The sequence below is a fragment of the Gossypium arboreum genome, chromosome 1, assembly GCF_025698485.1.
Source record: "Gossypium arboreum isolate Shixiya-1 chromosome 1, ASM2569848v2, whole genome shotgun sequence".
Classification (NCBI taxonomy): domain Eukaryota; kingdom Viridiplantae; phylum Streptophyta; class Magnoliopsida; order Malvales; family Malvaceae; genus Gossypium; species Gossypium arboreum.
This window is the reverse complement of record NC_069070.1, coordinates 75890624-75962712: the sequence shown is the minus strand read 5'-3', so window position 1 is coordinate 75962712 and position 72089 is coordinate 75890624. Positions and strand designations below refer to the sequence as shown.

The 72089-nt window shown below is 35.9% G+C and overlaps 3 protein-coding genes and 1 long non-coding RNA gene across 10 annotated transcripts in view; 1 reads left to right on the top strand and 3 right to left on the bottom strand.

The window, feature by feature from the left end:
- The window catches only part of LOC108482145 (uncharacterized), a 2188-nt gene extending 356 nt beyond the window's left edge, over positions 1 to 1832 (bottom strand). For both annotated transcript variants that reach the window (XR_001870835.2, XM_017785257.2), the window contains exons 1-6: positions 1518 to 1832; positions 1319 to 1426; positions 1078 to 1208; positions 768 to 868; positions 337 to 396; positions 1 to 53 (exon numbers count right to left, since the gene is read on the bottom strand). The exon at positions 1 to 53 is cut by the window's left edge. Coding sequence is in view for 1 of the 2 variants with exons in the window: in XM_017785257.2 (XP_017640746.2) it covers positions 1 to 53; positions 337 to 396; positions 768 to 868; positions 1078 to 1208; positions 1319 to 1426; positions 1518 to 1827 (763 nt within the window). In the remaining variant the exon portion in view is untranslated. The remainder of the gene's footprint in view (positions 54 to 336; positions 397 to 767; positions 869 to 1077; positions 1209 to 1318; positions 1427 to 1517) is intronic.
- A 6590-nt stretch (positions 1833 to 8422) lies between these two features.
- On the bottom strand, positions 8423 to 11014 carry LOC128280880 (uncharacterized). Its single transcript, XR_008271077.1, has 3 exons — positions 10890 to 11014; positions 10335 to 10417; positions 8423 to 8828 (listed from the first exon to the last, which is right to left on the bottom strand). It is a non-coding gene; the product is annotated as an uncharacterized LOC128280880 (long non-coding RNA).
- Positions 11015 to 52289: 41275 nt separating this feature from the next.
- Positions 52290 to 53918, top strand: LOC108483446 (uncharacterized). The gene is made up of 4 exons (XM_017786849.2): positions 52290 to 52481; positions 53103 to 53212; positions 53312 to 53436; positions 53516 to 53918. Exons 2-4 carry the CDS (start codon positions 53128 to 53130, stop codon positions 53747 to 53749), a joined length of 444 nt encoding a protein of 147 aa, XP_017642338.1. The 5' UTR covers positions 52290 to 52481; positions 53103 to 53127; the 3' UTR covers positions 53750 to 53918.
- Positions 53919 to 54292: 374 nt separating this feature from the next.
- LOC108483445 (probable LRR receptor-like serine/threonine-protein kinase At2g16250) lies at positions 54293 to 59575 on the bottom strand. 6 transcript variants are annotated; one of them, XM_053029055.1, is made up of 6 exons: positions 59466 to 59575; positions 59281 to 59327; positions 56609 to 58613; positions 56272 to 56400; positions 55787 to 55815; positions 54293 to 55366 (listed from the first exon to the last, which is right to left on the bottom strand). In XM_053029055.1, exons 3-6 carry the CDS (start codon positions 58549 to 58551, stop codon positions 54765 to 54767), a joined length of 2703 nt encoding a protein of 900 aa, XP_052885015.1. In that variant the 5' UTR covers positions 58552 to 58613; positions 59281 to 59327; positions 59466 to 59575; the 3' UTR covers positions 54293 to 54764. The 6 variants fall into 6 exon arrangements, with proteins under 6 accessions (XP_052885015.1, XP_052885011.1, XP_052885005.1 ...); XM_053029051.1 differs by having other exon boundaries at positions 56609 to 58610; XM_053029045.1 differs by having other exon boundaries at positions 56609 to 59327; positions 59466 to 59570.
- Positions 59576 to 72089: the final 12514 nt, after the last annotated feature.

Genomic DNA, 72089 nt, shown 5'->3' with positions numbered 1-72089 from the left:
CAAATTTGTCAAGCGAAGTTATGGTATCCTTCAGTGCATCTGCAACCCTGTGTCTGTGCAAAACAAGAATTAAATAACTTATTGCTTTGCAAATGCAAAAACTCAACAACTGTTATTTGGTACGGTAAAATAAATACAACATGACATAAAACACAACTCTACATGAAAATAGTAATATGAATGGTACATGAAATACATGGTAATTTATCAATATATGATTACAATACGAATCCATGAATTGTTAGGTTCATTTAAAAGTTGCCAATATTGCTGCATATTACTAGAAATGAACTCCATCTGCATTGGGTACATTGAGTTGAAACTGAAAAACCATACCTACTGGAAGCAACTTGGATATCACTTTCATTTGCCAAAGTATTAAGCGAGGTAAATGAGCTGCCAAGAAAGAAAAATAACACTAAACATTATTAACAAACTAAGCTGTTAAACAAGTTATGATGGCAATAAAACGAATTAGCACTCAACAGAAAACGAATGAAGGATTATTCCGAATCCGACAGGCATTGGATCTTAGGGAGACTAAAGGAAAATAACCCAAAATGCTTTAAAATGATCTGGATATCGAGTTCTACCTACAAACACCTCAGGAACAAAACATGCTTGATTAAGAACAAAACTTCATTGCCATTTCCTTATACATTATAACAAAACAACACCCAGAATTTAAAATGTTTAGGTCTCAAGCAATGAAGATAAGTATAACACGATCACAAAAAAGGGATTAATAGCAACTATAACACGGATACCTTATAAGATCATCTAGCATAGCTTCAGCTTCCAGCTTAACAGGATTCTTATTCTCAAGCAAAGAAGAAGCATTTTTCACAATCAAACGAAATGTGCAAACCTGTGAATTAAAGAAAATCAAACTACAAAATTATAACCCAAAATTAGGAATTCCTCTCAGATTTTGTTTTGAGTTTAAATTTAGTGAATATAACAACGGCAGTATCTATATATTAACTTTGAAGGAATCAAAAGCCTAAACAGTTTTCACTTAGAATTAAAGAAACCATGCGCAACAAATTTCGATTTCATTCAAGGACAAGAACAAACCTCGACTCCGGTGTTGGCTTGAAATGCAACAAAGGAATTCCTCTCCAGTACAACACAATCCCTAGCGGCAGATTTCAAGAGCTTTTGCACTTCCTCTAAATCATTATTCGAAATAGTTGATTCCTTGTCCACTATTCCAAAAAGAAAAGTATCAAATAACCAAATTTAAGCAAAGAAACACAACAAACAGATCAGCGTAATTACAGAAGAAAAAGGGAAGAGAAATAAAAATGTAATTTACTGAGCAAAAGATAAACAGAGCGAAGGCTTTGTCGAGAAGCATCGATTGGTGCCAATAGGAATTTCGAAGACTTCCTCTTTTGCTCTTTAAGCCAATCCTTTGGTCCTGCTGCGAACAGCAACAGACACTCAAACAGAAGTCAATAAAAGAAAAAGGAAATCAATAAAAAGAAAAATGATAGACAGCGAGAATTGCGCACAAATTCCAATGGAGAAGGCAGAAGCATGAGGGGTATGGAGTAGGGAAGGAAAGAGGGAGATTAAGGAGAGAAAAGCAGCGTCTCTGCGAGAGATAAGGCGGAGCACTTTCTGTCGATTCTCTTCACTGGGGGTGATGGAAAGGTTTTGATTTGAAATGGGAGGTTTCGTAAGGATTGGCGGGAGGCCAGCTACGGTGGACACGGAGGTGCTAGAGATAAGGCGGAGCATTGGTGGCGGCATGGCTGATAAACTTGCAAGTAAACGAACCGTTTTAACGGCCGTGCTGTAGAGTATAAAATAATAAACCATTTTTTAATTATTCACAAATATTTTTAAAATTAAAAGCCTATTATATTATTTTTTCTTTGTACTTATTTTTTAATCATTTTTCGTATCAACTTTTTAAATTTAATCAAATTATTTACTTTTAATGAAAAGATTTTGCCCATCAGTTTTTCAAATTTATTTAAATTATAATTCATAAAATTTTAAAAAATAAAATATATTTTAAAATCAACAAATTTTAAAGAGCTTCATAAAACTTTTAGAAAAATTTATCTATATTAATAGTGAAGTTTAGTAAAATGCACATGAGCTGCCACGTCAATGCCATCAAAATTTTAACAATTAAGTCAATTTTCTTGTCTAAAAATAAATAATTTGATTAAAATTTAAAGGTTGAGACTTGAAAGCCAAAATGACCCTCGGAAAAAAGATGAAAAATGACAAAATGAATAAACATTAAAACCTAAATTTATCATTATCCGAAGAGGTATCCATACCTAGGAATCGCGAACATCCCCAGCATCATTGTTCTACCGAGGTGGTTTATCCTCGCAACTGCCGACTCAAACAATGGGGATGTACGATGGGCGACTAGGACACGATCGCAATCGACGACGGAGGAATGAGATGATTGTAGCAATCAACCCTAACATGCACGTGAAGATGAAGACGAAGTCAAAGTCGATGAGGAGCCACCAACCCAACTAGTGCGACAGAACCTTAGGCGTGCCTGACGCCTACCCAACTATGGCATATATTCGGGACGTCGATAATTATGTTATTTGTAATTTTCCGCAATTGTATACTTTGTTTTACATCCCAAATGTACACTTATTTGCAATATACGAAACAAATTTATTAAATTGGTTTGCTTTGTACAATATCATATTGTGAGTTTAACATTTACAATTATTTATGTTAGTTTTCATTTAAGTTTCTTTCCGTTAATTTGTTAAGCATAATATTTTGAAAAAGTAAAAAATTGCTTAAAAGGTTCAGAAGAAGATTAAATCTTTGGCTTGCGTATTGTAATATATCTTACTTCAATAATTAATATTAACTTACACTTTACAGAAAAAAATTAATGAATAAATAAATAAGTTAGTGTTTTCACTGCATGAGTTAGTGCTTTAATTAGCTATTCTTCTCCTTGAAGCGTCTAGGTTGTGTAGACACACTGAAGTCATTGAGTTCGCGATTTCTACATTTTCCCCAATCAAGTTTATCCTAGGAATCCAGGGTTGTAGAGGCTCAAAAGGAATCAAGTTTGGTGGTTGAAACGCCTCGAGAAAAAACATCCTCTGCAGGGAGTATTTTCTTTCTGGCCATTTCTGTAACACCCCGTACTCGAGACCGTTGCCGGAGTCGGACACGAGGGGTTAACAGACTTAATTCCCTTATTTTATTTTTTTTGCAGTCGACTGACAGATAAGCCGACGTTAATAGCAGGTCTAATTCCTCGATAAAAGAGCTCTGTTTCCGAACAGATTTGTCCATCAGTAATGGGGATCACATTGACTAGCTGGCTAACTGCGTCACTGTCACCTTAAAAATCATATCTTGAGTTCCAAACCTTGAAAATCAGTTTTGTAAATTTTCCCTGAAACTAGACTCATATATCCATCTACAATTTTTTTTCTAGAATTTTTGGTCAGGCCAATTAGTACAGTTTATTAGTTAAAGTCTCCCCTGTTTCAGGGTTCGACTGCTCTGACCTTCATGCATTACGACTTATATATCCCCCTGTACAGGGCTTCAATACTTATGCCGTTTGTTTCTAAAGAAACTAGACTCGAAAAGGAATCTATACATGTATGGAATGACTTCTAATTATCTCTGGTTAATTTATAATGAATTTCCAAAGTCAGATCAGGGGATCCAGAAATCGCTCTGGCCCTGTTCCACGAAAACTTAAATATCTCTTAAAATCCGACTCATATGACCGTTTCGTTTCTTCCATATGAAAGTAGATTCATCAAAGTTAGATTAAATAATTAATTCACTATTTAACTCCATTCCTACTATTTTTAGTGATGTTTCAAATCCACACCACTGCTACTGTCAGCATCTGTTTTTAAGGTAGACTTTACCTATTTCATAGTTTCCATGATTCGACTAGCCCTTTAGCATATATAGCACAAAATATGATCATGATTAACCATTCCAATGGCTAATCGTTTCCAAACATTTCCATACCTCTTAATGAACAACATACAAAATGATTATAATACTATGCTCAAAGTGTATATAAGCCATTTTCGCATGGCTATCCAAATTTATACAAAACCGAGGGGTACATGACCAACAACAAAAAGGGTAGTCCTATACATGCCATTTCAAAGTTCAACCAAAAGTGTACCAAAAGGGGCTTTGATAGTGTGGACGACTTCAACTTCGACAATCCCGAGTCCGATAGCTGACGAACCAAAATCTATAAAACAGAGATTCAAAGAAACGGAGTAAGCATTTAATGCTTAGTAAGTTTTGAGCAGTGAAATTAGGCATAACTAAAGTATAGCATTCATACGACGAAACGAATAATTTCATATGCACATATTCTCACAATCATACCTACTTCACATTTCCAACCCTTATATTCATACATAAGAAATCAACTTGACTAAAAGCCGGAAGCTTGTTAATCGATTGAGCAAATACTATTTAGAAGGAATCAATTATCTCAATGCACATACGAAACATACCTCATCGTTGGGATTTTACGAGCGTATTAATTGAAATTATTACAGCAAGATCGCTCATTCCCAAACCCAATTATCTTCGGGATTTAGCCGGATATAACCACTCGCAAAGCCATCGGGCCTTAGCCCGGATATGGTCACTAGCACAAATGCCTTCGGGAGTTAGCCCGGATATAGTAACTCGCACAAATGCCTTCGGGACTTAACCCGAAATTAGTAACTCACACAAATGCCTTCGAGACTTAACCCGGAATTAATCACTAGCACAAATGTCTTCGGGACTTAACCCCGTTATCAATCCGAATATTCATGCATATATTAGTAAATCATGACACATCTTCATTTCATTTTCATAACTAGAATTCAAACACAATCAATTATTAAGCATTCCCATTTTCGGCTCAATAGCCACATACGAACAGCATGATTCAGCTTGCTTCATGACATGATTTCTATGCACATACGGCTACCCATCATACGTATAGACTAATTAACTCAACATATAATTCAAGTAGAATCATTATATCACCGTATATTTGTTATGCTTACACGTCATGACTTAATCAAATCGTAAACTAAGTTTCATTACTCGAAAACTTACCTCGGATGTTGTCGAACGATTTCGATGGCTATTCGATCACTTTTTCCTTCCCTTTATCGGATTTAGTTCCCCTTTGCTCTTGAGCTTAATATTAACAAATAAATTGATTTAATCATTTTGAACATCAAAGAGGAATTTAAGGTACTTAGCCCTTATATATTAGGCATTAGAGTTATATATGTATGAAATCACGAATCAAATTCAACATATTAGCCAATATTATCCTTAGCCGAATTTTCTAAGTCAAGATAAAGCCATCAATATGCTTACCTATGGCCGAACATACACAACAACCTATGTACTCATTCATGTGGCCGAATATGCATGTCTATGTTGAGGCCGATTGTATACTTAATACATTCTACAAATATGGTCACTTGTATTGACTAAATACCATTTTGTTTCAAGTTCAAAACTCGGCTAATACACATATATACACTAGAAATCAAATACTAACATTTGCACTTCACCTTAATAGCTAGCTTAGCAAACCTTGATTTAACATATAATTGTTCATAACACAATTTAAGCATACTCTCCATTCCATCAATTTCAAAACACATACATTACTCAATAATGTTCAAAATTATATTCGGCCTTAGCACACAACTTGCTAGCCGATTCTTCTCCATCTAGCAACTAATGCACATGTGTGCTCATTTGTTAGACTCTACTTCATCTAACAACAACCATATTTTTCTTCTACTTCCTACCATGGCCGAATGCTCAAGATACCTCAATACCGAAACTTTTAACTTGGGCTGCTTAAAGAACTTGGTGATGAGTTCAAATTTATCTAACACCTCAAGCATCATAACACATCCATATAGCTAACATGCTAATAGTATCAAGGCTTCAACCGAAACTTTTGAAGCCTCTTAGTCGAATACTAACTCTCTAATAACCCCAAATCCATCCATGAGGTAGTTAGAATTTAGACTAATCATCCAAGGGATGTATGAACTTTCAAGCAACATTAAACATACCTTAATCTAGTGAACCACCATAGCCGATTTTTCTCCAAGCTCTTTCCCTTCCTTTCTTTCCTCTATTCGGCCAAAGATGTTCAAGAATGAACACTTTTTTTTTCTTTATTTTCTTTCTTCAATTCACGGCAATGGGGGAAACATGGATGAGACAATTTTTTTTTTCATCACTCCTCCCTTTGCATTACTTTAATACTAACCCCTTTTTTTTATTCTTTCTAACATAACACACTAACACAACATGTTTACAACATGTTTCCACCCATAGCATGGCCGGCCACTAGCTCAATTTTGGGCAATTTGACATGCAAACCCCTCATTTTCATAACATGCATTAATAGGCCACTTTGCATTTGCCTGACACATTTCTAAATTTTCTCACATAAGTCCTATTTAATAAAATTCACTTACAATCAACAAAATTCAAACATGAAATTTTTACACATACATATATACATATAATAAGCATCAACTATGACGGTTAATTATTTTTATGACTCGGTTTAGTGGTCCCGAAACCACTTTCCGACTAGGGTCAATTTAGGGCTGTCACACAAGATCATTTCAATACACAAATTTCTCCAAAATAGACACTAATTCATCCATAGAAAGAACATTATATGCATTTATCAAAATGAAAAATAACCATTATTCTAGGCTTGATACAAAATGAAGGGCTTTGAATTAAGCCAAAATACATAACCAATTTCTCATTTAAATTAACATCCTAGTCTAGCCCTATACATGCTATACTCAAAAGAAGATTTGTACTATACCAAGTGCTTCGATTGATAGTGTGATCGATATCTCCGACTTCAAAGAATCCTTGAGCTAATTAAGCGGCACTAAAAGAAAAGGGGAAAGAAAAGAGAGTAAGCATAAAGCTTAGTAAGTTGCATATAAATAAATATACAACAACAATTTTACCATTACTCATCATACTCATAGCTCAAAGGTAAGCATAAACTTGACTTACTCATTTCCGTCTACTTAAATCACATTTTCTAATTTGAACTCATTACTCATGCATACTAAATAGGTACCTGTATCACTCTAAACATTATTATACTTTCCTTATTAAGTTATTTTCATAACCTTTAAAGTTGAACCTTTTAGAAAACTACTGGATATTTTATAAGCCTCAAACATGGGATAAGTAACCGATGCCATGTCCCAGACACGGTCTTACACTGGCTATCATCACCGAGGTCGATACCATGTCCCAGACATGGTATTATTCTAGCTCTCGTATATACGTGCTGATGCATGTCCCAGACATGTCTTACACTAGCACAACTCTTAGCCGATGCGTGTCCCAGACACGTCTTACACTGGCTATCATCGTCGAGGCCGATGTATGTCCCAGACATGTCTTACACTGGCACTCGTCTTTGTACCGATGCCATGTCCCAGACATGGTCTTACACTGGCACACAAGAAGTCTGAACGTTATGGCATGAATATCTGGTTTGTTTCCTAAGGTCTCAACTAGACCATTCCACTATCTCAATCATTAATATACAATCTCAGTTCACAATCTAGCCATTCATACTATATCAATTCAATGAAAATTCAAATACATACATTAACAATGTAGTCGTATTATTTACATACAACTTACCTCGATTTACAAAATATACTTGACTAGTCTGTTTAGTCGGATTGCTTGGCTTTGCCCCGGTCTAGGTTCTGTTTTGGCAAATCTTGATCTATAATAACAAAATGCACTCATTTAGTCACTAATTACAATTAGGCAATGTAACACCCCTCGTCCGCATCCGACGTCGGGACGCGGTTCGAGGTGCTACCTGACTTTTACTAACACTTTCATACTAAACAAGGCCATGAAATCTCAAATAATTAAAAACTTTTGTTTTCACATGTAATCTGTCCCTTATGCAAGCTTACGAGGCCCAATACATGCATTCGGGGTGGTTCGGGACTCAACCGAGAACTCATGAAAAACTTAGGAAATCTCTTGCATCAAGGCTCCACACGCCCGTGTAGGTATAGAGCACACGCCTGGGTGCTAAGGACACGCCCGTGTCCCGAACCCATGTCCAAAAACCTGGACAAATACAAGGCTATTTTCCAAGCCATTTTGTCACACTCACAACACATGCACGCATACTTATACAATAGCATACAACATAACAAAATTAGGCACTTAAGCCTTCCTAACATGACATGACCATGGTAATTTCACATGCAACCATTACAATAAGTTTTTCTTTCATCTTTACCATATTAATGCTATATCTATCAACATGTCATCAAACCTCATGTCCATCACAAAGCATGCATAATCATATCCACAAACCATTCATGAAGCATTATTAACTATTTACCAATCACTTAATCCTGCATTAGTTATTAGCTCATCAATGAATCTCAATTCAATCTCTAGGCATACATGTTGTAAGCCACATCACAAGAGATAATAACATACATGCATAAGAATAATCATATGGGCCCATAACGATATTAGCCGACATAGGCCAATTTACATGACTAATACTACCTTAATAATAAGCCAATGCCTTTGGCTAAATCATAATATTACAATACTACCTTAATAATAAGCCAATTCCTTTGGCTAAATCATAATATTACATACTCACATTAAAACCCTATACATGCCATAGACTAGAATCACTTGAGTTTACTTACGCCGATAGCGTTAACTCGACAGTGTGATAATATCTCTGACGGCCTCCAACCCGAGCTAACCTGAAAACTCTAGAAAACATGGGAAAGAAGGGGGTAAGCTTTCACTTAGTAAGTTCATATGAAAACAATAAGCAACTCATTAACTTGTTTTATCAATGTTTACAACATATTCTCAAGTTCACTACAAGCTGTCTTCCTGAGCAGCAGTCACTAAATTATTTATATCTGGAGCTACGAAACTCCAAATTAAGTTCCGTTAATTTTCCCTGAAACTAGACTCATTTATCTTTCTTCCATAAAATTTCTAGAATTTTTTACTTAGCCAATTAGTACAGTTTATTCCTCAAGTTTGCTCCTGATTCACTATCTGACAGTTTCAACCCTTCTGCATTAAAGTTAAAAATTATCTCATAGTACAGGACTCGAATAATGTTCTCGTCTATTTATCTTGAAACTAGACTCATATTTATACTTACTAATTTTTTTCTAGAATTTTTGGTTAAGCCATTTAGTACAGTTTATTAGTTAAAGTTTCCCCTGTTTCAGGGTATGACTACTCTGACCCCTATGCACTACGAACCGATGTTCTCCCTGTACATAATTCCAATGATCATGCTGTTTATTTCCTTTAAAGATAGACTCAATAAGGAATCCATTCATGTAAGGTATGACTCTTAATAATTTTTGTACAATTTACGGTGAATTTATAAATTCAGAATAGGGGATCTCGAATTCATTCAGACCCTGTTTCATGAGAATTTAAATATCACACAATATAGAATTCTTTTTCTTCCTCTATTTCTTTCATGTGAAAATAGACTCATTAAGCTTTAATCCCATATTTTATTCTGCCTCTAACTCATTTTCCACTATTTTTAGTGTATTTTCAAAGTTACACTACTGCAGTAACTCAAATCTGTCAAGGCTAAGTTACTCATTAAGCTTTAATCCCATATTTTATTCTGCCTCTAACTCATTTTCCACTATTTTTAGTGTATTTTCAAAGTTACACTACTGCAGTAACTCAAATCTGTCAAGGCTAAGTTACTCATTCATGGTCATTGTTCATAATATTAATACAACACCATTTTATCCATCATGGTAAGAACACATATTATGCATCATAGATCATCACATATCAAGGCATTCTCATAGGCTTAGTATACATACTTGCACAACTCGTAACATAACTCGAGTGCATACTCACCAATGACTTACCTCATTGGGACCATCATCAACTCTTTCCTTGGATTGCCCGTTGAACACTTGGAATACTAATTGGATACTCGGAAAAGCCTTTGCACATAAGTGCCTCAATTGTAGCTAAAGCTATCTCATATCTCATGACATTTCAATGCTCACTATCGAGCTAGTCATCTAGACTCATAATTTCTAGTGACATGTCACTCGTATCCTAATTTATACCTAAGGTTCAAACCGGATTTTTCCTTGCCTATTAAGGCTTTTGTCTTATCATATTTCTATTAATCACATACACATTAATATCTATACAATTCATGTAATGATAACATTTAAATACATGAATAGTATGGTATTGTTTACATACGAACTTACCTCGATACCACAAAGGTGAAAAGACATACTCGTTCATAAATCGATTTCTTTCCGTTCTAGGTCCAAATCTCAATTTTCATCATCTATAACATCAATTTAGCCTAACAATCAGTCACAATATTCATATGGGTCTAAAAATCATATTTTTACAAATTTTCATTTTGACCCCTAAACTTTTGCATATTTGCACTTTTGCCCCAATGCTCGTAAATTAATTTTTATCACATTTCTTTACTCCTTGAGTCTAGATGAACCATTTTCATAACTATAGCAACTCATAATTTCAACTATTTTACACATTTACAACTCATTTTACAACTTAGCAATTTAGCCCTTTTTAAGGTATTTTCATGCAATTTCTTTCACAAAAGTTGTTTATTAGACAACTAGGACTCATAATCTTCCATAAAAACACAAAAAAACAACACATTTACTCTCATGGTAAAACCCTAGACTCTTCATCATTTTGCAAAATAATCCCCTCTTATGAAAGCTCATGCTTTAGGGGTTCCAAAAATGTAAAAATCATCAAGCAAAGACATTAAAATCACTTACTATAAAGGGAGTTTCTTTGCTGAAATTTTCCAGCTTCTAAACCCTTTCTTTGCTGCCATTTTTCGGTGGAGAGAAGATGAAGAAAAGATGATATTTTCTTTTCTTTATTTTATTACTAATTAGTCAATTAAAACACATAAAAGCCACAAATTTTGGCCTTTTGACCAATTGGTCTCCCCTTGGCCGGCCACACACTTAAAAAGGGTCTAATTGCCCTTTAAATGCCTCCAATTTTAGTTCTCTAGTCTAGTAACACATTTAGGCATTAACACACAACTTTTACCTTTTACACGATTTAGTCCTTTTTCGAAATTGGACTAGAAATCGCTAAAATTAACTTACCAAAATTTACATGCACTTATAAAATTATATTATAACACAAAATAATACTAAAATAATTTTATCTGGCCTCGAAATAGTGGTCCCGAAACTACTGTTCTGACTAGGCCCAAAATCGGGCTGTTACATTTACGAAATTGGACTAGAAATCGCTAAAATTAACTTACCAAAATTTACATACACTTATAAAATTATATTATAACACAAAATAATACTAAAATAATTTTATCTGGCCTCGAAATAGTGGTCCCGAAACTACTTTTCTGACTAGGCCCAAAATCGGGCTGTTACAGGCAATCATAAATTCACATCTTTGGAAAAATGACCATTTTGCGCCTAAACTTTAGCAAAATGACCATTTTAACCCTATGTTCGAAAGTCAATTTTTACTGAATTTCTTCGTATTTCAAGCCTAGTTAAACTCTTTTTACTGCTATAGCAATCCCAAAATCTCACTATTTCACACTCATATCACCTATTTTGCAACTTACACAAAATAGTCCCTTTAGTTGTTTTCATGCTAATACCTTTCACAAAAGTTGTTTATGTCACAACTAGGACTCATATTCTTCCATAAAAAAATTAGAAAACATCACAAATCCTTTCATGGAAAAACCCTAAACTCTCAATCATTTTGCAAAATAGACCTCTCATTTGAAAGCTCATGCTTCAAGGGTCTCAAAAGTGCAAAAATTATTAACTAGGGACATGAGAATCACTTACTTGTTGAGGTAATAAGTTGCTGAAATTTCAAAGCTTCAAAAACCCCTATTTTGCTGATATTTTCGGTGGGGAGAAGACATGGAGAAGAAGAAAATAATAGCTAGGCTTTTTAGGCATTATTTTATCACCAACTCATGACATCATTCACCTAAACTTTGACTATTTGACCAATTTTGCTTCTTATGGCCGGCCACCTTGCTTCTAGGGGTCAAATTACTCTTTAAAATCCCCTAATTTTATTTCTCTAGCTATTTAACATATTTTGGTACTAAAAAGCAACTTTTACCTTTTATGCGATTTAGTCCTTTTTCGAATCGGGCTCACAAACGTTAAAATTGACTCACCAAAATTTTCATGCACTATTATAATCATGTTACAACCTCATAATTGTAATAAAATAAATTTTCTAACTTTGGATTTGTGGTCCCCGAGACCACTGTTTCGACTAGGCCCTAAATCGAGCTGTTACAATTCAAGTCCAAATTATAAACATGCCAAATTCAATCTATTTTGCCTATTTCATGTTCATTTAAATATTAACTTAAACATGCCATAATATAGCCTCAAACATAAACACATATTTATATGTATATAACCAACCAATTTTAGTTTATAATCATATTTACAATCAATCCAAAAAAATGATTAATATTTAGACACCCTAGGTACATGCCGACACAAAAGGATAAAACATCACCACGTTTGAGTTCGGGACCGTTGTTGGATGGTGAATCAACAATCAAATTAAGTACCTAACCTACGCATGGAAAACAAAATCGTACGCTAAGTATAAACTCAATGGAATTTCTATAATCTGAATATAAAAAAAAATGAAATCACAGATATACAATCTAAATATTTCAATAAACATATCACATTTCATTTGTTTCAAAATATCTCAATTCTCATATTTGCTATATAAATATTTTTTCACAATATAATACACATATCATTTAAACAATAATTTTTGTTCATTCCATATCCTATTCATGAATACACAATTCATGTGTGTCAATCCATATTTCAATTCACTGTCCCATTTTCATTTCACATGCAATATTGTCTAACATCAATCATAACGCAATTTCAATTAATTACCCCTATTAACACGACTCTGACTCGGATGGATACTCGGATCCAACCAAACACACCAGTTTGGCATCCAGTGCCTTATTGGATAATTCGAAGTAATAAATTGACACCCAGTGTCTCATCGGCTAAATCGAAGTAAATTGGCACCCAGTGCCTCATCGAATATATCCGAAGCAATAAATTGACACCCAGTGTCTCATCGACTCGAAGTCGAAGAAATCCCTAAACTCTTCCAATCCTATGGCATGCCATCTATATCCAACTCAGCTTGATACTAGTTAATAGGGTTTAATTTCACGTTTCTGATATAATCAATATCCAATACTGATTTTTCATATAATCACATAATTACACATATATTCATTTCAATTCAAAAATCAATCTATTCAATATATATCTACTAATTCAATTCATTCAATCAATTATCAAACTATCAACTATTCACCTCAACACTTACCATATACATTAAATAAAAATTTTAACAATTAATAACTAGATTCGGATTATAGAAATAGAAATCAGAAATTCCAAGCTATTCCTCGTCGACTTTATCTTTTCCCTTTTAGTCGAGGGTTCCAGTACGATGTTAACTACAGAATTAAAACAATTAAAATTCATCAATACAACACAATTCAATCTCATATTTAATATTTTAAATTTTTACTCAATATATTTTCATACAATTTCCCCTTTAAACTAAATTTAACTCCCTAATTTCACTTAAATCCCTAAATTTCAAAATTTCACAATTTAATCCCTATTACTCAAAATTTACTATTTATTCTACAATTCAATGCTTTTTCATTTCTAACTTAAAAATCTATCAATTTAATCCCTAATACTTAAATTTTTCAACATAGGCAACACTTAAAAACTCAATAATTTCTAAAATTTTGACATGGGTCGGGTAGTATTTAATACAGATTAAATTGACTAACCAATTGAGTTTTGAATAATTGAAAACCCTAGCTTATCTTTCTCCTTCTTTCTTTTTCCCCTCTGTTTCGTTTTCTTTCTTTCTTTTCTATTCTATTTCTATTTCTTTTATTTCTTTGTTTTATATTACAATATAATACATAATATATATGCTTAAACATTAAGTTTTAATATTATATAATATTATAATTGATAAACCATAAAAGTAACACATTTTAATCCCATACTTACCATATTTTTGGATGATTTGTTACTTAATTTAGTAAATTAGATGCTCCGAATCCTTTAATTTCATGTTTTATACTTAGGAGATCATAAACAAAAGATCCACACGACCAAGACTAATTCCACACGGGCTGATCACACGCCCGTGTGAGCTACACGAGCTGGCCACAAATCCATGTGGTAGCCCGTGTCGATATCGCTCCCTATTTCCCAAATATGCAGAAAAAGCCAAATTTTAGGGTTTCTGAGCATTCTAAAATCTATATAAACACACTAGAAGTAGACCTAAAGGGGCACGCAAAGCAGAAAACAGATATTACTCAAAGGAAGCCGTTGGAATCATCTCAAAAGTAGATCCACGTCAAGATTGAAGATCTCCATTCAAATTTCTCTCGAAGTTTATTTGGGTTTTTCATGTCTTGTTGTTTTTCTAAATTTGAGATGTCTTCCTTTTATATTGTGAACTAAATTTCCTAGATACCTAGGGAAGATGAAACCTAAGACGGATCTTATTATTTAATGTTCTGAATTTAATGATAAATACTTGTTCTTATTCTTAATACTTGTTTTAATATTTTCAGGATATTAATTCAAGTTGATGTGCTTATTCAGTGGAGCAAAAGTCCTTGTTTAAGAGTAGATATACCATAATTAAGCGGAGTTGCATGCAATCCTAGAGATAGGACGACATAAATCTACCGGATTAGAGTCAAATCTAATAAGGAAATCGATAAATCGAGTTAATGCGACAATAAGGGTTTTAATTAGAAAGAGATTTCAATTAATCAACCTAGAGTCAGTTGTTCTTAGTCTCGAAAGAGATATTAATATAATTTAGGGATTTCTAAGGATCAAGATAAGTAAATAAATCATTTGATTCAGAGTCAGAATAATAAGTGAAGACTAGTGGATTCTTTCCTGGGTATTATCTTCTTTATAAGTTTTCTTCAAGTATTTTTCCCAATTTGTTCTCTATCACGTTCAGTAGTTAATTCGTTAAGTTAATTTTAGATTAAAACAAATCCCTTATATTTTAGGCTAAATAATAAAAAGATAGTTAATACTAGTACTTTTAGTCCTTCTGGATACGATATTCTAGACTCAACATAACTATACTACCATTCGATAGGTGCGGTTACCTACGTCGTGATTGTAGTCTAGTTTAGTCTTTCATAAAACGATCATTAATAATATATATATATATATATATTTACTTTAAATTTTATAATAATATACTTATGCAGCCTCATTTATGAGTAATGGCATAATTACTTCTTTAGTCCCTTTAATTTTTCTTTGATCTATAATTCAACTTTCACCATTTATGCAATTTAGTCATTTTACCTAATTATTTTTAATTCATGCAAATTCACCTAACCAAGACCTAATTAACCACACAACTAACTTTGTAAATATTTTTAATAAATATTTATGAGTCTAATTTATGAAAACGGAACCTCGAAAATGTATTTTCCAACACCTATGACTATCGGGTTGTTACATGACTAACATGCTTGATGAGGATATGTGTTTAGGAAAATGGCCAAATTGGCTTGAACATGTTTATTTGCTTACTTTAAATGTAAAAGAATGGTAAGTTAATTTCCCGATATACGAATTTACTAAGCATTAAATGTCTGTTTTATTTCTTCTGTTTTATAGTAACCCAGAAGCTCGTTAAGGTTGGAAGCTGGTCGGAGCCACATCACACTATCAATCACCTTTTTTCGGTATATTTATTAAATCAACTTTGGTATAATAGCATGTATAGGTTAATTTAGGCCATTAATGACATTTATGTGATTTTGGTTGTAACTAGCCATTGGAATGGCTTGTGATAGATATGATTTGAAGAGTATTGAAGAGCCTACACATGGTTGATATGTGTTTGGAATGGATGAGTGATGGATATCATATGGATAAATTGATGAATGGTTGAAATGACATATTTAGTACAAAGATGTTCTTCTATGTATTAGATTAACTTGATAAAAATGGAGACTTGGTTATATGAATTAATATGTCATATATGATACTTGGTATTGGCTTGATTTGGATGTATTATATTGGCTTGAGAATATGTTTAAGTGTTTATGTAGGTGGAAGGCAAAATTTGGGTTAGAAAAATGGCTTGGAAATAGCCCTATTTCGTCCACACGGGCAGGGACACGGGCGTGTGTCTCAGCCATGTGTGACACACGACCTAGCACATGGGCGTGTTACTTGGCCGTGTGTCCCCTGCATGTTAAAAATTTCAAAACAGAATGCTCAAAATTGATCACACGGCCTGGAACACGAGTGTGTGAATTGGCCGTGTGACCCCTGCACCTATTTAATGTAAATTTTTATGTTCACACGGCCTAGCATACTGGCGTGTGACTTGGCCGTGTGACCTAAGTCAGAGAGACACACGGGCATAGACACGAGCTAGGACATGGCCATGTGCCCTATTTCGAATGCCCACACGGCCTGACCATACGGGCGTGTGTCCCCTGCACCTAGAAAAATTTTTGAAGTTTCACGAAAAATTCTCTGAGTTTTCGGTTTAGTCCCGACTTGTTTATAATGTATGTTTTGGGTCTCGAGAGCTCATTTAAGGGACATTATGATTGATTTCTGATATGAATACCAAATGATATGAAATACATGTTACATGTTTTGTAAATTTTGGTAATGCTCTGTAACCCTGTTTCGACGACAGATACGGGTTAGGGGTGTTACAGTTTTCTTCTGGTTTCATTCTGTAATCTTGCAATTCTCTCATCATCTTATCAACTTTCTCCCTTTGTGCTAAAGTTATTATTTCATCAGGCAATATCAGATTTGTTGCCATTTCTACCAATATCTATGACAAAAAATATTTTTATTTTGATTTTCAATATCTATCTATTTTTTCCATTGTTATCACTAATTAATAATTACTTTATAATAGTTACTAACAAAATAACTTTCAAATATATTAAAAATATTAAAAAAACATTCATTACCTAATAAATCACAATAAACTTTAAACAAATTATTAACCTAAACACAAAACTTATTAACAAAATAACTTAAAATTAATATAAATTTACATTTATAATCTAACAAATCACAATAAACAAAATAACTTTAAAACAAAACATAAAAATAACACTAGACAAACTATATAATACTAACAAAATAATTTATTCTCATAATAATATATTCTATTTAAAAGTAAAAATAAAAATACCTTTCCTTTATTTCTTTCTTCTCCCTCTCTTCTTCCTTATGTTCTGCTATTTTTTTTAAACTGAGCTTTATTATTGAGCCGGGCGGTTAAGTAGGGAAAATTTAATACTGGTGCCGCCTATCAGATAGGCACCACACCCCTGCACTGTATCCGCATATAAATACCATTTTCATACTAGTCCGGTACAAATGTGGTGCCGCCTATCAAGTAGACACCACTATTAAAATAATATATATTTTTTTGGTCAAGGATGTCAGATTTTTAGGGTGGTACCGCCTATGCACCACTCTCCACTTGTATGAATGTACTATTTCGGTGCGTAATCCCTCTGAGATATTATTTAGTTTTTTTTTTCATAATATTCAAGTAAAAAAGCCTCATGTCTATATTGTTTGTCATTTAAGCATCCAATTAAATTGATTAATTAACCTTAATGAAAGACTTAATTAATTATTATTTTTATTATTAAAGACTTAATAGAGTATATTTTTACTAAGGTTTCAATTGCTTAATAAAGTATATTTTTACTAAGGTTTCAATTGATTTTTTTTTTCATTTTTTATTAAGGATTGTTTTACCTTGAGCTAAAGAAAAAAAACATGTTGGGTATAACTTGATTGAAGGTCAATTTTGACCTATTTTTTAAACGGTTTTGAAAGCTAAAATTTTAATAAAAGAATGCATATGTAAAGGTAGTAAAAATATGGGTTAAAATTTATAAATATGTTGGAAAAAGAAGTTATGTAAGAAATTAAGCTTTTTTTTTAATTTATCGATCTATACTGTTTTTAAAGAAAGAAAGATAAATGTGTCCTACAAGGTATATTTCCACTGATGTGGTAGTGAAAACACGCCCTGTAGGACGCATTTTCACTTTGCTAAAAATTATTTTTTTTCTTTTTTTTCTTGCGGTTGGAAATTAAAAGTTTGTAGATTTATTTTTGTTCGTGTTTGAGATAAACATGGTTATAGTTTTAATGAATGTTTGAATTTATGATCTTGTCATGAAGCTAGGTGACTTACAAAATTCATCTGACATGTGAGTATGAAGCCATCACTAAGGAAACCAGATCGTATTGCAACTCAAGGTTCAAGTTGATGGTGATTAGACGGTCCCGAGTTGAAGTGAAACTAAAGCTTCAAGTTTACAAATGTTATCTTGTCAAATGATGGAGCATAAATAGGGCCTCGACTGACAGTAGTTATGTGGACATGACAACCAATTTTTCTTCATTAAAGGGGGATGCTTTAAAAAACCCAAACAGATATACGAGGAAGAAAAACACAGTGACATTTTAGTATAATCAAGTATTTCATTTTATCCATGTCCACCAAAAGTGGTGACCCTGTTATTATAACTTGTGACATAATTTTGGTGTAACAAGTTTTACTAATAGGGTCAATGCCTTTGGTGACATGGATAAAACAAAATACTTGATTATACTGGAAGGCCTTGCGTTTTTCTTCCTCGCACTTCCATGTGGGTTTTATAAAGCATTCTCCTCTAACGAGAAGAAACTGGTTGTCGTGCCCGCATAATCACCATCAACTATAGCCCCAATTATACTCCATCCTTTGACAACATAACTTTTGTAAAGTTGAAGCCTTAATTACATTTCAACCCATGACATTATAATCACTGTCAACTTGGACCTTAAGTTGCAAAGCGTTCTCGGTTTCTCAAATGATGGCACCATACTCACATGGCAGGTGAAATTTGTAGCTTACTGAGCTCCATGATATCATTGTGAACCCAAACACAACTTAAAACTATTACTATGTCTCCCTCAAAGCGAGAGAGAAATAAATCTTGAAACCTGAAAATTTCAACACGCACGAGAAAGAAAAAAAATAATTTAAAGGAGACTGAGATATGGATGAGTAGGGGATGAAAGCGTGCATTTATATAAGGGATGCGGCGAGGTAAAAAATGGAAAAAATTATATCTGGAGAATCTTAGGTTGAAAGGGCTCAAAGGTAATTAAGTTGGCTAGGGTGTTGAAATGGCCAGAAAGAAAATACTCCCTGCAGAGGCAATTAAGTTGGCTAGGGTGTTGAAATTGTGACAGCCCTAAATTGACCCTAGTCGGAAAGTGGTTTCGGGACCACTAAACCGAGTCATAAAAATAATTAACCGTCATAGTTGATGCTTATTATATGTATATATGTATGTGTAAAAATTTCATGTTTGAATTTTGTTGATTGTAAGTGAATTTTATTAAATAGGACTTATGTGAGAAAATTTAGAAATGTGTCAGGCAAATGCAAAGTGGCCTATTAATGCATGTTATGAAAATGAGGGGTTTGCATGTCAAATTGCCCAAAATTGAGCTAGTGGCCGCCATGCTATGGGTGGAAACATGTTGTAAACATGTTGTGTTAGTGTGTTATGTTAGAAAGAATAAAAAAGGGTTAGTATTAAAGTAATGCAAAGGAGGAGTGATGAAAAAAAATTGTCTCATCCATGTTTCCCCATTGCCGTGAATTGAAGAAAGAAAATAAAGAAAAAAAAAGTGTTCATTCTTGAACATCTTTGGCCGAATAGAGGAAAGAAAGGAAGGGAAAGAGCTTGGAGAAAAATCGGCTATGGTGGTTCACTAGATTAAGGTATGTTTAATGTTGCTTGAAAGTTCATACATCCCTTGGATGATTAGTCTAAATTCTAACTACCTCATGGATGGATTTGGGGTTATTAGAGAGTTAGTATTCGACTAAGAGGCTTCAAAAGTTTCGGTTGAAGCCTTGATACTATTAGCATGTTAGCTATATGGATGTGTTATGATGCTTGAGGTGTTAGATAAATTTGAACTCATCACCAAGTTCTTTAAGCACCCAAGTTAAAAGTTTCAGATTGAGGTATCTTGAGCATTCAGCCATGGTAGGAAGTAGAAGAAAAATATGGTTGTTGTTAGATGAAGTAGAGTCTAACAAATAAGCACACATGTGCATTAGTTGCTAGATGGAGAAGAATCGGCTAGCAAGTTGTGTGCTAAGGCCGAATATAATTTTGAACATTATTGAGTAATGTATGTGTTTTGAAATTGATGGAATGGAGAGTATGCTTAAATTGTGTTATGAACAATTATATGTTAAATCAAGGTTTGCTAAGCTAGCTATTAAGGTGAAGTGCAAATGTTAGTATTTGATTTCTAGTGTATATAAGTGTATTAGCCGAGTTTTGAACTTGAAACAAAATGGTATTTAGTCAATACAAGTGACCATATTTGTAGAATGTATTAAGTATACAATCGGCCTCAACATAGACATGCATATTCGTCCACATGAATGAGTACATAGGTTGTTGTGTATGTTCGGCCATAGGTAAGCATATTGATGGCTTTATCTTGACTTAGAAAATTCGGCTAAGGATAATATTGGCTAATATGTTGAATTTGATTCGTGATTTCATACATATATAACTCTAATGCCTAATATATAAGGGCTAAGTACCTTAAATTCCTCTTCGATGTTCAAAATGATTAAATCAATTTATTTGTTAATATTAAGCTTAAGAGCAAAGGGGAACTAAATCCGATAAAGGGAAGGAAAAAGTGATCGAATAGCCATCGAAATCGTTCGACAACATCCGAGGTAAGTTTTCGAGTAATGAAACTTAGTTTACGATTTGATTAAGTCATGACGTGTAAGCATAACAAATATACGGTGATATAATGATTCTACTTGAATTATATGTTGAGTTAATTAGTCTATACGTATGATGAGTAGCCGTATGTGCATAGAAATCATGTCATGAAGCAAGCTGAATCATGCTGTTCGTATGTGGCTATTGAGCCGAAAATGGGAATGCTTAATAATTGATTTTGTTTGAATTCTAGTTATGAAAATGAAATGAAGATGTGTCATGATTTACTAATATGTGCATGAATATTCGGATTGATAACGGGGTTAAGTCCCGAAGACATTTGTGCTAGTGATTAATTCCGGGTTAAGTCCCGAAGGCATTTGTGCGAGTTACTAATTCCGGGTTAAGTCCCGAAGGCATTTGTGCGAGTTACTATATCCGGGCTAAGTCCCGAAGGCATTTGTGCGAGTTACTATATCCGGGCTAAGTCCCGAAGGCATTTGTGCTAGTGACCATATCTGGGCTAAGGCCCGATGGCTTTGCGAGTGGTTATATCCGCTAAATCCAAGATAATTGGGTTTGGGAATGAGCGATCTTGCTGTAATAATTTCAATTAATACGCCGTAAAATCCCAACGATGAGGTATGTTTCAGTATGTGCATTGAGATAATTGATTCCTTCTAAATAGTATTTGCTCAATCGATTAACAAGCTTCCGGCTTTTAGTCAAGTTGATTTCTTATGTATGAATATAAGGGTTGGAAATGTGAAGTAGGTATGATTGTGAGAATATGTGCATATGAAATTATTCGTTTAAATCGTATGAATGCTATACTTTAGTTATGCCTAATTTCACCGCTCAAAACTTACTAAGCATTAAATGCTTACTCGTTTCTTTGAATCTCTTTTATAGATTTTGGTTCGTCACCATCGGACTCGGGATTGTCGAAGTCAAGTCGTCCACACTATCAAAGCCCCTTTTGGTACACTTTTGGTTGAATTTTGAAATGGCATGTATAGGACTACCCTTTTGTTGTTGGTCATGTACCCTCGGTTTTGTATAAATTTGGATAGCCATGCGAAAATGGCTTATATACACTTTGAGCATAGTATTATAATCGTTTTGTATGTTGTTCATTAAGAGGTATGGAAATGTTTGGAAACGATTAGCCATTGGAATGGTTAATCATGATCATATTTTGTGCTATATATGCTAAAGGACTAGTCGAATCATGGAAACTATGAAATAGGTAAAGTCTACCTTAAAAACAGATGCTGACAGCAGCAGTGGTGTGGATTTGAAAAATCACTAAAAATAGTAGGAATGGATTTAAATAGTGAATAAATTATGTAATCGAACTTTCATGAATCTACTTTCATATGGAAGAAACGAAACGGTCATATGAGTCGGATTTTAAGAGAATTTAAGTTTTCGTGGAACAGGGCCAGAGCGATTTCTGGATCCCCTAATCTGACTTTGGAAATTCATTATAAATTAACCAGAGATAATTAGAAGTCATTGCATACATGTATCGATTCCTTTTCGAGTCTAGTTTCTTTAGAAAGAAACGGCATAAGTATTGAATCCCTGTACAGGGGGATATATAAGTCGTAATGCATGAAGGTCAGAGCAGTCGAACCCTAAAATAGGGGAGAATTTAACTAATAAACTGTACTAATTGGCCTGACCAAAAATTCTAGAAAAAAATTTGTAGATGGATATATGAGTCTAGTTTGAGGGAAAATTTATGAAACTGATTTTCGAGGTTTGGAACTCAAGATATGATTTTTAAGGTGACAGTGACGCAGTTAGCCAGCTAGTCTGGAAATTTTCTTTAAAATGGACTGTAAAAAAAAATAAAATAAGGGAATTAAGTTTGTTAACCCCTCGTGTCCGACTCCGGAAACGATCTCGGGTACGGGGTGTTACAATTTTATTGGTATCAGAGCTACGGTTTAGTCGATTCTAGGACTACCGTAATACGTTTGGGTCTAGCTATACATGCCATTTTGTGATTATTTGATAGTGTGGTGATTTCTGACATTTGCAAATGTGTTTATTTATAGTAATGGATCTCGATCCCGACCGAGCGGTAGATGATGATCTTGAGAGTGTAGCGCCTACTCCCGCACAAGGGACAGCGCCGGCGGACTCTCAACCTATAGCTAGTAATCCGAATGATGAGGCTAGACAAGCTTTTTATAGCATGATGAATGATTGGTTCAACCAATACATTCGAACTAATACGGCTGTTCCACAACCTCCATTCCCGACAAATACAACCCCCGCACCTACAATACCTCCGGTAACTGACCAAATAAGGTCAAATAAGCCTCCAGTTGACAGAATCCGAAAACACGGGGCTACTGAATTTAAAGCTACGGACAGCGATGATGCCGAACAAGCGGAATTTTGGTTGGACAACACTATTCGGGTACTCGATGAGCTATCTTGCACACCCGATGAGTGCCTAAAGTGTACTATCTCCTTACTACGTGATTCTGCCTATTATTGGTGGAATACGTTGACTTCTGTTGTGCCCAGAGAGCAAGTAACTTGGGAGTTTTTCCAAACTGAGTTTCGAAAGAAGTATATCAGTCAGAGATTCATTGACTAAAAATGGAAGGAATTTCTTGAACGTAAACAAGGTTCCATGTCAGTTACCGACTATGAACGAAAATTTCTGAGGCTTAGCCAGTACGCACGAGAATGTATTTCTTCAGAAGCTGTGATGTGTAAACGTTTCGAAGATGGATGAATGATGATATAAAGTCGTATGTTGGCATTTTAGAAATCCAAGAATTTGTGGTACTTGTCGAGCGAGCTTGCAAAGCCGAGGAGCTCAGTAAGGAGAAAAGGAAAGCTGATATGGGAGCAAAGGAGTTTCGTAAGAGATCTTCGGGAAAGCTCTGCCAACAGTCATCAAAGAAATTTAGAGATAATCTAGGCCGATCTAGAAACACTTCGGGCTTTTCTAGACGAGATCGCGATCGACCCCCTTTGAGTGCACGAGTCACTTCGGTCGCCAGTGTTGGAAATGATCGTTGAGATAGAACGGAGTGCCAGTATTGTGGTAAATGGCATTCGGGGAGTTGTAGATTCCATGACCGCTCCTGTTACAAGTGCGGATCAGTTGACCACTTTATTAAAGATTGCCCGAGGTTGTCTGAACAGAATGTAAATCAGAGTGGGAAACTGGGTGCTACCACTGCTCAAGGTAGACCATCTAGAAACACGGGAAATCCTAGTGGTGGTCAGAGAGGATCTAGAGATGCTACAACCAGATCTGAGGCTCGCGCTCCTGCTAGAGCTTAGGCTATACGCGCACGCGAGGATGCTTCCTCGCCAGATGTTATTACCGGTACTTTTACTCTCTTTGATACTAATGTGATTGCTTTGATTGACCCTGGTTCTACTCATTCTTATATATGTGAAACCTTAGCATCCAGTAAGACTCTACCTGTTGAGTCTACTGAGTTTGTAATTCGGGTGTCAAATCCCTTAGGTCGTTACGTGCTTGTCGACAAAGTATGTAAGAAATGTCCCCTAGTAATTCGAGGTTCCTGTTTTCTGGCAGACTTGATGCTTTTGCCGTTTGATGAATTTGATGTTATTCTCGGTTTGGATTGGTTAACCGTGCATGATGCGGTTGTGAATTGCAAAAGCAAGACTATTGATTTGAGGTGCGCAAATAATGAGATAATCCGAGTTGAGTCTATTGTCTTGAATGGATTGCCAACAATAATATCCTCGATGTTAGCTCAAAAATATGTGAGAAAGGGGTGTGAAGCGTATCTTGCGTCGTACTTGATAATAAAGAGCCGTAAAAGAAACTTGAATCATGCTTTGATTTGTGAATACCGGATATTTTTCCTGAAGAATTACCGGGTTTACCACTGTTCGGAGGTAGAGTTTGGTATTGAGCTTGTACACAGGACTACACCGATTTCGATAGCCGATCGTATGGCACCAACCGAGTTAAAAGAGTTGAAAGCTCGGTTGCAAGAGTTGATGTTTCGATTGCAAGAGTTGACGGATAGAGGTTTCGCTGACCAAGTTTCTCACCTTGGGGTGCACCAAGTATTGTTTGTGAAAAGAAGGACGGAACCATGAGGTTGTGCATCGACTATCGTCAACTGAATAAGGTGACAATAAAGAATAAATATCCGATATCGCGCATTGACAATTTGTTTGATTAACTAAAGGGAGCCTCGGTGTTTTCAAAGATAGATTTGAGATCGGGTTATTATCAGTTGCGAATTCGAGATTCGGATATACCCAAAACTGCTTTCAGAACGAGATACAATCACTACGAGTTCTTAGTGATGCCGTTTGGGCTCACTAATGCCCTCGCGGTATTTATGGATTTGATGAATCGGATCTTGAGCGATTTGGACCGGTTCGTAGTTGTGTTCATTGATGACATCTTGGTCTATTCAAGAGATGAGACCGAACATGCTGAGCACCTGAGATTAGTGTTGCGAATTTTACGGGATCAGCAGTTATATGCTAAGTTCATGAAGTGTGAGTTCGGTTAAGAGAGGTTAGCTTCTTGGGTCATGTGGTATCCGCGACGGTATTCGAGTTGATCCGAGTAAAATTTCAGCCATACTTAACTGGAAGCCTCAGAAATATTACGAGGTTCGAGCTTTTGGGACTTGCTTACATTACTACGACGGTTTGTAAAGGTTTCTCGATGATAGCCACACCAATGACGAAGCTACTTCAAAAAGATTTTAAGTTCGAATGGACGGAAAAATGTCAGAAAAGTTTTGATCAACTAAAAACTTATTTGACTGATGCTCCAATTCTAGTGCAGCCCGAATCAGGCAAAGAGTTTGTCATTTATAGTGATGCCTCCCTACTTGGGTTGGGTTGCGTATTGATGCAAGAAGGTCGAGTTGTGGCCTATGCGTCGAGACAATTAAAGCCACATGAGAAAAATTATCCGAACCATGATCTCGAATTAGCTGCCATCGTATTCGCTTTGAAAATATGGCGACATTATTTATTTGGTGAGAAGTGCCATGTATATTCGGATCACAAAAGTCTCAAATATTTGATGACTCAACGAGACTTGAATCTGCGACAAAGGCGTTGGCTTGAGTTGTTGAAAGATTATGAGCTTGTCATTGATTATCACCCGGGAAAGGCTAATGTAGTTGTGGACGCCTTAAGCCGAAATCACTTTGTTTTATTCTGACGATGAATGCACACTTGTGCATTCTACCCGACAATGTGTTAGTAGTGAATTAAAGGCCAAACCATTATTGATTCATCAAATTCGTGAAGCTCAGAAGGTCGATGATGACTTGGTTGCAAAACGGGCTGAATGTGTTCCGAATACGGATTCAGAGTTTCAAATTGATGATGACGATTGTTTGAGGTTCAGAAGTCGTTTGTGTGTTCCAAGAAATTCAGAACTCATTTCGATGCTTCTGAACGAAGCTCATTGTAGCCGAATGTCAATTCACCCGGGGAGTACGAAAATGTACAACAATCTGAGACGTCAGTTTTGGTGGCATGGTATGAAACGAGACATTTCGATTTTGTTTGAAGTGTTTAATATGTCGACAAGTGAAGGCGGAACATCAAGTGCCTCTGGGTTTACTTGACCGATCATGATACCGAATGGAAATGGGATCGAGTCACGATGGATTTTGTATCTGGGTTGCCATTGTCGGCAAGTAAGAAAGATGCGATTTGGGTTGTTATGGATAGACTGGCTAAGTCGACTCATTTTATTCCCGTACGTACGGATTTTTTGTTGGATAAACTAGCTGAATTGTATGTTTCTCAGATTGTGAGATTACACGGGGTACCTATTTCTATTGTGTCGGATAGAGATCCGAGATTCACCTCGCGATTTTGGAAGAAGTTGCAAGAAGCTTTGGGTACCAAGCTGTATTTTAGCACCGCTTTTTATCCACAAACTGATGGTCAATCCGAGCGGATAATTCAGATACTTGAGGATATGTTGAGATGTTGCATCCTCGAGTTTAGTGGTTCATGGGAGCGGTATTTACCTTTGATTGAATTCGCTTACAACAATAGTTTTCAATCAAGTATTAGGATGGCACCTTACAAGGCTTTGTACGGGCGTAAATGCCGTACGCCATTGTTTTGGACCGAGCTCGGTGAAAGTAAAATTTTCAGAGTTGATTTAATCAAAGATGCTGAACAGAAAGTAAAGATAATTCGTGAAAGTCTAAAGGCAGAATCAGATCGTCAGAAGTCGTACGCGGATTTAAAACGAAGAGATATTGAGTATTAGGTGGGAGACAAAGTATTTCTTAAGGTGTCACCTTGGAAAAAGATACTCAGATTTGGCCGTAAGGGAAAACTGAGTCCATGGTTTATAAGGCCATATGAAGTATCCGAACGAATTGGTCCAGTTGCGTATAGATTGATTTTGCCCCCTGAACTTGAAAAGATTCACGACGTCTTTCATGTTTCGATGCTTCGACGTTATAGATCTGATCCATCACACGTAATTAATCCATCAGAGGTTGAAATTCAATCCGATATGAGTTATGAAGAAGAACCGATTCGTATCCTAGCTCGTGAAGTGAAAGAGTTGCGAAACAAAAAGGGTTCTGTTAGTAAAAGTGTTATGGCTCAAACACGGGATGGAAGAAGCTACTTGGGAACCCAAGAACTCTATGAAAGAGCGATACCCAAACCTATTTACCGATAAGATTTTCGGGGACGAAAATTTCTTAAGTGGGGGAGAGTTGTGACAGCCCTAAATTGACCCTAGTCGGAAAGTGGTTTCGGGACCACTAAACCGAGTCATAAAAATAATTAACCGTCATAGTTGATGCTTATTATATGTATATATGTATGTGTAAAAATTTCATGTTTGAACTTTGTTGATTGTAAGTGAATTTTATTAAATAGGACTTATGTGAGAAAATTTAAAAATGTGTCAGGCAAATGCAAAGTGGCCTATTAATGCATGTTATGAAAATGAGGGGTTTGCATGTCAAATTGCCCAAAATTGAGCTAGTGGCCGGCCATGCTATGGGTGGAAACATGTTGTAAACATGTTGTGTTAGTGTGTTATGTTAGAAAGAATAAAAAAAAAGGGGTTAGTATTAAAGTAATGCAAAGGGAGGAGTGATGAAAAAAAATTTGTCTCATCCATGTTCCCCCCCTCCCCATTGCCGTGAATTGAAGAAAGAAAACAAAGAAAAAAAAAGTGTTCATTCTTGAACATCTTTGACCGAATAGAGGAAAAAAAGGAAGAGAAAGAGCTTGGAGAAAAATCGGCTATGGTGGTTCACTAGATTAAGGTATGTTTAATGTTGCTTGAAAGTTCATACATCCCTTGGATGATTAGTCTAAATTCTAACTACCTCATGGATGGATTTGGGGTTATTAGAGAGTTAGTATTTGACTAAGAGGCTTCAAAAGTTTCGGTTGAAGCCTTGATACTATTAGCATGTTAGCTATATGGATGTGTTATGATGCTTGAGGTGTTAGATAAATTTGAACTCATCACCAAGTTCTTTAAGCAACCCAAGTTAAAAGTTTCGGTATTGAGGTATCTTGAGCATTCGGCCATGGTAGGAAGTAGAAGAAAAATATGGTTGTTGTTAGATGAAGTAGAGTCTAACAAATGAGCACACATGTGCATTAGTTGCTAGATGGAGAAGAATCGGCTAGCAAGTTGTGTGCTAAGGCCGAATATAATTTTGAACATTATTGAGTAATGTATGTGTTTTGAAATTGATGGAATGGAGAGTATGCTTAAATTGTGTTATGAACAATTATATGTTAAATCAAGGTTTGCTAAGCTAGCTATTAAGGTGAAGTGCAAATGTTAGTATTTGATTTCTAGTGTATATAAGTGTATTAGCTGAGTTTTGAACTTGAAAGTAAATGGTATTTAGTCAATACAAGTGACCATATTTGTAGAATGTATTAAGTATACAATCGGCCTCAACATAGACATGCATATTCGGCTACATGAATGAGTACATAGGTTGTTGTGTATGTTCGGCCATAGGTAAGCATATTGATGGCTTTATCTTGACTTAGAAAATTCGGCTAAGCATAATATTGGCTAATATGTTGAATTTGATTCGTGATTTCATACATATATAACTCTAATGCCTAATATATAAGGGCTAAGTACCTTAAATTCCTCTTTGATGTTCAAAATGATTAAATCAATTTATTTGTTAATATTAAGCTCAAGAGCAAAAGGGAACTAAATCCGATAAAGGGAAGGAAAAAGTGATCGAATAGCCATCGAAATCGTTCGACAACATCCGAGGTAAGTTTTCGAGTAATGAAACTTAGTTTACGATTTGATTAAGTCATGACGTGTAAGCATAACAAATATACGGTGATATAATGATTCTACTTGAATTATATGTTGAGTTAATTAGTCTATACGTATGATGGGTAGCCGTATGTGCATAGAAATCATGTCATGAAGCAAGTGAATCATGTTGTTCAGTATGTGGCTATTGAGCCAAAATGGGAATGCTTAATAATTGATTGTGTTTGAATTCTAGTTATGAAAATGAAATGAAGATGTGTCATGATTTACTAATATGTGCATGAATATTCGGATTGATAACGGGTTAAGTCCCAAGACATTTGTGCTAGTGATTAATTCAGGTTAAGTCCCAAGGCATTTGTGTGAGTTACTAATTCGGGTTAAGTCCCAAGGCATTTGTGCGAGTTACTATATCCGGCTAAGTCCCAAGGCATTTGTGCGAGTTACTATATCCTGCTAACTCCAAGGCATTTGTGCTAGTGATCATATCCTGCTAAGGCCGATGGCTTTCTTGAGTGGTTATATCCGCTAAATCAAGATAATTGGGTTTGGGAATGAGCGATCTTGCTGTAATAATTTCAATTAATACGCTCGTAAAATCCCAACGATGAGGTATGTTTCGTATGTGCATTGAGATAATTGATTCCTTCTAAATAGTATTTGCTCAATTGATTAACAAGCTTCCGCTTTTAGTCAAGTTGATTTCTTATGTATGAATATAAGGGTTGGAAATGTGAAGTAGGTATTATTGTGAGAATATGTGCATATGAAATTATTCGTTTAAATCGTATGAATGCTATACTTTAGATATGCCTAATTTCACCGCTCAAAACTTACTAAGCATTAAATGCTTACTCCGTTTCTTTGAATCTCTTTTATAGATTTTGGTTCGTCACCATCGGACTCGGGATTGTCGAAGTCGAAGTCGTCCACACTATCAAAGCCCCTTTTGGTACACTTTTGGTTGAACTTTGAAATGGCATGTATAGGACTACCCTTTTTGTTGTTGGTCATGTACCCCTCGGTTTTGTATAAATTTGGATAGCCATGCGAAAATGGCTTATATACACTTTGAGCATAGTATTATAATCGTTTTGTATGTTGTTCATTAAGAGGTATGGAAATGTTTGGAAACGATTAGCCATTGGAATGGTTAATCATGATCATATTTTGTGCTATATATGCTAAAGGGCTAGTCGAATCATGGAAACTATGAAATAGGTAAAGTCTACCTTAAAAATAGATGCTGACAGCAGCAGTGCTGTGGATTTGAAAACTCACTAAAAATAGTAGGAATGGAGTTAAATAGTGAATAAATAATGTAATCGAACTTTGATGAATCTACTTTCATATGAAAGAAACAAAACGGTCATATGAGTCGGATTTTAAGAGATATTTAAGTTTTCGTGGAACAGGGCCAGAGCGATTTCTGGATCCCCTTATCTGACTTTGGAAATTCATTATAAATTAACCAGAGATAATTAGAAGTCATGCCATACATGTATAGATTCCTTTTCGAGTCTAGTTTCTTTAAAAACAAACGGCATAAGTATTGAAGCCCTGTACAGGGGGATATATAAGTCGTAATGCATGAAGGTCAGAGCAGTCGAACCCTGAAAGAGGGGAGACTTTAACTAATAAACTATACTAATTGGCCTGACCAAAAATTCTAAAAAAAATTTGTAGATGGATATATAAGTCTAGTTTCAGGGAAAATTTACGAAATTGATTTTCGAGGTTTGGAACTCAAGATATGATTTTTAAGGTGACAGTGACGCAGTTAGCCAGCTAGTCTGGAAATTTTCTTTAAAATGGACTATAAAAAAAATAAATAAATAAGGGAATTAAGTCTGTTAACCCCTCGTGTCCGACTCCGGCAATGGTCTCGGGTACGGGGTGTTACATCTTGTGTAGGTTGTGTAAATTGGGTGACACAATGGCTTGGAAATGGCCTCATTATTTGTCCACATGGGCATGACGCACGGGCGTGTGCCATGACTGTGTTCTTAAGTTAGATTTGCACATGGGTTGAAAGCAGGGGTGTGTCTCAAGCCACACGGGCATGTGTGGCCATATGGTCTTTACCCACACGAGCATGTGAAGCCTTAAAGCACAAAATTTTCCATGTTCTTCTTAAGTTCTCATTTGGTCCCGAATCATCTTGAATGTACGTTTTAGGCCTCGTAAGCCCATTTAAGGGACAGATTGTTTATGAAACGAAAAGTTTTAACTTGATCAAGATTTTTATGACCTAATTTCCTAAGGTTGATTGAGTTTAAGTTAGGTAACACCTCAAACCCTATTCTAGTGTTGGATACGGGCAAGGGGTGTTACATGAATGATACTTTGCTGATATGATTTGATGATATAACTGTGGTACTCATAAGAGTATATTGGTTAGGCACTCAGGATGATTGTTTTGACATGTTTCGAATGTGTTTGATTGGTTTTGACTTGAATATTATATAATATGAAATGTTTTGAAATTATGTCTGCTTGACCGGTAATACTCTGAAACCCTATTCCGGCGACAAATGTGGGTTAGAGGTGTTACAAGGCATATAATTCACATAAATACCAAGAAACATGAATGAGCTCATCAATATTCAATTTCCACATACATGTATTTATCACTTCAAGTGTCCATGAACATGTACATATCATATCTTTATATTTCAAGTATTTCTCAGAGTAATACATCTTGAATTTATATCATCTCATATCGAAACTTTACCTGTTGAATCATTTAAAATATCGATGGATACAAGGGTAGTACACATGAAGTGTACAAACTGTAAACCATCAATTCATATTCGAGAATGATACGAGCACATAAATAGGAAGCTCTCTCTCGATCTATATAACAAGAAGCTTATGTGAGCCATGTAATGGGAAACTTATTCAGGCTGTATAACGGTAAGCTCATAAGAGCCATAATCATGAAGCTTATGCGAGCCAGTAACGGGTAGCTCCGAATAGCCATTAATCAAGAAGATTTGAATAGCCATATATCAGGAAGTTTAAGCAAGCCAATATCGGAAAGCTCTAGAGAGCCATTAATTAGGAAGCTCACAAAGAGCCTTTAATCGGGAAGCTCACGAAGAGCCATATATCAGGACACTCATAAGAGCTGTAGTGTGTATACAACACATGCAGAATCATAACTAATCGGGATGCTCCGAAGAGCTATTACCGAGAAGCTGCCAAGAACCATATAACGGGAAGCTTGAGTGGGCCAAATATCGGGATGCTCATGAGAGCTAATAACGGAACACTCTTTCAAGTTGTGGTGTGTCCCCAACATATGCATGACCACAACCAATCGAGAACCCTGTATCCATTGAATTTTATTTATTCAAACGAGACATAATACTTTTTGGCCATTATCAGATATGTGACCGATTTTCATACATGTCAATTATACAATACACATACATAACATTCAATTCAAACATAAATTTTTACAATTTAGTTTCATGAACTTACTTCAACAATTGTTCGTGTACTCAAAATCTACTAATCCGACACTTTTCCTTTTCCACGATCTAACTCCGTATTTAGTCTATCCAGATCTATACTAGTAAATTTAGCTCAATTTAATACAATTCATATTCAATTCAATCCAATTCACATCTTAGGAAAAATTACCATTTTGCCTCTATACTTTTAATAAATTCTGATTTCGTCCCTAGGCTCGAAAAATAAAATTCATGTAATTTAATCTTTATTCCAAGCCTAGTCGATTTTTGCATATAACATTAGCAGCCCATGTATTTCATAAAATTCAAAAAATTTTCATAAATTTTGCATCTTTTCAATTTAGTCCCTAAATCATAATTTCATCAAAATTCTCTTTACAAAAGTTGTTTATCTATCAACAACCTTTCATTTTCTACCATAAAACTTCATACTTCAACTATATTCATCCATGAAAAAACCCTACCACTTTGATAACTTTACAAATTAATCCCTGAGATAGCTATATTAAGCTATTACGATTTCAGAATATGAAAATGATTAAAAATGAGACAATAATTCATACCTAATTAAGCCAAAATAATTTCCTTGAAATATCCATCCATAACTAGGGTTTCCATGTTTTTAATTTTAGGAAAGATGATAAAATGATGATATTTTATGTTATTTTATTATTTATCATCTTTTTATCTTTTACTTTCCAATTTAGTCTTTTTCTTTATTTAATTTTCCATGGATGACTAAGCATACATATCTGCTAACTCCTCTTAATGGTTTATTTTCCATACAAGGACCTCCAATTTTGAATTTGATAGTTATTTGATACTTATAGCTACTATAACTCAATTTTTACATTTTATGCAATTTGGTCCTTTTACCAATTAAACATGTAATCGATAAAATTTTCTTAACAAAATTTTATATGATATTCCTATCATACGGTAGACCATAAACTAATTTTAAAATAATTTTTCTTACGGGCTTAGATTTGTGGTCCCGAAACCACTGTTCTGATTTAACTGAAAACGAGCTATTACAAAGACATCATTCAACACCTTATTACCGTAAATCAAAAGATGCATGAAGTGTTATGGAATGGTCATGAACTGATTAGAAAGAATAAAGTGCAATACTTAACCCTTAAAGGGACATTAATAGAACGGGAGCATCAAATCATTTTAGACCAACTTTGGAAGACATTGGTACAACAAACCTATTGGAATCTAATTATATACTTCGTGAAGTTTATAATCTCTTATGGAGCAAGGAAAATAGCGAGACAAAGTGTAGGTTCACAAAAGTTGACTGGGAAGCAAAATGTGTTTGACATACCATGGATGGATAAATTAGTTGTTAGGAAATTACCAAGAGAATTTCTAAATTCAATACTCGTTATAAAGATTGAAGAGGAAGAAGATCCTGAAGAATTTCCAAATTGGATTATAGAAGATGAATTTGAAGAGAATTCAGAATTTAATATAGAGAATTTCCTAGAGGAAGATACAAGATCAGAGATGGAAGAAAACATAGAAATGAATTTAAGTGGTTAAATGTAAAGATAAACGTTGTTCATGTACAAAATGAGAACTGAAAAAGTCTAAGATTATGAATGAAAAAAATTGCATATTGATATAATTTTGGTACCTTTTTATTCATTAATTTTTTTATGTAAGTAATATTTTTTGTTGTTTGAAATTGTTTTGAGAATTTTTATTTCTTTTTTAACAGATTGAGTATTGAAGGTGGATAATCAATTTTTCATATGTGTTTATTTTGATGAAATAATCTTGACAACAACTGTTGGATGTATATTTGAATGTCGCCAACAAATAGCAATGAGATTTAATAGAAATGTCTCGTTCGATGATATGAAGGAAAAGATTAGTACAAAAATTGTTAGACGTTGTGGGAGAAGTATCTTAAAACTTTTCTACAAGTTTCCAGTTTCGACAGATCCCATCAAAATTCATCGAAATGGAACTTGTAAAAGATGAAGACGTGAAAACAATGGTCGCTTTTTATATGGGAATCGGAGTGACCAAAATTCACCGATTCAGTTATTTGTTGAGTTAGCTAGTGTAAAGCCAACTGAAGATCTCACTCTATTAGGTGAAGAATATGGATATCAAGAACCGTATTTGGTGGCTTCGATATCATATGTTGATTGTCAATCGACTGTACGCGGGATCGATATCGATATTAATGTTGCACTCAAAATTGATGTGGTTGGTGATGATGGATACGATAGTAGTAATCCTTGTGATCACGAGGTCGATAATGATAGTCATCCCGATGTGGACGAGGTCCCGGATGATATTGATGACGAAGACGTGAATGACGATGGAAACATTAATGTGTCTTTAATCGGGAACCAGATTCGACATATTGTGATACACAATAATCCTGGGGCACACATGTCGCTCATAGACCCTGACGAGATGTACGCAATCAAGTTTTCAGAGTACCTTAAAATACTACCTGCTCATCGGCTGGCCGTAGATTTTGATCTAAAGAAGTTGTTCGTGGGCCAGAGATTCAAAAGTAATGAAGAATGCGTATTTTCTATTAAGCGGTATAACATGAATATATCAGTGGACTACAAAGTTGCTGTGTCTAAACCAACATTATATATTGGGGAGTGTTGGAAGTCAGCGGAAAACTGCAATTGGCAGGTACAAGCCGCATTTATTTAGAAGTTGCAAATGTGGGAGATACAAAAATTGTTGGGCCTCACATATGCATGTCAACACGTCTGACAGAAGATCATTAAAAACTTAATTCCAAAACTATCTGTAAGTGCATCATGCCAATAGTGAAGGACATGTCGACCATTAAAATTTTGGTACTGATTTTTGAAATGTAGGTACGATTCCAGCATCAAATATCATACCAAAATGCGTGGGTAGCTAAACAGATGGCAATGAAGAAATTGTACGGGGATTTTGATGCATCATACATTGAGCTACAAGGATGGATAACCGCTATGCAAGAGTACGCATCGGGGACTGTTATTAAGTTACAAACACAACCTTATTATGGCCCGAATGACCAATTATAACTAGGAAAATGAATTTTCCATCGGATGTTCTGGACATTTGATCCATGTATGCGCGTATTTTCGCACTACAAGCCATTTATGCAAGTAGATGAGACCTGGCTATATGGAAAATATACACAGATCCTACTTCTTGCGGTTGCTCAAGACGGGAATAAGAACGTTCTCTCGATAGCTTTCGCCATCGTAGATAAGGAGAACGTAGAATCATAAGAATTCTTCCTTACGAACCTATGGAGGTATTTTATTATCAACGATAATATTTGCATCACCTCTGATAGAGGGAAATGATTAATTGCTGCCATTAGGCGTTCTGGTGTGCCATGAAGATCCATTTACAGCATTTGACACATCGCGGTTAACTTCCATCAAGATTATAAGAATGCAGACTGGCGGAGACAAGTTGTGAGAATGGGTAAAGGATAACCTTATCTTTTCAATATATGTTTTAATGTTTTAGTGCGAAATTGTAACTTATCTTTTCTTAATGTTTTAATGTGAAATTGTCACTTATCTTCTCTTAATACATATACAGTGCATGAAACTTTGTAATTTTTTCATTTATAATTTTTTAGAATTAAAAAATACAAACTTTGTAATATATAAATTACAAGAAACCCCTAAATTGATGGTTTGATGGTGTGGTCCTAGGGGTATATTTCTGCGGGGGTCGTCGTTAATGTTGCAGGTGATCACGACGATCAACATTCTCTTTAGCCATAGATAGGGGTGTGCAAAATATAGAAGAAAAATCATATGCCCCGAACGCTATTGATGAACTTGAGCCAGAAGGAGTGGAGTTCTGCAATGGATACAAGCCAGGAGAAGTGGAGTAATACGGTAGATACGAGCCGAGAGGAGTGTTGTACTGCGGTGGTATTAAACTGAAGATATCAAACTCAGAATGATATTCGTGTTCTGATGAGCCTGGGAAATAGTCATTGACCTTCAACTTTGGATGATAAGAACTATCCCCAGAATGTGTATGCGACCACTCAGGCTGTGGCTCGGCTGTGGCTCTGGCTTAAGTTCAAGGTCGAGCTCTGGCTCGGGCTCTAGCTTAAGCTCTGGCTGGTATGGCCTAAGTCGACGCATGTACGAATGGACTACAGTAGATTGCCTACCAAGTAAATATGGTTTTCTCGTACTAGAGTACCATTGTATGTACTCCAACGATGGATGCAAATCGAAAGAAATATCCAGCTAAGGTCTCTGCGCCATCCGATTATACCATACTACAATATATTTCTGGTGCACAACCCTCCAATTATTTCTATGTTTTCCTCTCTTGTTAATCTCGTGAATCTTCCCCAACTGCATTGGCAGAGCCGAGATATATTAGATGCAACCAAACTGCCGGAGTACTCAATCCCATAATACCACTCGACTGTAACACCCCGAACCCGAGACCATCGCCGGTGTCGGACACGAGGGGTTAGCAAGCCAAGTTCACTTGTTTTGCCCATCCATTGGACATTTCCAGTCAGGCTGGAAAAACTGCGTCACTGTCGCCTTAAAAATCATATCTCGAGTTTCAAAACTCGGAAACTGGTTTCGTAAATTTTTCCTGAATTTAGACTCATATATCCATCCATGGATTTATTTCTAGAATTTTTTGTCGGGCCAATTGGTACAGTTTATTAGTTAAAGTCACCCATGTTACAGGGATCGACTGCTCTGACCTTCGCGCGGTATAACTTGAATATCTCTCTGTACAGGGCTTTAATGCTGGTGCCGTTTGTTTCTAATGAAACTAGACTCAAAATGGAATCTGTACATATAAGGTATGTCTCCTAATTCTTTCTGGATAATTTATAGTAAATTTTTAAAGTTGCGACAGGGAACCCAGAAACCGTTCTGGCCCTGTCTCACAATAGCTTTAATATCCCTTAACATGTAACTCCTATGACCATTTCGTTTCTTCCATATGAAAATAGACTCATCAATGTTCATTTACATAGCTGATTCACTATTTAATACCATTCCTACAAATTTTGGTGATTTTTCACATTCACGTTACTGCAGCTGGCAGCATCTGTTTTTAAGGTAGGTCTTACCTATTTTGTAGTCTCCATGAACCAACTAGTCTTGCCTTACATAGGTCCACATATGATCATTTTAACCATGCCAATGGCTGATCATGTGACCAACATTCCCATTTCCAATTCATAGTCACATCATGACACCATATATATATATACAAACCGCAAATAGTTTAAGTTGATACTTCACTATTACGAGCCATTTTCGCATGGCCGTACACATATACATCATAACATATTTAAACCAACAAGGGTAGTCCTATACATGCCATTTCAAGTTCAACCAAGAATTTATACCAAAATGGGGGCTTGATAGTGTGGATGACTTCGACTTCAACGATCCCGAATCCGATTGCTATCGAGCGAAATCTAGAAAACCGAGAGCCAAAGCAATGAGTAAGCATTTTATGCTTAGTAAGTCTCAAGGAATATAATCAACTCTAATTACAGCAATACATTCACATAGTTAAATGCATCATTTCATTAATGCACATTCACATAATCATACTTACTTCACCATCCCAACTCTTATGTTCATACACAAATAACGGCTTCATTAAGGCCGATAACTCGTTCCATCATAGGAGCGGATATTCACACGCCTACTCCTAGCGCAGCAGCACACACCGCACTTACCTTGTCATTGGGAAATTTCACAAGTGCATTAGCTGAAATTTTCCAGCAAGCTTATAATTTTCAAATCACATACCTTCGAGTTTAACCGGATGTCGCTACTCGATCAATCGCCTTGGGACATAGCCCGGTTATGGTAACCCGCACCAAGGCCTCACGGGACTTAACCCGGATATCACGATTTGCACAAATGCCTTGGTCTTAGCCGGATAGAATGACTTCGCACGAATGCCTTCGGTCTTGGCCCGGATGTAGCCACTAGCACAATTGCCTTGGTCTTAACCCGGTTATAATTTCCAGCATAATTGTCTTGGGCTTAGCCCGGATATCATTCAATTTCTCATGCACACATACATCAATAATCATTGGACATACATATTTATTTTCGTTACTAAGGCTCAAACACAATTATAATCACTAACATAATCGCCTTCGGGACTTAGCCCGGTATCATTCGAATACTCATACACACATAAATCAATAATCAATACATCCATATTTCATTCCACATAATTCAAGTAAGGTCACTTCTTGAGGACTTACCTCGGATGTTGTCGAACGGCTTTTACTGGCTATTCGATTACTTTTTCCTTCCCTTGTCCAATTGTGGCCCTCTTAGCTCTTGAGCTAATTCAAACAAATTCAATTTATCAAAACCTCATTGTGCTAGCTTATGGCGAATATGACAAGGAATTTAAATGGTCATATGGCCACCCTTTAGCTTGAATACACAATGGTCATGCACATTTTATACTACATCAAGCAATTCAATACAATTTATTCGAGCATCAAGGAAAAGCTAAGGCCTTCAATAGGCTACCCAAGGCCGAATATACTTGTCCATGTTGAGGCCAATTATGCACTTAATACCACACAAAAACAGCATGCATTTTACTAGTTAATGCTTTGCATATTGTAGCTCAAAACTTACAATATAGCATCAAGCACTCATATGTGTGCTAGGCGAATGTGCTCACAATTTCACAATTATTCTTCAACATCTTCTTCTTTAAACAAACTTATTCATCACTTCCTTCATAACCAAAACATCATGTGCAAACATATATATACATATATGAGCATGGCGAATTTCAAGGTGTCCATAGCCATCCAAAACACAAATTTTAACTAACATGCAAGAAGCATGAACCATGCTCATGAATGCATCATGGCGAATATGACAATCATGCTCCTTTTCAACTTCAATCATGATAAAACAAAAGAAAGCTCAAAATCTTACTCAAGAGTAGACAATCCATCATTGCATGCATCATCATCAAGCTTCACACTTAGCATGCAATGGCTTTATCACCATAACAACTTTGGCCAAATACCATTTCCATGGCTTAACAAAGATTTGAGCCATGGCTAACATGCACATCAAGTTAGCAACCAAAACATGCATGAAACTCCTAACACCACCTCATACATACCTTAATCTTGATGCAAACTTAGCCAAATCTCCTTCTAGATCTCTTCCAAACCAAGCATGAAGCAAAAATCCTCCTTCATCCTTAGTTTTGGCTCAAAGAAAGGATGAACAAAATTTTTTTCTTTTCTTCTCTACAACTCACGGCAATGGGGGGGGGGATTACCACACTCACACACATTTTTTTTTTCATTTTTTTATCACCCATACACCTTTGTTTATTATTTCACCCTAATGCACCAACAAAACATGTTTCATGACATGTTTAGCCCATCCTCCCTTGTCATGGCCGGCCACCACCTATAAAAGGGGGAATTTGACATGCAAGTCCATTATTTTGCATGCATGCTTTAATTAGTCATCACACATTTCCCTATCATACTTTCAAAGTTCATTACTAAGTCCTTTCTTGTGGAATTCACCCTTATAACACTAAATCAATCATCATAAAATGTCATACATGAGCACACACACATTATAGGCATCAAAATAAATTTTTAATTATTTTTATGCCTCGGTTTTGTGGTCCCGAGACCACCTTCCGACTAGGGTCAATTTTGGGCTGTCACAACTCTCCCCCACTTAAGAAATTTTCGTCCCGAAAATCTTACCGTAAATAGGTTTGGATATCGCTCTTTCATAGAGTTCTCGGTCTCCCAAGTAGCTTCTTCTATCCCGTGCTTGAGCCATAACACTTTTACTAGCGGAACCCGCTTGTTTCACAACTCTTTCACTTCGTGATAGGATACTAATCGGTTCTTCCTCATAACTCATATTAGCTTGAATTTCAATTTCGATGGACTAATCACGTGCGATGGATCGATCTATAGCGTCAAGCATCAAACGTGAAAGACATCGTGAACCTTTTCGAGTTCGGGGCAAAATCAAACGATATGCCATCGGATCGACTCGCCGAGATATCTCATATGGCCCAACGAACCTCGGGCTCAACTTGCCCTTACGGCCGAATCTGAGTATCTTTTTCCAAGGCGATACCTTGAGAAACACTTTATCACCCACGATACTCGATATCCTTACGCTTCAGTCCGCGTCGACTTCGACGATCGGAGGCTATCTTCGACTTTCACGGATTACTTTCACTTTCTGCTCAAGATCCCTAATCAAATCCACCCGAAAATCTTGCTTTCACCGAGCTCGGTCCAAAACAATGGTGTACGGCATTTACGACCGTACAAGGCCTCGTAGGGTGCCATCTTAATACTTGATTGAAAGTCGTTGTTGTAAGTGAATTCAATCAACAAAGAAATACCGCTCCCATAAACCACTAAACTCGAGGACGCAACATCTTAACATATCCTCAAGTATCTCGAATTATCCGCCGGATTGACCATCGGTTTGGGGGTGAAAGGCGGTCTTGAAATGCAACTTGGTACCCAAAGCTTCTTGCAACTTTTTCCAAAATCGCGAGGTAAATCTCGGATCTCTATCCGACACGATGGAAATAGGCACCCCGTGTAATCTCACAATCTGAGAAACATACAATTCAGCTAATTTGTCAATTGAAAAATCCGTACGTACGGGGACAAAGTGGGCCGACTTAGTCAATCGATCTACCACGACCCAAACCGCATCCTTCTTACTTGTCGACAATGGCGGTCCGGATACAAAGTCCATTGTGACTCGATCCCATTTCCACTCGGGTATCGTGATTGGTCAAGTAATCTCAAGGCACCGATGTTCCGCTTTCACTTGTTGACATATTAAACATCTCAAACAAAGTCGGAGATGTCTCGCTTCATACCATGCCACCCAAACCGACATTTCAAATCATTGTACATCTTCGTACTCCTGGTGGATTGCCATTCGCTACAATGGGCTTCATTCAAATTATCGAAATGAGTTCAATTCTTTGGAACACACGACGACTTTTGAACCTCAAACAATCGTCATCATTGATTTGAAACTCAATCCTTGTTCGAACACACTCACCCCTTTTGCGACCAACTCGTCGTCGACTTTTCGAGCTTCTCGAATTTGATGAATCAATAATGGTTTGGCTTTCAATTCAGCTACTAACACACTATCGGATCGAATGCACAAGTGCACGCTCATCGCCGTAAAGTGAATAATGATTTACGACTCAAGGCATCCGCAACCACATTCGCCTTTCCCGGTGATAGTCAATGACCACTCGTAATCCTTTAACAAACTCGAGCCAACGTCTTTGTCGCAGATTTAAGTCTCTTTGGATCATCAAATATTTGAGACTTTTGTGATCCGAGTATACATGGCACCTTTCACCAAATAAGTAATGTCGCCAAATCTTTAAGGCGAATACGATGGCGCCAATTCGAGATCATGAGTCGGATAATTTTTCTCATGTGGCTTTAATTGCCTCGACGATAGGCCACAACTCGACCTTCTTGCATTAATACGCAACCTAACCCAAGTAGAGAGCGTCGCTATAGATGACAAACTCTTTCTTGGGACTCGGGTTGCACTAGAATTGGGGCTTCATCAAATAAGTTTTCAGTTGATCGAAACTTTTTGGCATTTCTCCGTCCATTCGAACTTAACATCCTTTTGGAGTAAGCCGTCATCGGCGTGGCTATCGTTGAGAAGCCTTTACAAATCGTCGGTAATAACCTAAGCAAGCCCCAAAAGCTCGAACCTCAAGAATATTTCTGAGGCTTCCAATTAAGTATGGCTGAAATTTTATTCGGTCGACTCGAATACCGATGCAAATACCACATGACCCAAGAAGCTAACCTCTTAACCGTAACTCACACTTGTTGAACTTAGCATATAATTGCTTATCCCGTAAAATTTGCAAAGACTAACCGCAGTGTTCAAATGTTCGGTCTCATTTCTTGAATAGACCAAGATGTCATCAATGAACACGACTACGAATCGATCCAAATATGGTCTAAAGATCCGATTCATTAAATCCATAAATACCGCAGGGCATTAGTGAGCCCAAACGACATCACTAGGAACTCATAGTGACCATATCTCGCTCAAGGCGGTCTTGGGTACGTCCAATCTCGGATTCGCAATTGATAATAGCCCGATCTCAAATCTATTTTCGAGAACACCGAGGCTCCTTTAGTTGATCGAACAAGTCATCGATACGTGGCAACGGATATTTGTTCTTTATTGTCGCTTTATTAAGTCGACGATTATCGATGCACGTACCGCATGGTTCCATCCTTCTTTTCACGAACAACACCGGCGCACCCAAGGCGAAAAACTCGGGCGAGCAAAACCTCTATCCACCAATTCTTGCAACCGAGCTTCCAACTCCTTTAATTCCATTGGTGCCATACGATACGGAGCTATTGAAATTGGAGTGGTACCGGTACCAATTCGATGCCAAATTCTATTTCCGACAGTGGTAAACCCAAAAATTCTTCGTGGAAAACATCCGGTATTCACAAACCACGCACGCAGATTCGGGTTTCTTTTCGATTCCTTGTCATCGAAAGCACGTGACGCAAGGTACGCCGCACTCTTTTCTTACATATTTTCGGGCCAACATTGCGATATTACGGTGGCAACCCTTTAAGTCCGTAGACTTAACCCGAATTATCTCGTTATTCGCACACCTCAAATCGATAGTCTTGCTTTTGCAATTTACGACCGCATCGTGCATGGTCAACCCATCCAAACCAAGAATAACGTCAATTCATCGAACGGCAAAAGCATCAAGTCCGCCGGAAACAAGAACCTCGGAACACTAGGGGACTTTTCTTGCACACTTTGTTGACAAGCACGTAATGACCCAAAGGGTTTGACGCCGAATTACAAACTCGAGAGACTCAATAGGCAAAGTCTTCTTTGGATGCTAAGGTTTCACATATATAAGATTGAGTAGAACCGTGGTCAATCAAAGCAATCACATTAGTATTGAAAAGAGTGAAAGCACCGTAATGACATCCGGAGAGGCAAGATCCTCGGCGTGCGCGTAGATGGCATAAGTCCTCGCAGGAGCACGAGCCTCGGATCGATGGTAGCATCTCTAGATCCTCTCGACCGCCAATCGACATTGCCCATATTTCTAGGTGGCCTACCTCGAGCGAAGGGTAGCACCCGAGTTTCCACTCGACTCACATTCTGCTCAAGCATCCTCGGGCAATCCTTCCTAAAGTGGTCGGCCGATCCACACTTATAGCGAGAGCGATCACGAAACCAACAGCTCCCAATGCCATTTGCCACAATGTTGACACTCCGCCTCTCTCGGCGATCATTTCCACCATCGGCGATCAAGTGACTCGTGTGGTCACAGGGGTCGATCGCGTCCTCGTCTAGAAAAGCCCAAAGCGCCTCTAGACCGGTTCACATCATCTCGAAATCTCTTGATGCTGTTGAAGAGACTTTCCGAGGACCTCTTCGAATTCTCCGGTTCCCACATCAGCTTTTTGTTTCTCCTTTCTAAGCTCTTCGACTTTACAAGCTCGCTCAACAAGTACTACGATCTCTCGTATTTCGAGAATGCCAACGAACATCCTTATATCATCATTCAGCCCATCCTCGAGCGTTTACACATAATAGCTTTGGACGAAATGCATTCTCGCGTGTATCGGCTAAGCCTCACAAATTTTCGTTCATAGTCGATGAACGACATAGAACCTTGCTTAAGATCAAGAAATTCCCTTCGCTTTTGGTCGATGAATCTCGATGATATACTTTTTTTTTTTCGAACTTGGTTTGAAAGAATTCCCAAGTCACTTGCTCTCTAGGTACCACGAAGTCGAGTACTCCACCAATAGTAGGTGGAATCACGTAGCAAGGAGATGGTACACTTTAAGCACTCATCGGTGTACAAGATAGCTCATCGAGCACCCGGATAGTGTTGTCCAACCAAAATTCAGCTCGTTCGCATCATCATCATCCGTAGCTTTAAATTCAGTGGCCCCATGTTTTCGAATCCTATCGATGGGGCTTACTTGACCTTATTTGGTCGATTCTGGAGGTATTGTAGGTGCGGGGTTGCATTTGTTGGGAATGGAGGTTGTGGGACAGCCGTGTTAGTTCGAATGTATTGATTAAACCATTCGCTCATCACACTATAAAAGGCTTGCCTAGCCTCATCATTCGGATTGTTGGCCATAGGTTGAGAGTCCGCCGGCGCTGTCCCTTGTGCGGGAGCAGCGCCACACTCTCCACATCATCAGCTATTGCTCGGTTGGGATCGGGATCCATTGCTATAAACAAACTCAAAGTCAAATTGTCGAAATCACCACACTATCGATTCATCATTTAATGGCATGTATAGCTAGACCCCAAACACCTCACGGTAGTCCTAGAATCGACTAAACCGTGGCTCGATACCAATAAATTGTAACACCCGAACCCGAGACCATCGCCGTGTCGGACACGAGGGTTAGCAAGCCAAGTTCACTTGTTTTGCCCATCCATTGGACATTTCCAGTCAGGCTGGAAAAACTGCGTCACTGTCGCCTTAAAATCATATCTCGAGTTTCAAAACTCGAAACTGGTTTCGTAAATTTCCCTGAATTTAGACTCATATATCCATCCATGGATTTATTTCTAGAATTTTGGTCGGGCCAATTGGTACAGTTTATTAGTTAAAGTCACCCATGTTACAGGGATCGACTGCTCTGACCTTCGCGCGGTATAACTTGAATATATCTCTGTACAGGGCTTTAATGCTGGTGCCGTTTGTTTCTAATGAAACTAGACTCAAAATGGAATCTGTACATATAAGGTATGTCTCCTAATTCTTTCTGGATAATTTATAGTAAATTTTTAAAGTTGCGACAGGGAACCCAGAAACCGTTCTGGCCCTGTCTCACAATAGCTTTAATATCCCTTAACATGTAACTCCTATGACCATTTCGTTTCTTCCATATGAAAATAGACTCATCAATGTTCATTTACATAGCTGATTCACTATTTAATACCATTCCTACAAATTTTGGTGATTTTTCACATTCACGTTACTGCAGCTGGCAGCATCTGTTTTAAGGTAGGTCTTACCTATTTTGTAGTCTCCATGAACCAACTAGTCTTGCCTTACATAGGTCCACATATGATCATTTTAACCATGCCAATGGCTGATCATGTGACCAACATTCCCATTTCAATTCATAGTCACATCATGACACCATATATATATATACAAACCGCAAATAGTTTAAGTTGATACTTCACTATTACGAGCCATTTTCGCATGGCCGTACACATATACATCATAACATATTTAAACCAACAAGGGTAGTCCTATACATGCCATTTCAAGTTCAACCAAGAATTTATACCAAAATGGGGCTTGATAGTGTGGATGACTTCGACTTCAACGATCCCGAATCCGATTGCTATCGAAATAAATCTAGAAAACCGAGAGCCAAAGCGGAGTAAGCATTTTATGCTTAGTAAGTCTCAAGGAATATAATCAACTCTAATTACAGCAATACATTCACATAGTTAAATGCATCATTTCATTAATGCACATTCACATAATCATACTTACTTCACCATCCCAACTCTTATGTTCATACACAAATAACGGCTTCATTAAGGCCGATAACTCGTTCCATCATAGGAGCAGATATTCACACGCTCTTACTCCTAGCGCATAAAGCACACACCGCACTTACCTTGTCATTGGGAAATTTCACAAGTGCATTAGCTGAAATTTTCCAGCAAGCTTATAATTTTCAAATCACATACCTTCGGAGTTTAACCGGATGTCGCTACTCGATCAATCGCCTTGGGACATAGCCCGTTATGGTAACCCGCACCAAGGCCTACGGGACTTAACCCGGATATCACGATTTGCACAAATGCCTTGGTCTTAGCCGGATAGAATGACTTCATACGAATGCCTTGGTCTTGGCCGGATGTAGCCACTAGCACAATTGCCTTGGTCTTAACCGGTTATAATTTCCAGCATAATTGTCTTGGGCTTAGCCCGGATATCATTCAATTTCTCATGCACACATACATCAATAATCATTGGACATACATATTTATTTTCGTTACTAAGGCTCAAACACAATTATAATCACTAACATAATCGCCTTCGGGACTTAGCCCGGTATCATTCGAATACTCATACACACATAAATCAATAATCAATACATCCATATTTCATTCCACATAATTCAAGTAAGGTCACTTCTTGAGGACTTACCTCGGATGTTGTCGAACGGCTTTTACGGCTATTCGATTACTTTTTCCTTCCCTTGTCCAATTGTGGCCCTCTTAGCTCTTGAGCTAATTCAAACAAATTCAATTTATCAAAACCTCATTGTGCTAGCTTATGGCGAATATGACAAGGAATTTAAATGGTCATATGGCCACCCTTTAGCTTGAATACACAATGGTCATGCACATTTTATACTACATCAAGCAATTCAATACAATTTATTCGAGCATCAAGGAAAAGCTAAGGCCTTCAATAGGCTACCCAAGGCGAATATACTTGTCCATGTTGAGGCCAATTATGCACTTAATACCACACAAAAACAGCATGCATTTTACTAGTTAATGCTTTGCATATTGTAGCTCAAAACTTACAATATAGCATCAAGCACTCATATGTGTGCTAGGCCGAATGTGCTCACAATTTCACAATTATTCTTCAACATCTTCTTCTTTAAACAAACTTATTCATCACTTCCTTCATAACCAAAACATCATGTGCAAACATATATATACATATATGAGCATGGCCGAATTTCAAGGTGTCCATAGCCATCCAAAACACAAATTTTAACTAACATGCAAGAAGCATGAACCATGCTCATGAATGCATCATGGCGAATATGACAATCATGCTCCTTTTCAACTTCAATCATGATAAAACAAAAGAAAGCTCAAAATCTTACTCAAGAGTAGACAATCCATCATTGCATGCATCATCATCAAGCTTCACACTTAGCATGCAATGGCTTTATCACCATAACAACTTTGGCCAAATACCATTTCCATGGCTTAACAAAGATTTGAGCCATGGCTAACATGCACATCAAGTTAGCAACCAAAACATGCATGAAACTCCTAACACCACCTCATACATACCTTAATCTTGATGCAAACTTAGCCAAATCTCCTTCTAGATCTCTTCCAAACCAAGCATGAAGCAAAAATCCTCCTTCATCCTTAGTTTTGGCTCAAAGAAAGGATGAACAAAATTCTTTTCTTTTCTTCTCTACAACTCACGGCAATGGGGGGGGGATTACCACACTCACACACATTTTTTTTTCATTTTTTTATCACCCATACACCTTTGTTTATTATTTCACCCTAATGCACCAACAAAACATGTTTCATGACATGTTTAGCCCATCCTCCTTGTCATGGCCGGCCACCACCTATAAAGGGGAATTTGACATGCAAGTCCATTATTTTGCATGCATGCTTTAATTAGTCATCACACATTTCCTATCATACTTTCAAAGTTCATTACTAAGTCCTTTCTTGTGGAATTCACCCTTATAACACTAAATCAATCATCATAAAATGTCATACATGAGCACACACATATTATAGGCATCAAAATAAATTTTTAATTATTTTTATGCCTCGGTTTTGTGGTCCCGAGACCACCTTCCGACTAGGGTCAATTTTGGGCTGTCACATCGACTGTCTGGAAATTGATAATGGGTGCGTTAATGCACTACAGGTGTGAATGAATGTGGGCAAATGAAGGTATAGCAACAATAATTTTCGGTCTCCGATACGGTATCTAAATGAACTGCACGATTAATAACATGGTTAAAATTTAACACGGTTCAAGTAAGATATACAAACTAATTACATGTCCCAAATATTGGAATAGTTTAGCCCTTCCTCGGCATGTTGTTCAATCATCAGACGATATATCATAACAATATATGACCTCCTTATACTTGGATTGGTACTCTATCTACGAAAACAAATTACATGTTAGAATAGTATCGTTAGAATAGTATCATTGGAAAAAAAATGTAAATTAATTGCTATAAAAAGTAAAATTTTGTCACCTATTCACCAGTAGAATACATATGTTTAGTGACTAACTGATGCCAAGAATGAAATCCGGTAAAGTGCCCAAGACTGCAGCAATATGAGGCATCCACCTATGTCTACGGCATCAGACAAAGCTCACGATACAATATAGCCAAAACTGTGGAACCCTAACTATATGAGCGAACATTCTGCAAATCAGTTAATAGGGGTAAATATATCAAATTAACCCTGTTATTGTTCGCATCCGACATCAATACACCCCTTATAACATGCATAATGTACGCTCAAGTTGCACATATCACCTCTTGCTTAGTGGCATTAATTGATAAATGTTCAAAATTGGCTTTCATCCATGAAAATCTCAAACCCGTAAATTTGGACTCTGCATCATTGGGCGAGACTCCTAGTAGGCTATAACAAAAGGCGGCCGGCTAAGATATCGTACTTACGCCCGTTATGGCACTCCTATTGATTGGGAGCCTAAGTTGCAGTGTAACATCCTCTAGAGTGACAATGCATTCCCCACACGAAAAATAAAAAGTGTGGGTTTCCAGGCCCCAATGCTTGACTAATGCAGATAGTAAATCGTACTGCAAATCAAACGTCCGGATCAATGTTGCTGACCCGAATCTGGCTAACTCCAAGTATGGCATCAGTCGTTCATCCGAGGGATATCCTAAACCATTCACCCGACCCCTCAATGCGCGGTACGGGCCCTAACACTATTAAATTACAGAAAATAGTTATTACAACATAACTTATTTCTGTAAATGACGTGGAACTTTTTTTAGGGAACCTGTGAATAAAAAATAACAATATATTACCATATTATTAACAGTGTTTGATATGTGATCATCGTTCTTAATCAATGAACCCATTTCAATACTTGCAATTTCAAAAAAAAATTTGATCATTAATTTCTAAGTTTGATGCATTTTAAATATTTATCAAAATACCTAAATATTGCTTTTAATTACAAAAATACCAAACAGCTTTTGTCCACATCATATTTTTTGCTATACTACATTAATAAAATAAATATATCTTATAAATTCCAACTCAAATTCCAACTCAATGGTCCCATTCACAAATTCCATCTCAATGGTCTAAACTTTTACCTACATAAAAACAAAAATATATATTAAAATAATAAAATAACACGCCAATCAAAAAATATAATGAAATATAACATAAATTATCTCAACATAATAAATATGAATATTGTTGTTATTATTTTAAAATGATAATAAGTAGAATATATTGGTTTAAAAGATAATAACATGCCAACTTAATTGTTGTCAAAAATATAAATTTTTTATTCAAGGATTCAAAAGAAATTTCAAAATTTAAAACACATAAACTCTTATTCCCAATTATAAAATCTAAAAAGTTAGAACACGTAAACTCTTATTCTTAATTTATTTCATAAATTCCAACTCAATGGTTTCGTTCACAAATTCCAAATAAATTACATAAAAAATAAATCTAATAAACCTAAAACACACATGACAAATAACTTACATAAAAATAAATTTAATAAACCTAAAACACACAAGACAAATAAATTACATAAAAAATAAAACATTCTTTCCACATAACATAAATAGGCTTTTTACTTGAAACAAACATTAAAACAAGCTTATGAATGAAAATATAAAATAAATACCAACATACCTTAATAGTTCTTTTAACCAAATAATACCTTACAACAATAAAATTAAAAATTAATTTCAAAATAAATAAAAAAAGAAAAACATTTATTTATAACAAAAAATTAGTAAATAGAAAAATACCTTTTATGATTCTTTTCAACACCAAATCCTTCTAACTGCAAATACAACCTCTTGATTAATTTTTTTTCAAACCCTAAACCTAACCCTAATTTTTTCTCAAATCCCAAACACAACTTCTTCTCTTTCCCTTTCTCCTTTCCTTTTCTATTTTTTCCCTTCCCTTCTCTTCTCTTTATTCAACTTCTATTTTCTTCTCTTTTTTCCCTTTCTTCCCTTCCCGCTCTCTTTTTCTTCTTCTTCTAAATTTCTTTTTCCTTTCATCCGGCCAAAATGGGGACATTGGGGACCTTATAATGGCCCCCAAAACACATTTCACGGGCATAATCCTGTCCCATCACTGCCACTGTTGCAGGGGTCAAAGGTGTGCTTATGAGGTTGGCTTCACCACCCTTGTGTTGCCTATTAGTTTGGCATGACCAGGGGGTGTGCCGCCTACCTATTAGGCATCACTAGTGGTCCTGTCACCTTAATGTCAGCAGGTCGACAGAGGGTTGGGTTTTGGTCGTATGTAAATGACTCGTATTTCTTTAGTGTTGCCTATTTAGATGGTATTTTCAATTTTTTAATATATATATTTTAGTCTACTCTTTTAAATTTTAGAGTAGTGCCGCTTATGCACCAACTTCCACTTACATTAATGTACCATTTCGGTACATAATCTACCAAACATACTATTTAGGTTTTTTTTTTTCACAATATTCAGATAAAAAAGCCTAGATGTGAGAAAGGCAACAGAAAAATTTAAAAATTATTTTAAATTAATAAAAGTTATTTAAAAAATTAATAAAAATATTACAAATATAATATTCTTGGTAAAATGGAAATGGGTTCTTTCACATTTGTTTTTGATCAACAAGAATTTTCTTATAATAACAGCTTCGATTCCTTTGAGGAAATGGAAAATGGGTTCAATGGGAACAACAAGAAAATGGGTAGAAAAGTTAGTGATGAATCTTTGGCCAATGAAGAAAACAACGGGTTTAAAGACTTATTTAGACGAGGGAGCAAAGCAAGAAGAACAACATCATCTATGGCTGACTGGCTTTGAATTTTGTTTGAAGCTGAAGCAAAAATTGAAGAAATTACTGGTTTGAAACGGAAGAAGAGTTGGGTAATTCCAGAAAGAAGCGAGCTCGTAAATCAGGCTCCGTCGCCGGTAGTTCTTCGACGCTTTCAGCTAGTTCCGACAATGCCGGTGGTGGTTCAAACGCGCGTTTCGAATATGTAAACACACATTCGATATGATTTGCGAGGAGCTTGAACCGGCGGGGAATTTAATGGTAGAACCGAATTGGAGATCCATTTTTAGAGCTTGGGAGACAGTTGATTCATGGCGAGGAAGCCAAGGATGGTGGTTAGCCTTAGCCACATCGGGATGATGTTTAAAAGGTATTTAACGAACTTGTTGGATAGTGGCACGGTGCATAGTGCAGAGCATTTACTGCTTTGTTCAAGATACTGGTGAAAGATAACCATTTAGTTTCATCACACACATATATTTTTATGAAAGAAATAAAAACTATTAATAATGTTAAATATATTTTATTAATTTTAATTTTAAATATATTTTATTAATTTTTGAAGTTTTTTCATTTTCAGTAAAGGGGTTTTTTGTGTTTTGACGGGTAAGCTTTTTCTTTTGAAAGATTTACCCAATGGGCTTGGTTCAAAACTTCAATTTCTAACCTAAGAAAAAAACCCAAGAAGCTGAAATAGTGTGCTGCCCCTTTGCTACCACTTCGCCTCCGCTACTCTGCCATCCAACTGGTACATGAAGCAACCTTTTTTCCAGTGCTCAACCATTGTTAGCTAAAGCTGCTAAAGGTCAGTTTGGTTTTAGTAATTTTCTCTTGTACTTTGAGTAAGTTAGACATTGTTGAATGGATGGAAATTGTGGGTGTGTTCAAAATATATCTCTTGTATTTCATGATCCTTTTTTGGGCTTTTCTTTTATTTGATTCGGTCCCCATCTATAATTTTCTTATTAATTTGCTGTACAAATTGCACAATCATAAACCAATATCAGTGTATTCAATCATTTAAGGATCTATGTGGTTCAGTATTGTCTGAGCTTACTAAACTTTGCCTTTTTAATTTCAACTTTTGCTTGGATTATATGTTGTTAGAGCAAGCTGGCTTTCCTGAATGATTTATAGGAGTTTATAAAATTTGTTTGATAATTACTTCATACCAAGAGAAGAAAAGGAAAAAAAAAAAAAAACCTAGAAAAAGATCCGCAATTGATGAATTAGACGATCGATCCAATCGTATCACATTAGGAGACAGGTACAACCCTTTATATCTATTGTGAAAGCCCTCGAATTTCCCCCAGTCATTTCGCTTTGATCGATTTATGGTTTTTATGTTCTTAAGTAGCTCGGGAATTTGATTTCTTTGTACTACTTAATATTTGATGAAAATCATGTTATTTGATTTCTCTTCAAGGTGTCTTTGATTACGGATATTAGATATGTTTAACATTGCAACGACCTTCTGCAAAAGGATAAGCGTGAAGGAGCTAGTTACCAGCGCTCCTGTGTTTGGCACAATCACGGGTATGCTTCGTTGAAATGAGCTGTTTTGATTGCTTTTAATATTTATTAAATTCTTTGAGCTAATTTCATGGAACTTATCCTCATTTATTTGTGGCTTAGATGGATCTTCTTCTGGCTTAAGTTTGATGCTTAGGCGGTGGGCTAGTAAAAAAACTGCTGGATCAACTAAGAATGGAAGAGATTCAAAACCCAAGAATCTTGGGGTGAAGAAGTTTGGTGGCGAGGTCAGTGGATGATCCAAATTCAAATGCGTCCATTTAGTAATAATAGATATGATATGAAGATTTTGCATTGTTGTGGCAGAGGGTGATTCCTGGAAACATTATAGTTCGTCAACGAGGAACACGTTTCCATCCTGGAAACTATGTAGGGATTGGGAAAGATCATACTCTCTATGCCCTAAAGGAAGGTTGTGTGAAATTTGAGACGCGTAAGCTTAGTGGGCGCAAATGGGTACATGTTGAACCCAAGGAAGGACATGTCCTTCACCCCCTTTATGCTACTGCTGATGCAGGAGAGCTAAAGACAGCCACGTAAGGTTTGTGACATTATTGTTTGTTTAGGCAACCAAGTTTGCATCTCATAGTTAGCTAAACTTTTTGAATGATATTGGATATTCAACTATCAATTGTATCAGAGAGGATCTTGGGAGAGATACAAAATAAAAGAAACATGAGGTTTGGCTCCCCATGTTCCATTTACCGTATGGTTGTTTCTGTTCCGGTTTCCTTTTTTGATATTCATTTCTTTTGATTTTTCTTTACTGCATAGCATAGTTTTTAGACTCTAGCATACAAGTATTCCACAGCCATGAGCAAGATATTATGCTATAAAATGATGCAAGCTTTTTACAAGACCTCTAAGATAAGTTTCTAGTAAAAAATGGTGGAATCTCTCGGGTACTTTACCAACAGTCTGATGTGATTCATTTTTCTTATGAGTTTTGTTCTCGAATGGCTTTGACTAGGAAGTAGTCTTTTCTAGTTGATTGGCTGAGCTTGACGCAGCTAACATGAAGCAGCTTTATAGGGCTTTTAGTGAACTGTAGTTATTGAAATGCAAGCGGTTTATGTTTTGAGATTTTACTGGGATGCCAAATGTTTGAATCCAATTTCTCAAATGGAAGAATACAGTTAATGTGTTTCTTTGATTGCTACTAACAAAATGTAAACTTAATAAATCTGCAAGGGGTCCTAACCTGTTACAATTGTACACTCTCCATGTTCAGATATGTGAGAAAAAAGGCAATTACAACGAAAAAATTTATGCTTGTTGTAACAATCAACTGCAAACAAGCTTTTGAGCTTTTGAATGTATGAAAGAATCTTGCTGGATACAATCGGGGCTCTTGCTCTCTTCTTTTTCATGGCTGACTTCCGCTATTTTCATTAAGCCAAGGGATGTATCAGCTCAGCCAGTTTATCTGAATCAGGTTGGATCACCTGCTGGCTACAAGTATCCTCATAAAATAATAGCTGTAGAGCACAACTAGAAAAGAAAAACTGTTGGGTACAATGGTTGAGCAGGCACTTCAAACACTGAGGATTATTGGTTAGTTTTCATCTAACATCTCCATGTCTTGCATTTCCATGGGTTCAGGGAAAACTTCGTTCGACAACCTTTTACGTGAAGACGAGTGTTCAATTCCATCGTTGCCATGAGAACCTACTCTACCTGCCTGCCTAAAACCACTGAAACCCTCTCTGTTTTGGTGGCCTGGGATGGTGGCACTCTCTGATGAGCTCTGTCGCCAACTACCAAAGAAGGCAGAACCCCAAGACCGCCTAGAAGATGTTGTTCTTAGCCTTGCGGAGCTGAAACTCTCCTCTCTTACTACTTTCAAAGGGTTTTCCAATGCTTTAAGAATATGTTTCATTGAGGGTCGTTTAGAAGGCTTGGGGTTAAGGCATGACCTTGCCACGATTGCCATGGCCCATACCTCCTCCAATAGATCCTCATCTACAATCAAGGATGGATCCATGATCTTAGTCACCAATTCCTTTTCATATATACTGATGCAAGGCAAGGTTTGCTCAAGCCACTCCTTTGTAGATGCATCTTCTGCCTTACCAATACCAAGCTTGCCTGTTATAAGCTCTAGTAATACCTTCCCGAAACAGTACACATCGTAAGCACAAGTAGTTGAAGAAGAACCTGCCCATATCCAAACACTGATATAAGAAACGGATGCTGATGTCTTATTAATAATTCAGAATCAACCCTCCCCAACGATATTCTTTGAGATAATTCTCAATTCCATGCGCAAATTTGGCAAAAAATCTATAGTTTCAGTTTCCAACTATAGGAACAAGTGATGGATATAATCTTTATCCATGTGTTATAACTGCTTTAATTTCAGTCAAATTAACCAATTCAAGCATAGTATCAAAAAATAAAAAAAAACCAATTCAAGCAGGGATGATGCCAATTCCAGTGCTTGTAGGATAAGAACGGCAAATCAATGAAATGAATGCTCACACATTAGTGAACTACTTTTATTAAGCCTAACATGTTAACCCATGATAACATATAGAACTAAGGATGTTAACAAGCATGCAATCAAGTTTTACGCACCTGAACCTGAAGGACCTGGCTCAGAGGTCCTGCACATCATTGAGTCAAAATTTATATTAGAGCATTGAATAAATATACAATACAGAAAAAGATCTCGGCAAACACATTATCGACGAATAATTCAAATAATCTATTTTATATAACGAGTGCTACGAAGAAAAAAAGTGGGAATCTAAAGTTGAATCATATATGCTATGTTCTTTTTATCCGTGGACCTATTTCATTACTCCAATGACCTTGGAAAGAATTATATAGTTTATAAATTTACATCTAAGAAGATCAGCAATATCAATGTATTCTGTGGAATCAGTAGGTCATATCCCTTCAATCAAATTAACTATGTTGAAAGTAGCATGCATAGCAATATGATACCAAATGCTGGAGTTACAAGACAAAAGGCTAAGCAAGCAGTAGGATGAACTACGTACTGAAAGATACAAATCAGGTGTATTATGGACAAAACAAGCGACTTATATAATACTTACTGTGGTTTCCGGAGCAGCCTTTTGAGAACATTTTGGTGTGTATCTCCTTCCAGGGCACGAACTTCACACAAGCTTCCAAGTCTCACTTCAAATTTATCATCAAGAAGAATACTGCTAGCTTGAACATCCCTTCAACCACCAAAAGTAATTATAGCAAACAATTGAGGATACTGAAAATCGAAATCCTAAAGCTTGCGAAATGTTGCAAAAACAAGATGAACAGCATAAGATAGAATGGAGAAGGCAATATATTTAGCTCCAGCAGCTAAAAGGATTGATTATTAACTATTACAATGAGAATAGAAGTAAAAAGTAGAGAAAGCATGTTCTGAAATACCTGTGAACTAGGGAAGGATTACATTCATGGTGCAAATGAAACAGTCCTTCAGCAGCTCCAGTAGCTACTTTTAACCTTGTAATCCAATCCAGGGACTGTAAGCTATCATCATCCGAATTGGTAGCCCTGTAAAAGGAATTGGCTAAATCTCCATTTGGCATATGCTTGTATACCAAAAGCTTCTCAGTTTCATGCTCCAAGCAGTGCCCCAAAAGCGGGACAAATCTTGGGTGAGAAAGCTTTCTGAATAAATCCAATTCCATCATGTATGATTCTTTCTTGAAAGAACTCAAACTGACCCTTTTGATGACCACTGGGATCCCAGCTTCCAAGATACCACGAAATAGGTCACCTGAGTGGCCGTGCTTAATCAGATTCGTCTCACTAAAATTTTCAGTTGCTAGGAGCAGCTGCTCATATGTAAATGGATCTCCAGCACCAGCTATTGTAGGATCTTTCGGAAATTGAGGACTATCCCCTTCAGGAACTGGCCCAACATCTGCATTCCTTCTTTGATTTCCGATGCCCTTATTGCGCCTCAAGACGAGCACTAGAATCAGAACCAATAGTACAATGAAGCCAAGTCCTCCAACTACTCCAGCCAAAATAAATATCAACCGTTTCCTGCTCTCCGAACTAGATTCTGCAGGAGGTGGCTGCGTTGTGTCGGGTGCTCCAAAATTATCAAAACTTAGCCCTCTATCAGTGTAAAAAAGTCTACAATCCTCCAAAGTCCTCTGTTTCAAAGCCTGAAGGCAATTCTTGTCAATAATAGCGTTTCTTTTCGTGTTGTCTACCTTGCCTTCAAAATAGTTGCCAGAGAGATCAATGAATCTGAACATCCCGAGCGAAAAATTCAAAGTTCCATAAAAGAAATTGTTTGACAGATTGAACATGGCAGCTGTAGTGGCACTAATATTAGATCTAAGACCCGGAAATGGACCAGTAAAGTTGTTGCTTGATACATCAAGGGACTGTAATTTAGGCATTGACCAAATTGTAGCGTTAAGAGCACCATCAAGCTTATTCCTACTCAAATCCACAACTTGCAACTCAACAAGACTTGAAAACAAATCGACAGGCAGATGTCCTTCTAGCTCATTATCCGCCATTATCATCATTTTTAAACTCCTTAACATCTTTAATTCCTCCGGCAATGAACCGTACAAAGAATTCCTACTAAGATCAAGCTTAACCAGCCTTGAAAGATTGCCAAACTGAATAGGAATTGAACCAGAAAGATTATTATCTGAAACATTGAACACTTGAAGACCTCGTAAAGTGCCTAAACTAGGTGGAATTGACTCAGATAAGTAATTTGAAGCAAGTTCAAGCCTTTCCATGTTTCCAAAAGACCGAAAACTTGAGGGAATCGAACCGGTAAGCGAATTAACCGAAAGATCAAGAAATTTTAAGTTCCTTAATAGTCCCAATGGAGCAGGAATTAAACCAGCAAGATTGTTATCATGAAGATACAAAGAAGTGAGTCGACTCAAGTTACCGAGTGTACCAGGGATTGAACCGGAGATATTGCATGAGCGGAGATCAAGAACCTCGAGATTAGCCAACCGGTTTCCGAGCCAATCCGGTATTGACCCGGGAAGCGGGAACCCAGAAGCATTGAAGGAAACTAACCGGGTCAAATTAACCAAAGAATCAACATTGAACTTGGGACTGAGTCGTCCAAGTCTGGTTCTTTTTAAACCGGAAACACTGATTTTGGAGACGGAGCCGTTCCGACATTCGATACCGAGCCACGACGAGCAGGGGTCGGACTTGATGGGCCAATCTTTGCCTCGGAGACCTAAAGATGCGCGGAGATCCAGCAATGCCCGCCGTTCGATTGGAGAACTTAACCGAGCTTTCTGAGCTACCACGCACTGGATCAAGAACAAGATTACAGCTAACAAGATTATTGATAACGCATTTCTTTGAGCTTCCATTGATAATGCGAAGCTGATGCTGATGAACTTCAATGGCCGCTAAGTGTCAAACTCATCTTCTTCTTAACAAAATAAAAATCTGTTAGTTTCGTATGTTTACCATTACCATTACTATCAGAGAGCTCTCTTTCTCTTACTAATCTGTACATTTTATGTTCTTACTTGATTTACAGAAAGTAAAATTAAAAAATAAAATTGGGGGGTTATTAAGTAATAACTATTACTCAAAAATAGTGAGAAAAAAAAATCTTGTTCTTGGTAAATTCTTACCACCAATCACTAGCTTTGATTCTGCATTCGATGTTGTTTACCGCCGATCCCGAATTAATAATAATTTAAACAAATAAAAGAAAAATCAAATAGAACTTGATGTATTAAATCCAAAAGAAATTCAAAGAAAAAAAATGAATGATGGCACGGGGTTTTAAGGGAAGGGAGGGTCAGGTGACATTAATGAGATGAAAGCAAAAAAATGAGGGAAGGGTTTGTTTGCCCAACCGCAAGGCTTTCTGCAAATACAGTTCTACTTTACTATCCACCGGAGCTATTTAGTGAACCTGCCATTTCAACAAACTCAAAAGACTCTAAACCTTTCAATTTTATTATTACTACTCACTCAGAGCTTCAATGGTGATATGGAGTTTTATGCTTCATTGACTTGGAATTCTTTTTTTCCACTCAAATTTTATAAAAAAAATTAACTAAAATTGTTGAAATAAATTATTATACCTTAAAAAAAGAAAAGGTGGAATCTTGATCCTGAAAACCCACTCAGCCTGTACCCAACAACAATATGGAATAATAAAATAAAAAAGGGTGAATCCTTTCGTTTTCACATCATAATCAATCAAAATACATAGTGTTGTAAGTGGCAAATAGAGTGGGGATATAAAGTCTTCTTCAGCGACATTTACCTGATGAAATTTGTGCTTTATGATCACCCTATCTTCATCAACTATTCTTATTTCTTTTTCCAATTTTATGATATTTGAAGTTGGGTAATTTTCACACTCGAGCCATTTAGATTTTAAGTTATTTCTTTCACTTACCCATCCTATTTGAAGAAAATTTCACATATAATTGTTTCTTTATTTGTTTATTTTTCACTTTTAATTACAAAAAATAAAAATATAATTAAATCAAGTATATTTAACTTCTTTCATTAAAAAATTAAAATTAATTCCAATTAAAATTAAGCATTTTAAATTTATAATTAAATAAGATATATATTAACCTTGATATAATTCATTAAATTAAATCAAGCTATTAAACTTTTGATTTTGAGTAAAACATTGATGAAATTTGTGTTTATAAACAAATTGTGGATGGAAAGTTGATTTTTCTAATTTTGTATATCGATGACATTCTACTCATTGAAATGTTGTACATAAATTGTCATCGGTTAAACTGTGGTTAACTCAACAATTTAGCATGAAAGATTTAGGTGAATCTAACTATGTTCTAAGAATTTGAATCCTTAGGGATTGAAAGAATAAAGTGATAGCTTTATCGTATGGTTCATAAATAGACAAGTTATTGAAACGTCTTACAATGATCAATTCAAAAAAGGGATCACAAACTTTTGTTTTGAGATTTGATTTTTTTTCTTTAGAAGACTATCTTAAGGTAGCAAAAGAAAGAGAACATAAGATAAAGTTCCTTATGCCTTATGGCCTTGGCCGTAGGAAGTCTCATGTATGATATGCTACTAAGCACACGTTTAGATGTTTGTTATGTAGTAACGATGGTAAGTCAATATCAAGCAAATCTCGATCCAAAACATGTGCAAAAAATTAAGCATATACTCAAGTATTTATGGAGAACTAGGGATTACATGCTTGTATATTTAGGAGGGGTTTAACTCCTATTAGATATACAAACTCTGATTTTAAAACGTGTTGAGATTCGAGGAAATCGACATTGAATTGTGTCTTTATCCTTGGCGATGAGTCCATAGTGTGGAGAAGTGTCAAGCAAGGCTGTAACACCTAATACCTGACCTGATCATCAGGTTCGGGTACAAGATGAGATAATAACCCAATAACTCAATGCTATAAAAAAAAACTACATTCAATGCATACTTGAACAACTTAAATTTCAAAACCAAACTATTAAGATTCGTACAAAACTGGCGATAATTCTTACAACTTCGATTCCCACATCCATTTATAAGTTTCAAATTAAGACTCAGTTACTGACACAATCACTTAAATCTTAAGTTGTGGCCTCCAAGGAAACCCCTCTATATATATGAAATAGCTATCACTCCCACCTCTAACTCTGGCAAGGTTTGGCTTGGTCCCTCCTCTTTATTTTCAAGTCTTTATCTACCCTGCACCCAATCAATAATTTTATAAGTTCAGAAGAACTTAGTGAGATTTGTACATAAAATTCATGGAAGAATGTTTAAATCTTAAGAAAATGAGACTCTAGGTACAAAATTAAACTCTCTAGATTTTATTGGAGAATTTGCGAACTTAGTTTATAAGGCCAACGCCTCATTCTCTCTGAGTTGCTTATTGGTAGACATAATCCCTGGTCTGGTCATAACCATGTTCTATCTGGAGATGTTCTCTCATGGGTCTTACCCCCATTTTATTGTTGTTCAGAATTATGTTATACCCCTTTCGTGTTATGTCACATCCTTGGTACCCGTATTCACTACTTCTGACTGAGGACAACGATTAGTGTTCACCTAGTATTTGCCATAATTGTAGATCCTTACCTATATAAGATATCTTTCTAATATCTTCTTTTCCCTAGTGGACTAGTGCCCAAGATGTAACTCCATAGTACTTATTCTTTTAATCCCATCTTTCAAGGTATTTCAATAGATAGGTAGTTCCCGGCGTACCGTTTCCTACTCAGGTATTCCTTGGTCATTTCCACTCTTGGTAGACCTACAAGGTCTTCTCCGTATTACATGGCTCTAATGGACTCCCGCTTCTCACTATTTTCTGGAGGACTCTCTACCATAGTAGTTCCCTGTGGACTTTTCTACCACTAGTCTTAGTGGTTTTTTCTCCGCATTATGTAGTCCTAGCTAGCATACTTTCCTAGAAATGTTTTGGCGGACTTTATTGGTCATTCGGCCTTGTGCAGGCATTTCCTCCTATAATGTCTCTTGATGGACTTCTCACCCTTCCGGTTATCTCTTTGTCAGTTGCCGAATTAAGACCTTAACCTATAATAATCCCTTCTGTATCTGCTCAACCAATGTGGGTTTCGTGATATTTCTGGCGAATTTTTTGTGACAGCCCAAAATTGACCCTAGTTGGGAAGTGGTTTCGGGACCGCTAAGCCAAGTCACCGAAATGTTTGAACGTAATATTTATTGTCTAAGAATATGTAATTATGAATGAGTGAAAATTTCAAGCTTCGATTTTGCCGATTGCATGTGAATTCAGTTAGTAGGACTTGTGTGACACTTTTGAAAAGTGATAGGCTAATCTGTAAGGACCTAATAGTGCATGTAGTCAAAGGGGAGGACTTGCATGTCAAATTTCCCCCCCAAGTTCTAGTGGCCGGCCATGACAAGGAATCATGGGCAAAACATGTCCTAGACATGTTATGTTGGTACATCATGGGAGAAAAGAAATAAACAAATAAGTATGGGTAATAAAGAATGAAAATAAAAAAAAAAGTGTGTGAGTGAACCCCCCCTTTTGCCGTGAGTTGAAGGAAAGAAAACAAAAATGAAAAAATGTTCATTCTTGAACATCCTTGGCGAATAGAGGAAAGGAAGGAAGGGAAGAGCTTGAGAAAATCGGCTATGGTGGTTGTTAGATTAAGGTATGACATCATGTGATTCTTTTGGAATTTTGTGAAGTTGAGTTTGTTTTGGTGCTCATAACATGACCCATGTGTTAATTTTTGAGTTTTGTGTTGCAAGAAACATTTGGTTATGTCCTTATATGTCAAATTGATGATAAATTTTGATATTTGGTGAATGAATATGGGTTTCGGTCATGGTAGATAACAAAGAATGTGGTTGTTGTTCTTGTAAATTTGGATGAATTTTTGGTGGATAGGTGCTTGAATCAAACAAATGATCATGTGTGTACACTAGGTGCTAGTTGAGAAGAATCGGTCACTATATTGGAGGCCATTGCCGAATTTGAGTTTAGTTATTGAGAGGGATGAATGTGTTTTGAGTTGATGGAATAAAAGAATGCTTAAAGATGTGTTTATGAAGTAATACATATGTTCTCATAAGCTAAGTTATGTATATGTGATATCTTGCATATTGGTTGTTATGGTAAGGTTTGAGATATTGACGTATGAATATGTTTTGTTTGTGGTTCGGCAACTAATGGTTAAGTTGTTAAGTTACATGCTTGAGTAGTAAATATGTTAAGAATGGTTCTAAAATGTATATGGATGCCGTGCGATTGTGTTTGATTGGGAAGTAAATTGTTTGATTTAGCTCAAGAGCCTAGAGGATCAAAGTCGGATAAGGGAAAGAGAAAGTAAACGAATAGCCGTGGATATCTAGTCGCCGACCACTTCCGAGGTAAGTTTTAAGTGATTAAACGTTGAGTAAATTCAATCATAATAGGACATAATGAGTTGATTTAATAAGATATGATGCGGCCATGATATGTCTTAAACCCAAATGGTAAGTTCATAAGTGTTTGGACTTGGAAGTTTAAGAGCAAATAGTAATAATTTGCTTGGACAGCAGCAGTAATGTGATTTTAGAAAATCACTATAAATTGTTGGTGTGGAATTATAGGCTGAATAAAATATTTAATCAAAGCTTAGTTGGTCTAGTTTCTTATAAAAGAGACCGTGGAAGCAAAGAAATTTCCTATAAAGAGATATTTAAAGTTGTGCGGGACAGTGTCGGAATGACTCCGAAATCCCCTGTTCTGTTTTTGGAAAATCATTATAATTTGTACAAAAATGGTTATAAGATAAGATTTATATGCTTAGACTCCTTAATGAGTATAGTTTCAAATGGAATCAAATAGAACACATTATGAATTCTGTACAATGAAAAATTTGATTCGTAGCGAAGAGTGGTCAGATTAGTCAAACAGTGAAACAGGGGAAACTTTAAGAAAAATATGGTATTGATTTGCCAAACCAAAAATTCTGAAAATTTCATGGATGGAAGATATATGAGTCTATATTCTGAGAAAATTAACGGCAAGTGATTTGGAGTCTTGTAGCTCCAGGTATAAATAATTTAGTGACCATTGCTCAGGAAAACAGCTCGTAGCGAATATGTGATTTTGTTGTAAACATGGATAAAAACTTGTTTTAGTTGCTCATAAGCTATTGATTGATCCCATACTTGAATTCTAAATTGTGATATTGTAAAATGATACATGCGTGTTTGATGGATCTTTGATATCAAAATTTGTGAAATTGTAAGTTTATGAGTATTCGAATATGAAATGATAGTATGGCGTGAAATTGAATTATTCGTTGGAAAATGATTGATGTAGATTCGGCCAAGACCAAGTCTGTACATAATAATATATGTGATAAAGCCTAATGGCCGATGTGATGAATGTGAAAATGTATATATATGTGATAAGGCCTAATGGCCGACGTGATGAATGTGAAAATGTATATATATGTGATAAGGCCTAATGGCCGACGTGATGAATGTGAAAATGTATATATATGTGATAAGGCCTAATGGCCGACGTGATGAATGTGAAAGTGTATATATATGTGATAAGGCCTAATGGCCGTGATGAATGTGAAAATGTATATATATGTGATAAGGCCTGTGATGAATGTGAAAGTGTATATATATGTGATAAGGCCTAATGGCTGATGTGATGAATGTGAAAATGTATATATATGTGATAAGGCCTAATGGCCGACGTGATGAATGTGAAAGTGTATATATATATGTGGTAAAGCCGGATGGCTAATGTGAATGTTGTAACATGTGATTAAGTGTACATGAAACTTGGAAATATGTTCCGGGTGAGACCCGATGACTACGTGTGGAGATTATGTCCGGGTACGACCCGATGACTACGTGTGGAGATTATGTCCGGGTAAGACTTCGTAATAAGAATTGCTTATAAATATACGCAATGCGAAAGGTTAAATAGGTATGTACTCCAAGTTTATATATGATGCATACGAGAGCAACCTATGGGACTATTCCTATGATTATGTGACATCGGATTAGTGTGAGAGGTTATGTGAAATCATATGATATATCTATGTCACATGAGCTCACTTTTATGTGAGAGTTTATCTGCCTATTGTATATGATAAGATGTGCATATTCGGTAAAGGGATGGTATGCCCGAAGGAAGAGTGAAATAAAAATATGAACAACTATGTTATAATTCGATTGTTATCTGTTGACACTTGCTTAAAACTTACTAAGCATTGTAATGCTTACTCCGCTTACTCTGCTTCCTCCGCCTTATAGGTCTCATTGCGGCTTACTGTGCTCGGGGATCGTCAAGAACTAGTCACACTATCACTATCCACTGTTTGGTACTGCTATGTTTTTGAATATCTTATGGCATGTATAGAATAGACTAGTAGTGAGAGGATATTTTGGTTAATGTATAGGATTACTCTTTCGTTTGTTGGTCATAGACCCTTTGATTTTGTATAAATTTGGATAGCCATGCGAAAATGGCTTGTATACACTTTGGCATGGTATCATAATCATTTTGTATGTTGTCCATTAAGAGATGTGGAAATGTTTGGAATCGATTAGCCCTTGGAATGGTTAATCGTGATCATCTTTGTGCCATGTATGCTAAAAGGGCTAGTTGAATCAAGGAAATTATGAAGTAGGTAAAATCTACCTTAAGGACAGAGGTTGACAGCTGCAGTGATGTGGATGTGAAAAATCCCTAAAAATAGTAGGAATGAAATTAAATAGTGAATAAATTATGTAAATGAACCTTGATGAATCTACTTTCATATGGAAGAAACAAAACGGTCATATGAGTTGTATGTTAAGAGATATTTAGGTTTTCGTGAAACAGGGCCAGAACGGTTTCTGGATTCCCTGTTCTGACTTTGGAAATTCATTGTAAATTAACCAGAGATAATTAGGAGTCATGCCATATATGTATAGATTCCTCTTTGAGTCTAGTTTCTATAGAAACAAACGGCATCAGTATTGAAGCCCTGTACAGGGAGATATCCAGGTCGTAATGCATGAAGGTCAGTGTAGTCGCACCCTGTAACAGGGGAGACTTTAACTAATAAACTGTACTAATTGGCCCAACCAAAAATTCTAGAAAAAAATTTGTAGATGCATATATGAGTCTAGTTTCAGGAAAAAATTACGAAACTGATTTTTGAGTTTTGGAACTCAAGATATGATTTTTAAGGTGACAGTGATGCAGTAACCAGCTTGTCTGGAAATTTTTAAATGGACAGTGAAAATGATTAAGTCAAGTTTGTGTGCACCTTGTGTTCGACTCCGGTAACGGACTCGGGTACGGGGTGTTACATTTTTACTGGCAGGTACTACATATGCTAATTTGTTTAAGGAATTTCTCCCTTCTTTCGCACAAACCGGTGTTGAGGCATTTCTTTGGCTTTACTCTCCATTTCACTTTAGTGAGTCCTTGTGTTATCCCGTTTGCTTGTGTTCCCCAAACGTGCCAAGACCATTCTATCTCGTAACTTGACACACGAGTCACACCGCAACTTCTTCTTTATTCCCTAGTTGGATTATTGGTTTACCGTACTACGATTCCCATATGTTGCCATAACTGATAGATGGTCTTACACATGTAATCCCTATGTTTAATGTCCTGGTGGACTCTATTGGTTGCCATAGCTGAGCTATGGTCTCACACCTTAACCTCTTTCGTGGTGTCACCTCGAAGGATCTTATCGTTGTCACAGTGTCGCTCCATAGAGTTGATAGACTGTCATCATGGTGTAGCTCTAGCAAACCAATAGATAAAATTTCTCGATGCCACCCAAACTCTCTTGAATCCCCATTTCAATCCGCCTATTCCTCCATTATGCCAAATTTTCCTATCTTTATCTACTTTGACTAGGTAAGTACCTCCGTACTCCGCATATAAACTACTCACACATTTCATGCAAACAAGGTACTTGATATATAACACAAAGTACACCACATATATTCAACATCACATGATAATTCTTTGACATTCAATGATCATACTTACAAATATTCACATACTTGTACAAGGTTAGACATTCACAGCATGCTCAATCACCATTTTTACACACAACAACAAATTCAGACAACCCAAGATAGTCACAACACAAATAATTCATCAACTGAACTTCCTCATCCACTCTGAATAGAGTACAAAAACCCATCTTGTTTCCTTTATCCTCGTCAGCTTAGCTTGTCTAAACACTAGAGCCTTATTTATCTTGGCAGCTAACATGACAATCATTTATCTGTTAAATCGAAGGTATTCAGCCTTAAACCCCAGAACCCAATTTATAGAAACTTATTAAGAGTTCCAGCCCTCCCTCTTTCTCAAAATATCGAGTACAAAAATGTTAAAAAGCTTACTAATTTCTTGATTTCTCTACATTCAGACTTCACTTCTCACAACATCGGCTTCATGTAGAGCTCTACTACGTTCTCTTTTTTGGAACAATTGAAGAAGACAATATAAGTAAGAAGAAAGTTTGTAAACAGAATTGGGGGAGGATTTTCTTTTGTAATAATATCCACTTTCACTTATATATAACTCCTATGCATGGTCTCTCAATATTTTTTAGCCAATCATCGACAATCATTATGCCTCCCATTATGGAACCAACTAGTTCCATCCTAACAAACCAAAGCTGAAACTTAACTATTTGCCCAACAGTCACAAAACTTCTCAAAATTCCTAGTAGACTCTGCCAGCTTACTATACATTTAATTAAGTGCTAAAATTCCTTTAAATTAGAGTCCTAAAGGAAATTTGAGTGTGACAAGGGCTACACTACTAAATCCACTATAGAGGGCAAATATGTAGCTGCTTCTTAGGCAACAAATGAAACAATCCAGCTTTGAAAGTTTCTTATGGATCTTGAAGTCATTCCCAGTAAGGAAAAAGCTATTACACTGTATTGTGATAATAGCGCGACAATAGCTAATATTAAGGAATCATGAAATCATAAAAGGATAAAACAAATTGATAAAAAATATCATAATATCCAAGAGGCAGTGGTAGATGGAATAGTAGATGTAGTCAAAATCACATCTAAGGATAACCTTGTAGATTCGTTTACTAAGACTTTGGTGGCTAGAAGCTTTGAGAAACATGGGAGGGTATGAGAATGCGAAATATGACTCATCTACTTCACTAGGGAAAGTGAGAGATTATTGGGATCTAGTGCCCTAAATGTAGCTTATTCATCAGTTGTAATTTTTCAAACATGTTGATTTAAATAAAATTTCATTACATAATAATATCATTTGTATTTGTCCTTAACGATTATTGTATGCAAAATAAAATGTAAGCAAATCTTGGCTAATTGATCATTTAATGTTTAATTAACACTAACTTATTTTATTTGATCAAATCAAAACGTGAGAAGACAATTTATATTAGTAGATAATCTAAACAATCCAGAGGCTGACTGTCGCTAGACGTACGAACGTCTGGACTAGAAATACTGCAACAAAAAGATATAAAATAAAACAGCGATGTCTGCAAGTATATGGGTCAAATTGTAATATAGTAATTTTACAATGAAACACTTCAGAAAGTATTTTGAGGACCGTACCCAATGGAGGTTGAATCAAACAAAAAACTACATTCTACTCCAACAAGGCTAAACAGTAATAATCAAAATTATAGTTCGAAAAACCAAATCAAAATTAAGCAGTAAAGATAGCATAAATTAAATACGATTAACAATTGAAATTCACTCAATTGACAATAGAAGATTAACTCATGTCAGTGTTCATAATTAACTTCAGAATTCAAGTTTTAACGAATTAGCTAATAATTAACTAGTTATTACCTCTCGACCTCTAACTAATTAACTAATTGACAAAACCCAGTTATCTCTCGACCTCGCAGTTTAAATTGGAATTAAGAGGTGCTTGATAAACTATTCTCTCGACCTCATTTACCTAGATTACTTCCTAGAATTGTCAATTTTAGGGTTTAAGCATACATAATTTAAGGCAACTAATTCTAAGGTAAACCCTAATTCTTTCGTCAATTAATCCCACCTACGATCGTTAACCTCCCGATGGATTTAGCTACTCATGGATCGAAATACAAAATTTTCTAACTTCAATTTAAACATGCAAAGTAAATATTTAACTAAAGAAAAAGGAAAAGAGAAATTAATCCATTTTGATATGGAGTGCGCTCGAAAGTCGAAAACCCTTTAATAATCGTCGAGGTAACATCGATTGCAAGTGAAAACCAAAGAAAAATTATAAAGTAATAAAGAAACAAAAACTTGAAACCAAATCAAATCCATGTTTGAAACAATAATAAAAATTTTGTTGAAAAACTAAAACTAAAGTGAAACTAAAATTAAATCTCTAATATCTCTTTAGAAAAAATGACCCTTCGCTAATACCAAAACATTAATATATATATAGGTAATTGTTTCTGTCCTAATTAGGTCAAATACAGACCATTAAACTGAATAAAATACACTGTGCAGAAGAAAACACCCTCAATAGTCTTTTAGCCTACATCACATCAGTATCGTGACACCTGAGGACCGATGTCGCGATGCTGGCATTGTGACATCCTTAATTTGACCCTAGTCGGAAAGTGGTTTTGGGACCACAAAACCGAGTCATAAAAATAATTAACTGTTAAATTCTATGTTTATTATATGTGTAAATGCATGTGTGAAAGTTTCATGCTTTGATTTTGTCATTTGTATGTAAAATTTATAAGATAGGACTCATGTGATAAAACTTGAAAGTGTGATAGGTAAATTTGTAAAGTGTCAAATAATGCATGAAATGTTAACATGAGGGATTTGCATGTCAAATATTCCTTTTTGTTTATAGTGGCCGGCCATGATGAGGAATTTATATTAAAAATAGACATAAATAATTACTTATGATGGTTGTATAATTTTATATTGTTAAGGAATAAAAAAAAAAAGAAGAAACAAATAGCTCAGTGGAGATAGGGAATGAGTTTTAAGTTTCATTTTTCTATGCATGTTGATTTGGGGGAAAGGAGAAAGCATATTCGGCCATTGTTGTTTTAGTTTGAAGCTCAAATTAGTTGGTATGTTAATGATCATTTTTGCTTATAATTTATATTTTTGGAACCTTAGGATCATGAACTAGCATACCCATGTTGAAATTTGTGGAATGATTGTAGTTAATAGAAATTACTACGGTAGAAAATCTAAGTTCTTAATATTATTATGGTAGATTTTTAAAGTTGGAAGTGAAGTGAGATGATTTGCAAAGTCAATTCATGAAATTTCACATTGAGGATTATTATGGAAAATTTTAAAATATGGTGGATTAAATTGTTTATTTATGTGAAATTATCAATGTATAAAAAAAAATACGTCATTGACATATTTTGAAGTCTTTTATTTGAAAGAGTTTTGTTTGGGTGCTTGATGTTGAATTTGTGTTATTTTATAGAGTAAATTTTTACTACATTTAAAAATTAAGGATTTAATTGAGTAAATTATAAATGAGAATGATTTTATTATAAATTAAAGATATACATATACATCTGTATATTAAGGGTTAAGTATTTGGCAATAGTGGGTTATGTGTTAATTGTGGAATTAACTTGGTGGATATGACGGATTAAATTGTATAGGATGTAAATGTTTTGGGGAAAATGTGTAAAAGTGTAAATAAGTAGCTAAATGTTTTGAATTAAATGGTATATGAAATTGAGATTAATATTTACATAGTCATTTTAGAAACGAGTAGAATGATAGTTTGATAATTTTTAATTATTGGTGTTTAATTAAGTACAATGATTAACTTAAGTGGGAGATAAATTAGTAATTAGTATTAAATTTCAAAGTGAGATTATAATAAAGGATTATTTAAATAAATAGTCCATTAATTTGATGAGTTTTGGTTAGTGGATAATTATGAGAGAATTATATATATATATGTAATATATGTTAAGTTATAATAAGAAAATGAAAATGATATGAAAGTAGGAATAAAATAAAAGAAACAAATAGAGTAGTGGGGAAAGAAAAGGAAAGAGAAACAAAATTAAAGCTTCATCTCTCGCATGCCGATTTGGGGAGAAAAAAGGTTAGCATCATTCTACTTTTAAGTGCCATTTTGAAGCTTATTTCATTGGGATGATTTGATTATTTTCAATTAAATTTTATATTTTGGAACCTTAAAATTTTGTAGTAGGTTACTCATGTGGAAATTTAGAGAAATTATGACTTTTGTGGAAGTTGTCATTCTTGAAAAACTTTACTGCTTGAAGTTGTTTTGATAGAATTAGAGGTTAAATTGTTAATTTTGTGAAGTCTAGGGACTATTTTGGTGCATTGTTCTTTTGCTGGAAATTTGAATTGAATTACTAGGTTTAGTGAGTAATTAAAATATTTTGTACCATGAGTTTTGTTAGTATTAGCTTGCAAGGAGTTTAATGCTATAAATTAAATTAGCATGGTGTTAAGTTATAAAATTCAAGAATTTAGGGATTGTTAATAAATTATATGTATATTTGGTTAATTATGGAAATGGTAAATTCAATGATTAATTAGTAAAGTAAATTGAAATGAAGTTTTGCCAAATGTGTTTATTGGTGTGTGAAAATTTGAATTGTAATGTTAAATCGTTAGTATGTGTTCTATGATTTCCGAATGTGAATTAAGGTAAATAATGTGGAGAAGGATGAGTTGAGTTGTAAAATTTATGTATATGAATTAGTGGTTAATGGACAATCGGTCAAAGTGGTTAATATGCATTTGTATATGTTATAATGGCCGATTGTAATCAAGAATAAAGATGTGAATGAATGGTTGTTAATGAGTTGTCGTATGTTTCTTATTAAGAAAAATTATTAATGTTTGAATCTAAATAAATTAGTTAAGTAATTAAACAAACTAATTTATTTTACCTAGCTCAAGAGCGAAAGGAACTTAACTCGGAAAAGGGAAAAGCGAAACAAATGGAATAGTCGATTCGTAGTTGTCCGACGACATTTAAGGTAAGTTCTTAAGTATTTGAGATTGATTCCTTTGTAAGTCTTAAGTTTTAAAACGGGATGAATATGATATTATGTTTTAAATATGTGAATGAGAACTTTACAGAGTAAATTGTATAAATCTGCTAGGGACAGCAGTAGTAGCGTGTTTTGGAAAAATTACCATAAATTGTGGGAGTTGAGTTAAAAGTTGGATAAATTATGTAATTAAAGCTTGACGCGTCTAGTTTCGTATAAAAGAAGTCGTGTAAGTAAAGGTGTAACATCCTGATTTTCGGGTTTTTCGCGATTCTTGATATTTTAAGTAAATTTCTAAAATTTGGTAGGTGATGATGGAATTCATAATTTGGGTGTGTAAATGGGCTTATGGAAGGCCCATGAGTTGGCCAAAACCCGGTGGAATTTTTAAATTTTGGACTCAGG

Coding starts and splice junctions, on each gene's coding strand:
- LOC108483445 (XM_053029055.1), bottom strand. CDS start 58,551: ATGGAAGCTCAAAGAAATGCGTTATCAATAATCTTGTTAGCTGTAATC. Junction 55,816..56,271: donor AGGCTGCTCCGGAAACCACA/GTAAGTATTATA, acceptor AATGATGTGCAG/GACCTCTGAGCCAGGTCCTT. Junction 55,367..55,786: donor GCCAGGTCCTTCAGGTTCAG/GTGCGTAAAACT, acceptor GGATATGGGCAG/GTTCTTCTTCAACTACTTGT.
- LOC108483446 (XM_017786849.2), top strand. CDS start 53,128: ATGTTTAACATTGCAACGACCTTCTGCAAAAGGATAAGCGTGAAGGAG. Junction 53,213..53,311: donor TGTGTTTGGCACAATCACGG/GTATGCTTCGTT, acceptor TTTGTGGCTTAG/ATGGATCTTCTTCTGGCTTA. Junction 53,437..53,515: donor TGAAGAAGTTTGGTGGCGAG/GTCAGTGGATGA, acceptor TTGTTGTGGCAG/AGGGTGATTCCTGGAAACAT.